The sequence below is a fragment of the Helianthus annuus genome, chromosome 13, assembly GCF_002127325.2.
Source record: "Helianthus annuus cultivar XRQ/B chromosome 13, HanXRQr2.0-SUNRISE, whole genome shotgun sequence".
Lineage (NCBI taxonomy): Eukaryota > Viridiplantae > Streptophyta > Magnoliopsida > Asterales > Asteraceae > Helianthus > Helianthus annuus.
Window position 1 is genome coordinate 7201052 of NC_035445.2, and position 72089 is coordinate 7273140.

Sequence of the window (72089 nt, forward strand, 5' to 3'; positions counted from 1 at the left end):
ACAATGGTATAAATTCTTCGATGCTGATAAAAAAAGCATAAAACTTCATAAAAAATTCAATTAAAAATAAAATTACAACCTAACATAAAACCAAAGGTAAAGCAATAATTCCTTAGTTAGAGGCAACATAAGACATGGTCAACAGTTATAATGTATATAATGTATGATGAGAACGCTTGCCTTCATAAGTCTATCAAAAATGTGGGCAACACTTTGTGTATTGGGATCCGAGTCAGCTGAAAACTTGCACAACGCATCTAATATCTTGTTAAAGTGGAAAATGAACTCTCTTCTAACAACCTGCAAAAGGCATGAGATTAGCTGAGATGTTCTATATCAAGAAAGCTTGATTAATAAAGTTTGAATTCATTCTCATCTTTACTATTGTATAAAGCTTCACAAGAATAGTGATGAACTGTGGTAGTGGAATTTGTTGGCAGTTTTTTTAGTAACAGAGAAAAGGAGCATAAATATTACTAAATTAGCGAGTAAAATGATACAACGTTCATATCCACTAGTAATTTTTATGTAAGCAAGAATATATAAAATAAAGAATGAATTCTAGCATCAAGTTATGTAAAATATGCTTTTCATAAGATGACAGTATCTTCTTTTGGTGGAAAAAAAATTGTACTGATATATATAAACAGATCTAACTGCAAATTTTTGATCCTTCAGATTCTTAAGTTTGACCTCCACTTTTCTAATGATTGTCTCTAATTGATCGATTAAAAAGAAAACAAGGGAAACAATAAGGAGGAACTATTCTTAGTAGCAACATGGAGATTATACCAAAGCATACATCTTCTTATACGGGTGAGATTGATGGAACAATGTCCTTAGTTCAAAGACTCAATCAGAAATATGACAATCAGATAACCATATCCTTAATTCATATACTGCCTCTTCACAAATAGGATTTCGACAACAAGACAGCCCTTTCCTTGTTTCAAAACTCAATCAGAAAAGCAAAAAAACCTGTTACTATATAAGAGTATAAGAATCAATGGACTGTCAGTTTTGTAAATGCAACATGCTATTTCTGACCTAATTAAGCTACAATGAAACTAGAATCATGTGTCGACGCGTAGAACTGTTGTAGATAACATAAAAAGATACAATCAGATAAACAAAACCATGAAACCTACCTTCGCTGAATTTCCGATCAGATGTAACCTAACTTTGGAATTCTCACCAGCGAGAAACGGGTCCGATATCATCTCTGATTCCTATGAACTCGATTAATACTAACAGCGACGACGTCGACGAGATCTACTAACACCGGATGTTATGAGGAATTATGCCGGCGATTGGCATCCATTTTCCAGACGACGGTTGTGAAATCTGATGAATTCAACATTAATACACTTTAAAATACAAGTCAAAATGAGGCATTATTACATACAACATCGATAAAACCATCAGGCATTTTCAGAGTATAATGATATTACACACAACTGAATCAACTTAATAGCACAATCTGATATGTTGTATCTGATATAACCAGATAAATTATTCAACTTAACATGTTAAATAATTACAAACTAACATGTCATATATATATAATTATTTCAAATAAATATCTACTATTAAAAGTTAACTTCAATTTCAAAAAAAATATAGTTATTGATAGTTAATGGCAAGATCTAACCTAGATAACATGAAGAGAGCTTTATCATAATTAAAAACGCAATTTAGATGATGTATTCCTAATAGCAAACCACTAAAACGTACAGATCTGACGAAAAACAACAAAAAGCATTTGCAATGAAAAGAAAAATGAAATTACACACAAGTTAATCAAGTTAAGAGCAAAATCTAGAAGTTAGATCGCAAAGAATCGATGAAAAGAATGAAACGTATAGAAAATATAGAGATTAAATCTTACAGAGATGATGCTAGGGCTTCTATTCAGTCGGAGTGGTTGTTTCCGGCAGTGTTTGATGTTAGGTTTTGCCGATGCTGGTGGCGTATGGTGGTGGCGGAGGTGGTGGTGGAGATGGAGGCAGTGTCGGCGATGGTTGAGAGAAGCTAGGGTTTGAAAGTGGGGTGTAATTCTGTTTGAAACACTGCGTTAATTATTAGATATTTTTTGGACAAAAATGCCCCTGTTCCCTAGTTCCCCACTTTTTTAGTGTTCCCCAATGAACCCTCCCCTATATATATATATATATATATAGGGGAGGGTTCATTGGAGAACACTAAAAAAGTGGGGAACTGGGGAACAGGGGCATTTTTGTCCAAACCATATTTCATTAAGTGCAGGTGTTAAAAACATAATTCCATCCTCAGTTGCAAACCCTAGCTCCACTGAACTACCACCACAACCGCTACCGCCACCCAAATCGGAACCCGAGCTCATCCACCGTCGATAGAAATCAACATCGTCACACTCTTCATCTGCCACTGTCGACCTAGCGGAACATTTTCAGAGTGGAATCAAGATAACTTAGGGTTTGAAAGTGAACTCATGTTGTGCTGCTTTACGGATCTGGATCTCCGAAGTAGGTTCCGAGTCAACAAAATTGAAATGCTTCTAAATGATTTGTGCAATCCGAACCACCGCCTGGTTATACATGGTTCTAATACACACACACATACTGAAGATCAACCTCTTTCGGTTTTTCGTTTTGTTCGTTCCGTTCCTCCGGCCGACCAACCACCGGTAAAATGCCTCAGTCTTTCTCTCTCTCTGTTATTTCTCTCACTACGTATGTATAATTGTTTGTATTTGTATCTGTAGTGTGTGATTGACGTATGTATTGATTAATTTGTGTGTTGGTTTAGTCTGTAGTGTGTGATTGTCGTATGTATTTATCAATTTGTTTGTTGGTTTAGTCTGAAGTGTGTGATTGCCGTCGAAACAAGATTCGTTTGATCTAGCTTGTAAAAATAATGAGGTATTGTTATGTTTTAACTTTGAAGCCCTAAAATGTTTACAAATTTGTTGTTTATGGATTATCTATATTGTAGTTGTCGATGCTTAGGTTTATATATAATTGTCATTGATATAATTTTAGTGGTTATTGATCCAAATAGAACACTAGCAGTTTTTATTGTTAGTAGTTTTTCTTGTTTCCACATTCATGTTTCAAAAAATTATTAGGTTTTGATTTTGTTCTACTGTAAACTTAAAATTTAACATGTTAAATTTCATTTAAGATGTTAAATACGATATTTATCTACTTAGGTTATATACATCAATAGAAAGCTTTGATTGTTTATCTGGTGTACACCATCGGGTAAAGGCAACTCAGTGTTTGGAACAAGCTTTGGATTAAGGGTGTTTGTCTAAAAATCGTTTTCCTAGCCTTTTCAGTATTAGTTGGTATAAAAAGGTTATGTTGATGGAGTGTTACAAAAGGGTGGGGTAGGCTTAATCTAGGATTTGGGCTAGAAAAGGGCGTCTACAAATACTGAAAAATCAGAATTTAATCAGTTGTTGGAGGTTCTTGCTCTGTAGGATATTCAAAGAAGAACGATGTCTGGTGGTGGAAGTCGGGTGGAATGGTTATCGATTTCTCTGTTAAAAAGGTGAGGAAGGATCTGAACGATAGCATGTATCCAGTGGTGAAGGGTCATCAGTTCAAATGGAGCTCGATGGCAGAGCTAAAAGTCATTTTTTTGTCTGGAGGGCTGCTGCAGACTGGACTGCTACGGCAGATTCTTTGGTGGCTCGGGGGTTACGATCGAGGAAGGGAGGTATCCGAGATGTGGGGCTTTTCTTTGGATAATTGAAGGGAATTTAGGGGACTGGAGTTCGGCTACATGGTTTCTGTCCTTTATGTTTCTTGGAGCTGGTCATGTGTTATTATTTTCTGTTATACTTTTGCTTAGCAGCTAGCTAAGCTTTTGATGTAATAAAATTGTTCTCGTTTGCTGTAAAAAAAGAGATAGATCGATTTCAAACTTTTCATGTTTTCAACAAATAAACAAGTTATTAGCTAATTATTGTTGATTTTATTTTGTGATGGTGTGATTTAGAATGTTTTGTGATATGTTTTGTTTGTAGTGTTTCTTGTATACAAATGACATGCATACATGTCTATGAATCGTTCTTGAGCCCATTGCCCTGGTTTTGTTGCATTCTTACCACGAGCAACACTACCATTTATATATTCGTTTATTAGTCCATACTTAGGAATCTTGTTCTATTAGCCTCTGTTTCAGGTTTTCAACATAAAATAGCTTTTAATTTGCTTATAAGACTATAAAAGAAAGGCCTATATGGGTTTATTGGTCTAAAATTGCTTAATTTTTTTGTGACAAAAGCTTTAATGGATTCTGTTCGATGATGTGTTGACTTGTTCAGAAATCAAGACTCTTATTGAAGATGGCAGTGCTCCAGTTCATTTGTTAGAATCAGGTGGAATCTTGAATTCATAGATGAGATATTAATGAAATTGTTAGCCAAAATAGACATTTAGTCGGGTCAAATGGAATCTTGAATTCCAGTTATGTCTGGTCTAGACGAGGATTAGATTTTGTTTATATATTAATAGTCAAAAACTCGCGAAGGTGTAGACTCCACAACTCTAGAAAAACAGGTTTCCCTGCAAGTATGTTTTGACAATCATTTCCAATCTGTGCATTGCATGTGTTAACTATTCTGTAGGTTTCTTTGCTCATCATTTTTTTACTTTTGAAGAATGTTTTTGAATGTGTATCCCAAAAAGGGGTGGCTCAAGTGGGGCTATTCCGAATGATTTTATCTACTTAGTGCAGAGAATTACTGCATGAATTAGATTTTGGTTACGTCATTAATAATTTAAAAAGCCAAAGATTTGTTTATAAATAAAAAAAAATTCTTAACATGTTAAATATTTTTTTAATATAATAAAATATTTTTTTAACATGTTAAATATATTTTATTGGTTTATTTAAAAAATTGTTTCAGATCAATATGAAATATAATTTGATTTTTCAACTTTATATGTTGTATCTCATACAAGCACAACGAATTACATTGATTAATTACTATTAATCGCAACGTACGTCTTGTGTCACCATGGTTCCTAGATCACGAGTAATCCGGGTGAGATCGGAGATACATCACCCCGTAGAAGGTTAGAAGCTTTCCTGACAATATACCATTGAGAATATTTATGACACGTTAAATAATATAAAAAGACTAAATATTTGTTTATAAATTAAAAATAAATTCTTAACATGTTAAATGTGTTTTTAACATAACAAAATATTTTCTTAACATGTTAAATATATTTTATTGGTTTATTTAAAAAATAATTGTTTTAGATTAATATGAAATATAATTTGATTTTTCAACTTTACGTATTGTATCTCATATAAGCACAACGGATTATATTGATTGATTATTTTAATTTTTATTAATCACAAGGTATGCCATGTGTCACCGTGGTTTCCTAGATCACAAATTATCCAGATGAGATCGGAGATAAATCACCTCGTAGAAGGTTAGGAGCTTTACCGACAATATACGATTGCGAATATTTATGACATGTTAAATAATATAAAAAGACTAAACATTTGGTTATAAATAAAAAAATAAATTTTTTAACATGTTAAATATATGTTATTGGTTTATTTAAAAATAATAATTGTTTCAGATTAATATGAAATATAATTTCATTTTTCAACTTTATGTGTTGTATCTGATATAAGCACAACGAATTATAGATTGATTATTTTAATTTTTATTAATCGCAAGGTACGTCTCGTGTCACCATAGTTTTTTTTTCTAGAACACAAATGATCCGGGTTTGATCGGAGATAAATCACCTCGTAGAATGTTAGGAGCTTTCCTGACAATATACCATTGCGAATATTTATGACACGTTATATAATTTAAAAAGATTAAACATTTATTTATAAATAAAAAAACAAATTCTTAACATGTTAAATATTTTTTTAATATCATAAAATATTTTCTTAACATGTTAAATATATTTTATTGTTTATTTAAAAAAAAAGTTTCAGATTAATATGAAATATAATTTGATTTTTCAACTTTATGTGTTGTATCCCATATAAGCTCAACGAATTATATTGATTAATTATTATTAATCGCAAGGTACGTCTTGTGTCACCATGGTTCCTAGATCACGAGTGATCCAGGTGAGATCGGAGATACATCACCTCGTTGAAGGTTAGAAGCTTTCCCGACAATATACCATTGAGAATATTTATGACACTTTAAATAATTTAAAAAGACTAAATATTTGTTTATAAATAAAAAAATAAAATCTTAACATGTTAAATATTTTTTAACATAATAATATATTTTCTTAACATGTTAAATATATTTTATTGGTTTATTTAAAAAAATAATTGTTTATATGAAATATAATTTGATTTTTCAACTTTACCTGCTGTCTCTCATATAAACACAACGAATTATATTGATTGATTATTTCAAATTTTATTAATCACAAGGTATGCCATGTGTCACCACGGTTTCCTAGATCACAAATTATCCGGGTAAGATCGGAGATACATCACATCGTAGAAGGTTAGGAGCTTTCCCGGCAATATACCATTGCGAATATTTATGACACGTTAAATAATATAAAAAGACTAAACATTTGGTTATAAATAAAAAAAAATAAATTCTTAACTTGTTAAATATTTTTTAGCATAATAAAATATTTTCTTAACATGTTAAATATATGTTATTGGTTTATTTAGAAACCATAATTGTTTCAGATTAATATGAAATATAATTTGATTTTTCAACTTTATGTGTTATATCTGATATGAGCACAACGAATTATAGATTGATTATTTTAATTTTTATTAATCGCAAGGTACGTCTTGTGTCACCATGGTGTTTTTTAGATCACAAATGATCCGGGTGAGATCAGAGATAGATCACCTCGTAGAAAGTTTGAAGCTTTCCTGACAATATACCATTGCAAATATTTATGACACGTTAAATAATTTAAAAAGATTAAACATTTTTTTTGTAAATAAAAAAACAAATTCTTAACATGTTAAATATTTTTTAATATCATAAAATATTTTCTTAACATGTTAAATATATTTTATTGGTTTATTTAAAAAAATGTTTCAGATTAGTATGAAATATAATTTGATTTTTCAACTTTATGTGTTGAATCTCATATAAGCTCAACGAATTATATTTACTAATATGGAATATACCATTGCGAATATCTATGACACGTTAAATAATTTAAAAAACTAAACATTTGTTTATAAATTAAAAACAAATTCTTAACATGTTAAATATTTTTTTAATATCATAAAATATTTTCTTAACATGTTAAATATATTTTATTGGTTTATTTAAAAAAAAAAATTGTTTCAGATTAATATGAAATATAATTTGATTTTTCAACTTTATGTGTTGTATCTCATATAAGCACAACGAATCAAATTGATTAATTATTATTAATTGCAAAGTAAGTCTTGTGTCACTATATTTCCTAGATCACGAGTGATCCGGGTGAGATCAGAGATACATCACCTCGTAGAAGGTTAGAAGCTTTCCCGACAATATACCATTGAGAATATTTATGACACATTAAATATTATAAAAAGACTAAACATTTGGTTATAAATAAAAAAATAAATTCTTAACTTGTTAAATATTTTTAACATAATAAAATATTTTCTTAACATGTTAGATATATGTTATTGGTTTATTTAAAAACCATAATTGTTTCAGATTAATATGAAATATAATTCGATTTTTCAACTTTATGTGTTATATCTGATATGAGCACAACAAATTATAGATTGATTATTTTAATTTTTATTAATCGCAAGGTACGTCTTGTGTCACCATGGTTTTTTTTAGATCACAAATGATCCGGGTGAGATCAGAGATAAATCACCTAGTAGAAGCTTTCCTGACAATATACCATTGCGAATATTTATGACACGTTAAATAATTTAAAAAGCCAAAAATTTATTTATAAATAAAAAAATTCTTAACATGTTAAATATTTTTTTAATATCATAAAATATTTTCTTAACATGTTAAATATATTTTATTGGTTTATTTAAAAAAAATTGTTTTAGATTACTATGAAATATAATTTGATTTTTCAACTTTATGTATTGTATCTCATATAAGCACAACGAATTATATTGATTAATTATTATTAATCGCAAAGTAAGTCTTGTATCACCATGGTTCCTAGATCACGAGTGATCCGTGTTAGATCTAAGATGCATCACATCGTAGAAGGTTAGAAGCTTTCCCGACAATATACCATTGAGAATATTTATGACACGTTAAATAATATAAAAAGACTAAATATTTGTTTATTAATAAAAAATAAATTATTAACTTGTTAAATATTTTTTAACATAATAAAATATTTTCTTAACATGTTAAATATATTTTATTGGTTTATTTAAAAATAATAAATGTTTCGGATTAATATGAAATATAATTTGATATGTGTTGTATCTAATATGAGCACACCAAATTATAGATTGATAATTTTAATTTTTATATTGATTTATTTAAAAATAATAATTGTTTCAGATTAATATGTGTTGTAAATAAAAAATAATAATTTTCACATATATAATTTCGTCAAATAAAGTTGAATAGAAACTTATTGATCAATGCAAACTCTCATTATACAAAACTTATTTTCACATGTTTTGTAAAGTAAAGTCGAATCGAGTTTAGTTTATCAATGTAAACAATCATTTAACATGTTAATTTTTTTAACATTTTGAGCTCGCATAGACTTCAAACATAACTTTAATTTAATATTTCAAACTCTAATTCGAAATTCATTATATAATTTGGTCAAATAAAGTTGACTCGAACCTAGTTGGTTAATGCAAACTCTAATTTAACATGTTAAAATTTATTATACAAAATTTATTTTAATATGTTTGGTCAAATAAAGTCAAATCGAGCTTAATTGATCAATGCAAACAATTATTTAACATGTTAAATTTATTTATTTTAACATTTTGACCCCGCATAGACTGCAAACAAAACTTTAGTTTAATATTTCAAACTCTAATATGAAATTCAATATATAATTTCGTCAAATAAAGTTGAATCGCATCTAGTTGATCAATTCAAACTCTCATTGAACATGTTAAAGTTTATCAAACAAAACTTGTCTTAACATGTTTGGTAAAATAAAATCGAATTTACTTGATAAATGAAACACTCGTTTAACATGTTAAATTAATTTTTTTAAACATTTTGAGCCCACGTAGACTTCAAACAAAACTTTAATTTAATATTTCGAACTACAATCCGAAATTCAATATAGAACTTGGTCAAAAAAAGTTGACTCGTTCCTAGTTGATTAATGCAAACTCTCATTTAAGATGTTAAAGTTTATGGTCCAAAACTTATTTTAACATGTTTGGTCAAATAAAGTTAAAACGAACCTTGTTGATCAATGTTAACTCTCATTTAACATGTTGAAGTTTATCATACAAAACTTATTTAAACATGTTTGGTCACACAAAGTCGAATCAAGTTTAGTTGATTAATATAAACGCCCATTTAACATGTTAAATTTATTTATTTTAATATCTTGAGCCCGTATAGACTCTACACAAAACTTTATTTTAATATTTTAAACCCTAATCCGAAATTAAATAGGTCATTTCATCAAATAAAGTTGAAACGAACCTAGTTGATCAATGTTAACTCTCATTTAACATGTTAAATTTTATCGTAAAAAACTTTTTTTCACATGTTTGGTGAAATAAAGTCGAATAGAGTTTAACGGGTCTTTGCAAACGCTCATTTAATATGTTAAATTTATTTATTTTAATATTTTGAGCCTATATTGACTCCACATAAAACTTTATTTTCATATTTTGAACTCTAATCCGAAATTCGATATATAATTTGGTAAGCAAAGTTGAATCGAATCTAGTTGATCAATGCAAACTATCATTTAACATGTTAAATTTATCTATATTTATCTAACATCGCAATTCTTGCTTTATTAACCCTAGAAACTTATCACAACTAATCTGAATCGAATATTATATATATGCAAACTTCACATGATTCAGATCAGATTGTAATAACATAAAGTTTATACACAAATAAAAACATAATACACATAATTACAAGAAGAAAACAATATTATAAATAGTTTTGTCGCCTTTAAAGCTGCATCTAACCAGCTGTGTCAATAAGAACAACGTCTGACCCGTTCGGGTAGCCTCCTGAATTGCTTCCTTAGCAACGATTGCATGATCTTTCTCATAACCCTTTTCCAAAATAGGGATCTGCAAGCAAAACGTAATTTTAATTTAGTATCATAGTTACAAGGCATGACAATATCATGATCAAGAGGCCAATATCATACCTGGAGCCTACGTGCATGAGTACGCAGCTGCTCAACTGCTTCTGAACAGAATGTGTCACATGCAGCCATCATGACATTGACATCATGCTCCTGCAGCCACTACACCACGTGTACATGTTTGCATTCCTAATTAGTTTATCTTTTATAAACACATGAAGTATTGAAAGTGACTGGTGATCATGCCTTGGCAAGATTAGTAGACTTTCCTACTCCATTAACTCCCACAAAAACCACAACATATGGTTTATGTTGTTCTTTGGTAACATGAGCATCCCTCGTAATGTCAATATAGAGCGCCTCAATGATGGCTAAGAAACCAATCAAGAAAGATACCTCTTCTTGAAAATGGGAATTTTGAAAGTAACGGTCATGTTGAGTTTGAGAAGAAAGTCAACCTCTACAAGTTTCTGCAAGATTTCGTGTGTGCTTTCTCGGCTAACTCTGCCTCTGTACCCTTGGTCACTACTCACTAGAAAGGAAACTGGATTACATTGCTAAGATAGTCCTGGGTGTAATCCACATTTTGACCCGATTCCTGAACCACCATTTCATATATTAACTCTAATGCAGCTTTAGATGGACTTGATTCATGCACTAAGCATGGATGATGGAACCATGTGACAAAACCCCTTATTCTCAACCACGAGATTCTACTAATGATAAAAAAAAGATATTAGTCCATAAATAAATTAAAAACTGAAATAAGAAAGAACATTATGTGACCATGTTTCTTGAATGTCCCTCAACGACACTAGCAAAATAATTCTCATATTCAAGAAGATGTGGTGTGATCTCGTCCTATCATCTTGGTTTAATCCGAGACATTTGGTCCCAAAAGTCAAAGCACGAGACAGACGTCTATGTACAAAACTACATGAGGTGCATATATATATATATATATATATATATATATATATATATTTCACATATAAACCTTTCCTACATCCCATGTATTGCTTTGCATATAAACCTCCTAAGACCCTAATTTTGATACAAAACTACATCAGTAACACCATTCCCTATCATATGATATATAACCTACTCTACATCAGTTCATAATAATTTCATGTGTAAAAGCAGCACACAAAAGCAACAAGTAAAGCCATACTTAAATCACAGAAATTGAACAGATAACATATGTTCAGGATCTTACGGCGGTGGTGGTGGTCGACCAGCAGCAGTGACGGCTGTTGTTGTTGTCGTCTGGGTGAAACGAGCGGAGCAGCAGGGCCGACGATGACGACGACGGGAATTCGAAGGTGACGATGGTGTAAGGAACAGAGCAGCAGCAGTGATGATATGTTGTTGTGTGTGGCTTTTGAGGCTCAGTTCTTTCTAGTGAGTAAGTTTTCTAGTAAGCAGTCGGTTCTTTCTTCTTGCTTCTTCTTCTCCCTGAAAGCAAGGAAGTATAATATAAAGCTCAATAAATATATGAATCATTCTCATTGATCAATGAAGTGTTCAGAATCACAAAAGCAAATGAAGTACCTCTCAACATATCCTCAAGTTCATCTGTTTTCGATTAAAAATCAACCAATGAATTAGCGTTTTGCTCACCCGCACATGAATCCGGTTTCTGTGCATCAAAAGAACAATTGCAAAAATAATGAAAGATAATAAAATTCGTCACAAATCTATAAACAAGGTTCTTATATCTAAAAATCATGCGAATTTAAACATTTAACATGTATAATGATTGAAACACTTAACTGGTCGGTTTTAACATGTAAAACCATCAACAATTTACTTGGTCCTTTTAAACAAACATTGATCAATATGTATGCAGATATGTATAATCTCCATCAAAACTTCCAATTAAACAAACACTGATCAATATGTATGCAGACATGTACGTATCTATCCACAGAAATGTTTCCGAAATGATATTCCTATAATCAATCATGCATCTATTTGAAAACTCAAACTACTGTCTCAATTTCTAATAGATATATATATTCAATTAAGAGAAAAATAGAATGTAGATACCGAAATGATATTTCTATAATCAATCATGCATCTATTTGAAAACTCAAACTACTGTCTCAATCTCCTTTAAAAATATAATTATTTAACATGTTAAATAAAAGTAAAACTAAAATAGATGCACAAGAGCAAATAATATACCTTAATCGAATATATATATTCGATTAAAAAATAGAATGTTAAACAAAAGTAAAAGTAAAACTAAAATATAATTATTCGTATGTATGTTTAAAATATTTTTTCATATGACAAATACTATAGCAAAAACAAATTAATAAACAAGTTAAACAAAACTAAAACTAAAAGGTTGAAATCTAAATTCACATAAGAGCAAATAATATACCTGTATGTACTAGACTTTGTAAGTAGCTTGAATTGAACTTTCAAGGATCTGTTAGGTTCTTGAGTAACATTTAAAGCCACTGTAGTCTATGTTGAGAATAAAAATATCAATTAACATGTTAAAAATTCACTTCAGATCTAACAAGAATATTTCAGATCAATGAGCCACAACACGAATTTCACTTGAAAAAACTAACTAAAATCTAGATCATCGTCGGTGAATACCTGTATATCAACGTACGAATGAATCTAATCACTTAATCACGCACTAAGCATAGAATTAACAGACCTGATCATCTTAAGCACCAACAATGGAAGAACTAACAGATCTGTTCATCTTTGAAACCGCTGGAACAAAATCGGAATCAAAATTAACAGATCTGATCATCTCTTAAACCGCCGGAACAATGTCGGAATCAGAATTAACAAATCTAAGCATCTTTCAAACAGCCGGAAGGAGATCGAGATCGAAATCAGAATTAACATATCCGATTATCTCTGAACCGCCGGAAAGAGACGGAATTGGAAGCCGGAAGCAAAGAATCAGTGGGTGTCGTGTGGCAGAGGGTTGAGTTCTCCGGCGAACTACGTAATACTCTCCAGCGACCTAATTAAAACTTTTCATAAATTCCAAATATGCCCCTCCGTGTTTTTTAAACCTTACAAATCTAATCTAATCTTAACCATTGATTAACTTAATCTAAGGGTGTTCCCCGGTTCCCCACTTTTTTGGTGTTCCCCAATGAACCCCACACTATATATATATATATATATATATATATATATATACACACACGTATGCTACGATGCATAAAGAGATGAAGTTAATGTAATTGATATTGTTAGATACGTATGATACATTGAATATGAAAATATTTGGATTCAATGCAAAAGTAATCGTCCAATCATTGCAAATAACTCAAACTATATTTAATTATATTTTTCTTTCACCTTTTTTCAACTAAAAATGAAACATTATTATATTTATATTTTAATATCAAAAGATTGATTTCCCATGCTTTTTATGATGTATTTAAAGTTGAATACGTATACAACTTTCTAATTAATATTTAGGCAAAATTGCACTTTTCGTCCTTTATGTTTCAGGGTTTCTGCAGGCGCTGTCCTTTAAGTTTAAAAATTACACTCTATGTCCTTTATGTTTGCAACCTGTTACAGGCGGTGTCCTTTCTCATCAACCCAGTTAACTTTTGATGTTAAAATCTGAGGACCTGAAATGAGGGACCTTTTATGTAAAAAAGTGAAACATGAGGGACCTGAAATATACACTCTTCTTCTCTCTTAAAAAACTTTTCACTACACCAGCCTTAACAAAATCAGTTCGGTCTTCTTCTCCGTTTTAACAGATCGAAAACCTTCAAAGTGAAACATGAGGGACCTGAAATATACACTCTTCGTGTCTGAACCTTTCGTGAAGGGGTTTGACCCGAGTATCCGACCGAGTTGACCCGCACATCCAAACTGAACCCGAACCAAACTCATACCCGCACCACACCATATCTGACCCGTAACCTGAGACCCGACGGTACCCTTGTTTCTTGTAAACCCTAAACTGACGTGAACCCGACATCATCCGAACCAAGCTGAAACATCTCGGACCAAACTAATCCTGAACTCGTGTCTGAACTGATTGCTCAAAAACATCCCAAAACTGACTCGAACTTGAGCCGTCGTGACGCGAAACCTGAACCGGAAACTCTGAAACTTGAACCATTATTCCCGAACCGACCTGAACGGAGTTGCCATGGCTCCGACAGCTACTGTTGTCGTCGAGTACCTCCGTCGCCGCCGTTGATTTGACGACATTGGTCGCCGGTGACATCGCCAGCGACGTAGTCTCTCTCTCTCCTTCGTCTCTCTCCTCTCACTCTGTCTCTCTAATCTCACTCCGTCTCTCTCCTCCCTTTCTTTCTCCGCTTATTTGGTCACATCACCGCCGTACGCCACCACCAAACGGTGGTGGCCGGCCGCATCTAAAACAGAGAGGTGTGGGTGTTGTCGGGTACACGGAGAAGAAGGGGGAGCTGTCGGCTATGGTCGGAGCCACCTGCTCCTTGCCGGTTGTTTCGTCGGAGAGGGAAGGGAGATGAACTCTGCATTTTTTGTCTGTATTTGTCTGCAGTTGTATCGAGAGAGAGGGTGTTGAAGATGAACTCGGCATTTTTTTTTGTCTGTGTTTGTTGAGTTTTAGATAAGGTGAGAGAGTGGATATGAGGGAAAGATGATTTAATTTTGAAGGTTTTCGATATGTTGAAACGGAGAAGAAGAGTGTATATTTCAGGTCCCTCATGTTTCACTTTTTTACATAAAAGGTCCCTCATTTCAGGTCCCTCAGGTTTTAACATCAAAAGTTAACTGGGTTGATGAGAAAGGACACCGCCTGTAACAGGTTGCAAACATAAAGGACATAGAGTGTAATTTTTAAACTTAAAGGACAGCGCCTGCAGAAACCCTGAAACATAAAGGACGAAAAGTGCAATTTTGCCTAATATTTATATATAACTTTTTTTTGAAAGGTATACTTCATCAGAAACACCGGCCAAAAAACAGGCGGCACCGGCACAAGTGCACAACACAAAAAAAAAACACTAATTACATATGATCGAATTTACACCATCTACCCCAATCTACCTCTTTATACTTAGATCTATTGGAAAACCACAAGAAACTAAAAGCCTTGATCTCGTTGATCTCGTTTATATATAACTAATAAGTCAATCTAGTTTAAAAACAGAATTGATTGTTGAATCAATAGCTTTGATGATTTAGCGGTTCAATCATCAGTAAAACAAAGACGGAGGATTTTCATTGATTTTGTCTAGTTTGTTTAAAATGATTGTGAGATTTAGAACCTTGTTACCGAATGGTGCACAAAAATTTCCCAATTTAACTGGCCCTGTTTCTATATGATATATAGAAGTGGTTGCCCTTCAGAAAAATCTAGTTTTCATAGTAGTGCATATATGGAAAACTATATCATCATAGATTCAATACTTGAAATTATAATTTAAAACTGCAACTATCTACAGTTGCTTTAAAGATTAGACTTTACGTTTCTTCTCTCTTCAATTCACATACTAAAAGGGTATGAAAGCTCATGAAACCTAAATAGATCACAAAATATTATCATAATTCATTGCCCAAAAACAAGTAACTTTTTAAGGTCGACTTTATTCAGTGACGTTTTTTTCCATGGAAAACGACCTAACAAAAAGCCCAATTTGCTACCTACAACTTTAAGCAACATCATTTAGTTTTTCTTTAAATGGTTTTGAGGTTTTTTTTTATTATAAAACCATGGTAGATATAGTTGATAGATATAGTTAATATTATTATACGGGTTTTTGAAAAAAAAAAAAATATTCCTATGCAGTAACAGTCTGTTTAGTATATATATAATTTTATATTAGCAAATTTGATTTAAATAATCCCAACTCACTATTATTGGCCAATAATAATCCTAACTCATTTAATCACCAATAATAATCCGAACTATTCACTATTGTTTGTAAAATACTCCCAGGTAAAAAAACACTAACTAGGTTAAAAAATTGCTGATGTGGCTTGCCACGTGGCATATTTTGATGACGTGGCAACTGATGTGGCAGTCTACGTGGCATATTTTGATGACGTGGCAGGTGATGTGGCAGTCTACGTGGCATATTTTGATGACATGGCAGCTGATGTGGCAGGTGACATGGCAAGCCACATCAGCAATTTTTTAACCTAGTTAGTGTTTTTTTAACTGGGAGTATTTTACAAAAAAAGTGAATAGTTTGGATTATTATTGGTGATTAAATGAGTTGGCATTATTATTGGCTAATAACAGTGAGTTTGGATTATTTAAATTCAATTTGCCTTTTATATTTTATTTTTCATATTTTATATTTTATATTTTATATTTTATATATTATATTTTATATATTATATTATATATTATGATTGGTACTCATGTTTGGAGGATTGTTGGTACAAAGGGATTGAATGTATTCAACAAGTCTCAATACATGGAAAAACTGTTCAGAAACGACGACGTTATAGACGGAAAGAGATGATGTTAGCTGGGCCCAATGACGATGTTTTGGTGGACCCGGCCACTAAAAATAAAGATGATGGGCCCATTAAGGCATCATAGTTCCATTAACTAAATTTAAGTTTGCCACTAACAAGCTTTCACTCAGCCTATTGAAGCCACGTAGAGATCCATATAATATAATGGTTTATATACTCTTTAACATGAATTATACAAAACTAATACCAAAAGATAATTATATTACATATATATTTTATTTAAATTGAAATACTTTTCAATTTTCAATATTGGTAAACTTTGGTTTATTAAAAAAAAGTAAGTATATAAACTTAATGTACATGTTTAATACAAAAGCAATTTCAAAATAACCATCTAATTTATCACTATGCGCATGAGGTATCGCATGCGTGGGTGATGGGTATAGGGGGTGTGAGTCTAACTCAGGTCTAATGTATGTCTCACTAACCTATACTGTAAGAGGACGTTTAGAGACCTAATCCGTGACCTCCACAACACATACCCTCAAACATACCGTTACTCTAAAGTTCACTCCTTATTTATCAACATGTACAAGTATTAATATGACTTATTATCTATATATAAAAAGTGAATGTCGGTGGTTTTTACATATTTAGTCCCTTATGCTTTTTTCCTTTGGCCTCTTTAGGTTTCAGCTTTTGTTGCTCAAGTCCCTCTGCTTTGTTAATATACTTATTATTTTTCTATTTGTCCTCCCAGACAAAGACAGACGAAAAAAAAGGAAAGTGCAACAACTTCTTTTCATTTTTGCTACCCCTTTATTTTCATAATTAGTGCTTTTAGCCCCTACTTCAGTTTACATGTTATACAAACTAACACCTTTAATTTTCAATATTCTAGCTTTACCCATGTATCATATATAATATACGTTTTTAACTTATTAAGTCTTTTGCTAACTTATTTTTCGTTCAATGACTTTTGTTCGCTATTTAAAAAAAAAAGCTAATTTGTTGTTGTCTTTAAAAACTTTGTAAAACCTTTTTTACCCCCTCAAGTTTCTAAAGTTTTGAGCTTACAAATATAGGTTACGTTGAGATCATAAAATACGTCTAAACACACTTTTTCATATTTTTAACGCATTAAATAACGATTGGACCAATCCATTCGATATTTTAGATGTATCCGCGTGGGTCATATTACTAGTTTTGTATTAAGCTTCTATCTAAAGCATAAAAAGTTTAATTGGTAAGTAACATAATTGTTGTTAACTTTGTGCTATACAAGTAGGGAGTTTTTTATGGAATGATGGATATCTACCATGCATGCATACTTGCACAAGCTAACCAGGAATATTCATATGATGCAACTTTTTGGATAATAGACATAGCCCCCACTCCCTATAAATATGCCCACATATCCATTGATTTTACTTAGGACAAACACAACCATCTTCTAGTGTTTTCCTCTATCTCCTTTGCTACACTTTTTTAGCTACAAAACCACACTAATCTCAATCCAATCAAGAAACCAAAGATAATGGAAGGGAAGCTAGGATGTTTTGCAAGGTTTTTCCTGACCTCGAAGCCGTATATCGCAATGATTTGCTTACAGTTTGGATATGCCGGGATGAATATTATTACCAAAGTGTCGTTGAATCGTGGTATGAGTCACTATGTCCTCGTTGTTTATCGCCATGCGTTTGCGACAGCCGCTATCGCACCTTTCGCCCTTTACCTAGAGAGGTATATATTTATATATAGTAACCATTCAATATATAGTCTAGATGCATGTTCCTTAATTTAAAATTAAAACGCTTACACTTATTGTTATTGTAAAGTATAATATGACTTTTGTGATTGTAGGAATATTAGGCCAAAAATCACGTTTTCAATATTCATGCAAATGTTTGTGTTGGGACTTCTTGGACCGGTGATAGACCAGAACTTCTATTATGCTGGATTGAAGTTAACATCTCCCACTTTTTCATGTGCTATGAGCAACATGCTACCGGCAATGACCTTCGTTATGGCCGTCCTCTGCAGGTATAGTGATCTATCGTTTTCGCCACTGTTTGGCATTCGTTACTAGAAAACTAGGCAATTGCAACTAAATTTTGTGACAAAAAGGTCACAAAACTAGCTACAGATTTGCAACCAAAATCATAATGGTCACAAAAATAACGACCGACCAAGATCTGATGGCAAATTGGTCGCGGAAATGATTAAATAATATTTAATCAGAAATTAAGTTATTAATATCAGTCGCAAAACCGGTAGCAAATACAGTGGCGGATTTAGAAAATCTTTATAGGGCAACGTTTCATATAAAAAGGGGTAACGAAATCGAAAAAACGTCAATTTTTTCCAAAATTTACACTACTACCGGAGCGTCAAGGGGTAGCGGGGGCTACCCCTAGTAACATGCTAGGTCCGCCCCTGAGCAAATATGTGAAAAAAATAATAAAAATACGCAAGGTTGGTCGCAAAGCGGTAGCAAAAATGAAATTAATAATAATTTATAGTAAATGTATGAATCACAAAGGGTTTTTTGTCCTTTTGAACTATATTCTAAATCTAAAAAACTAATTTGTTTTGATGAAAGGATGGAGATATTGGACATGAAGAAGGTTAGATGTCAAGCAAAGGTGATTGGAACCATAGTGACAGTTGCAGGAGCCATGTTGATGACACTTTACAAGGGTAATGTGGTTGAGTTGTTTTGGACCAAACATGTTCACACTCACCATGTTTCCGAGACAACTTCTGCAACATCAGGATCTTCTGACAAAGATTGGGTTTTTGGGTCCATTCTTCTTATCATTGCTACTTTTGCATGGGCTTCTTTTTTCATCCTACAGGTATAACAACATCACACAAATCATTATTAACACAAAATTCAAAGTGTTTTGTACTTAGGTTTTGATTGGTTTTGCAGAATGTGACTATGAGGAAATACACTGCACCTCTTTCTCTCACCTGTTTGGTATGCTTTATTGGGACTTTACAGTCCATTGCTGTTACTTTGGTGATGGATCACAAGCCTGGTACTTGGACTATTGGCTGGGATATGAACCTTCTTGCTGCTGCCTATGCTGTATGCATCTCTCTCTCTCTCTCTCTCTCTCTCTCTTTCTAGAATACTCTATTTCTTTCTCACTCTTCTGACTTGTTGACTGATGGTTCAATGTATAGGGGATTGTGTCATCAAGCATTGCATACTATGTACAAGGTCTAGTAATGGAAAAGAGAGGGCCAGTTTTTGTGACTGCTTTTAGTCCACTAATGATGATCATTGTTGCAATCATGGGTTCTTTTATTTTGGCTGAAAAGATCTACATGGGAGGGTAATTATGTTTTTTCATTCACTACTACATTATATGATATAAACCAAAGTGTATCAAGTCACTACTAGAAAAGTTGTATTTTGTTACGGAAATTTCCAACACAAAAAAATGCGTTGCAAATTCCAACACATTTACAACGCATTTTTAATGAAAATTAAAATAATTTTTTTGAAGTATTTAGTTACAAATGCGTTGCAAATTCTTTAAGAAATAGCGTAGGAAATGCGTTACAAATAAATTTCCAATGCATATTTCCGTTGCAAATGCGTCACAAATCTTGTACAAGAGTAATTAAGGAATCGTAGGAAATGCGTTACAAATTTCCAACACAATATTTCCGTTGCAAATAACTTGAAATTTGTGTAGTAAATGCGTTGCAAAAAGTTTTCCACGGGGCTTTTTCCTAAGTTAGGTTTCTGTGACAAATGCGTCGCAAATTCATATTTGCAACGCATTTGTGATGGAAAAACATGTTGAAAAGTTCCATTTTTCTAGTAGTTATAAATATTTTATTAACAGCTATTGAACCTCTATTTTCCAGTGTGATGGGCGCGATACTCATAGTGATCGGATTGTACGCGGTTTTATGGGGAAAATACAAGGAGCACAAGGAGAAAGAGTTAGCTGAAGAGATCCTCGATCCCGTTAAAGCTAATTCAGGAAACAACAACAACATGAACATGATGATAACCGACAGTGTTGAAGTAAACGATCTTGAGATGCAAAAGAACGAGATGTTCAAATCATCTGTCCCAACGATCGCAATCAATGCCGCAATGCCAACACCACCAATGATAGCTGTGGAAACACCAAGAGTGTAATTAGTTAAGAATTTAAGGAGTGTGGAAGAGAATGAAAGATAAGGGAAAAGTAATAACTACAATAATAATGAAAGGTTGAATATGTACAACTACTATAGATCAGGGGGTTAAGAAAAAAAGCAAGGGCTTTTTTTTGTAATTTTGATATTATCAATTTGTTTTTCTTTTAAATGTTTAATTATAAAGAATGAAGATTCATTCCATGCATGCAATGCAAAGAAATCTTTTTTGAACACCCTTGTCACTTTTTGTTGACGTCTGATTCGGATCCCACTTCAAGTGTTAGTGTTTGATGTTTGTAAATCCATTTGTCTTCTACAATGGACCCAATCAACTCTTAAACATATAAAAATTTTCAGTTTTATTGTAGTAAAACATTAAAGAAATAAGATATATCATATTTATTATTTCCCTTCAAACAATTTTACCTAAACCATGGACGACAATTTAAAGTTCTACAAATTCACTCTTTTGCTTATCAGCACACCCATCTATACACATCATATAGGTCTATATGATGCGTATAGGGTTTATGTTTTAGACAAATTAGTGGTTAAATCTCGTACAATGTCAAATCAGTCACATATACGATGTGTATAAGTCATGTACAAGGGGCCTATATAAGGCCTTTATACGCCACGTACAACCCTATACAAGACGTATATCTGTCTGATTTGACTATGATACGATGTTGTTTGAGCACGTGAATAAAGGTATACGTCTAATATAGGTCTATATGAGGCGTATACTTCTGAATTTGAACTTTACAAATATAACATGCAAACGCTTCTTCATAACTTATCTTCATTCATTCTTTTTTTTTTTTTTTTTTTTTTGCAACCTTCGTTGTTTTACCAATTTCGGACGAGTGTGAAGCTAAACTGACTGATTTCACTATTTGATTCTACGCGGTTGGAAAAATGTCATCGTTCTAGGACGTCAACAATTTCTTTAGGCAGTATCCTAACATGTCATGGTGCCTGAAACCGATCTGATAGACTTGCATCCTCCAAAGTCTAAATTTGTGTAAGCAACAAACTTCAAATCACTATCAGCTGGATACCACAACCCAAGTTTAGGTCTCCCCTTCAAGTAACGAAGAGTACGCGTCACCGCTTATAAATGTGACTCTTTTGGATTTGTCTGATATCTGGCACAGAGACATACGGCAAACATGATATTTGGTCTTGAAGCATTCAAGTACATTAGAGAACCAATCATCGCCCTATACAGAGTTGGATCAACATCTTCCACACTCTCATGATCTGGGCCAAGATTGTGATTCTCGCAGATAGGTGTGTTGAAAGTAGTGCAATCCTCCATGTTGAACCGAGACAAAATGTCATACACGTACTTTGTTTGATGTATAAACATCCCATCCTTCTTATGTTCAACTTGTAATCCTAGAAAGTAGGACAACTCACCCATAGCGCTCATTTTAAACTTGCTCTTCATTACCCGCTCGAATTCGTGACACATGTTTTCATTTGATGACCAAAAAATTGAGGTTATCTACGTATACCTGTACCAGCAGAAAGTCTTCCTTCTTTCGTTTAATGAACAGTGTACTGTCAATCTGACCTCTTTCAAAGCCATTCTTTAGCAAATGTGTTGACAGTGTCTCATACAAAGCCCTGGGTGCTTGATGCAATCCATACAAGCCTTATCTAGTTTGTACACTCGATCTGGATAGTCTGGATCAACAAACCCATCTGGTTATGAGACATACACCACTTCTTGGACTTTCCCATAAAGAAACGCACTCTTCACATCAAGTTGGTAAACCTTGAAGCCTTGAAAGATGGGAAGGCTAGGAACAAACGAATTGCTTCCAACCTTGCCACTGGTGCAAACACTTTATTATAATCAATCCTTTCTTGCTGATTGAACCCCTTAACAACTAACTGAGCCTTGTTTCTCGTCACAATCCCTTGGTCATCTATTATACACTTAAACACCCACTTAGTGCCAATTTCCTTTTCACCTTCAGGCAGGTCAACTAGCTCCCAAACCCTCAACTTTGTGAACTGAGCTAATTCCTCTTGCATAGCTTCAACCCATGAATTGTATTTCAGAGCCATGTGCACATTCTTTGCCTCCTCTTGGGCAATGAAGTAGCTATACAAACACTCATTCATAACACCAGTCTTCTTAATCGTAGCATACAAGCCTGAACTTTCTGTTATACTTCTTCTAGTCTGAACACCTGCAGCATGATCTCCAAGAATCATGTTAACTGGATGATCTCTGTTTGCTCGTGTAGTAGCAACGGTATCTACTTCTAGATTGTCACCCAGGTTTGATCCAACCTCCCCCTGAATATTCTAATTCGCAAATGGATTAGTGAAGTCCTCCCCTTATTAGGTTCAGACTCACTATCGCTTGAATCATGATCGGCTGCACTGGAGGAAGTTCCCGGAGCATCTGTCATCGATATACTCGATCTTGGCATGAAGTCACCCTCTTCATCCTCACTGATCATAGTTTGAATCAACTGAGAGTCATCTGCATTAGAAAACTCAGGAATATTACATGATTTAAAGACACTCTCATAATCATATAATATAGCTGGACCACTCGTTGATTGTTGAGGTGTATAAGTAGTAATTTCGACATTATACATGTAACACCCCGAAAACGGGTTTGGTAATCAAACTCCATTAATACTAAAAGACGGGTAAAGTACCGTTAGTAGTAAAAATAACCAGGTGAATATTTTGATTTAAATAAGAAATCATAATAATAAATACAAGCGATTCAAAGTTTTAAGGAATTGAGTTTATAAGAGCCCGAGTTAAGGGGACTTAAAATAAAACGGGTTATAACTCCCGGGACCCACTAAGTAACTAGGGATAAATTGTAACATCCCGACAATGCGAATTCTTAAATTTGCAATATGGTTGCGAATAAAATAGTGAAATAAACTGACTAAGAGTGACACTAACCAAGTTAGTTGGTCACTTATAAGTATTTAGGAGTTAAAACAAATAAAGTATCAAAAGTGAGGGACTAAAAGTGTCTAAATGAGAACTATTTTTAATAAAATAGCTAAATTAAAACACAAACATATTTTGTCTGTGTTGTGGAGATCGGCCAGGAGTCAGGGGCGACCCCAAGCTCCATCCAAGCCCTGGTTTATCACAAATTGAGGGTCTAAATCTGATCAAAAACAAAAATCGAGCATAGATTATTGATCCTCATCACAAGAGGATTACAAGGTATGTAAAATTTGATAAAAACTCTCAACTTGAAATTCTCATGAAATTGGGAAATCTGAAAATTGATGTTGCATGATTGCTATTTGGGTAGAATACGGTTGATATAGTGTCTAGGAGTAAAACCTAGACAATAACATGCGAAATCTTGGCAAATTCCTGAAAATCTCATGAACACATGGAAGGTGATTCATGGGTTTGTGGGAAACTAGTAAACACTAGGGTTTAGAATGATTATTCTAGTGTAATACGGGTTATAGAAAGGGATTTCTGATATGATGATGTTAAAATATGTGTATATAGTCTAATTGAAGTTAATTAGGGTGATAAACTCAAGTCATGAGCTTGGTTTTGATCGTGAAGAAATCTGACCCGCTAGGTGTTTGATGAAACGCCTAAATGAGGGTTAAAATGTTAAAAGTTGAGTAAAAACGCAGATTTGATCATTTTAGAGAATTATGCATTAAAGCTTGTGAAAGAGTTCTAAACTTATCGTGATTTAAACTCTTTAGGCAAAGAGTCCGGAACGTCAACCGGACAAGCCAGAGGTGATACTTGCTTGAAACGTGTGCTTTAAAGGTACGTAACTACGGTTTCGTTACGATACGCTCGATTACGTATTTTCGCTAGTAGACTTTAAATTATCATAATAGATGAAATTGGTATTTAGTTAAAGTGACGAAGATCACTAAGTAGATAAACGGGTCAAAAGGTGAAATTATCACCCTTTGACAATATCGACTAATGGTTCGTTGAGTTATATGATTATAGGAATGAATATCATATGGATGTTTACAGCGCTATCACTTAACAGCCACTAAGGCAAGGTATTGAAACGGGTCAATATATTGATCCGAGCCAGGTATGTATAATAACACAACTCATCACGTAGAATTTGGAGTTCTATAAGAGTTAGACAAGGTTAAGGTATAGATATTCGGTTATCTTTAGGTAAACCAAATAAGTTGAATTATGTTTATGGTGTTTTAGAAGTACATGAGTTTACAAACAAGAATTATAGTTAAAAGGTTGGATTTTTAGTCAAACAAGTATTTAAAGGTCCTCGTAGTAAAAGAAGGATGAAAATTGACCAAATTGCCCTTGTAAGTTAATTTGAACGAACGACCCATAAAGGTGGTTCGGAAATAAGTTTTATGATTAAATATATGCTTAGAATGAGTATAGGTAGTGAAGGATGTAAATCCTTGGGTCGAAAGACTTTATATGAGTCTTGCCGTAAAATGATAATCCGAGGGGTAGAAACTCGGAACATATAGATATCCATATTAAATCCAACACACATATAGATGTGGTGGAAGATAACTTGATAAGAAATGTAGGAATAAGATGCTAGAAATAAATGAAAGTGATTTCAAGCTTTAAAGTGCTTAAACACCCTTAACGGGTCAAAATAAGCATACGAGCATAAACGGGTTTAAATGGTGTAATAAACCTATGATTAGAACCTAATATAGTAGGTAACATTAATTTGATGAAGTGTATGAGATATAGGAATCAAATAAATACGTTTGTTTGATAAAATGCATAAATGGGTGAAAATTCGGTAAAAAGGTAACGAGTCGAAGGCTTAGAAGTCTTAAAATTTCTTATACGATATGTATAAGTCATGTACAAGGGGCTTATATAAGGCCTTTATACGCCACGTACAACCCTATACAAAACGTATATCTGTCTGATTTGACTATGATACGATGTTGTTTGAGCACGTGAATAAAGGTATACGTCTCATATAGGTCTATAAGAGGCGTATACTTCTGAATTTGAAGTTTACAAATAGTAACATGCAGACGCTTCTTCATAACTTATCTTCATTCATTCTTTCCTTTGCAATCTTCGTTGTTTTACCAATTTTCGAACGAGTGTGAAGCTAAACTGACTGATTTCACTATTTGATTCTACGCGGTTGGAAAAATGTCATCGTTCTAGGACGTCAACAATTTCTTTAGGCAGTATCCTAACTCGTCATGGTGCCTGAAACCGATCTGGTAACGTTACTAACTTAACTTCATTCCTTGTTGTGTTGAGATTATTAAATATTTAAAATGTTGTTGTTTTAAGAGGAGTCTGGCGTTTCTGATTCTAAAGAGGAGGAGGAAATTGTGTCTAGCGTCCACACCGATCAAAACATACTGTTTCAGTATTTGAATGAGCCTCCGCCTTCCCCTGTTGATGAACCATATTACCCGGCGCAACAAGGGTATCCAGATTACGGATACGGGTGTTAATCTTTTTATGTGCAACAAGACTATCCAGATGGGTACGGAGGATACGGTGGTGTGCCTCCATTCACACCACCATATTATTCACACCACCATATTATGATGAGCAACCCCCTAACCTGGGCAATCCTTACGAAACTAACAATGCATCACATTCTTTGTACGTGCAACAAGACTATCCGAACGGCGTGGGATACAATGGCGACTCTCTGAACACACCACCGTATGATGATGAGCAATCCCCTAACTCGGGCAATACGTATCAAACTAACAAGGTATCACATTCATTTAGTTACGTGAGACAACAATGATATATGTATGTTTCTTAGTTAAATGTTATATAATAAAATAAATAGATATCATAATAATGAATTAAATAAAATTAATAAATATAAAATGTGAGTTAACAGTATCGCGGTTCCAGCTTTTCATGTCTCTAAAAGAACTGAAGGAATTGGTACAAAAAAGGAAAACGAGAATGATTACATTATTTTGACCCGTCGATCGAAGAAAGTTGCCGATAGGATTGGGAGGGTATGGCTTGAATGCGATAGTGGTGGTGAGCAAAAAAATCAATTGCCCGTTTTCACTAATGGTGGTATGGCACGGCACACATGACATCTGGACGTTAGTAGTGAAAAACTGGAACATAACCATGAACCTGCTGAGCATCTGTTTGGTCACGCGTTGGGGAGAAGATTTTCTCTCAATGAATACAAGTTGGTGAAGCATCCAACAGCTCAAAACATGGAGCCACGCAACATTTTTCGAACGACAAGGAAGCAGGACCCTGACAGCTTACATATTCAAAAAGTTGTACAAAATGTGGTGCAGAAGATTAGAGCCTAATATAGAGGCGAAAAGACTCCCATTCAGACACTGGAAACCATGTTGTATGACAACGATTTTGAAGGTCCTTATCACGTGGATCGTAACGAGATTGACAATCAATCAATGGTGCGGAATCCCCTTGACAGATCACACAAAACACAGGAACAAGAAAGATGAAGAACACAATGAAAAATACTATTAAACTGACCTTCTATGATTATCAAAACAAAGTTTTTACAATCATTCAAGATCCCACGAGACTCACAGCCACTCTTTGTGTATTCTCTCACAACATCTCTCAATCACTACTCTCTCTGAATGACTACAATTTTTCTCTGACGTCCTTCTAAAAACCCTAGTGCACAGTGTTTATATACCACACATGCAGACTGGGCTAGGCCCACGTACATAATAACACAAAACCCAGTCTAAATACAAAGACAAACAAATTCGGACTTCCTTGCTGTAACAAACTCAGACTTATGATAGCGTGTGTATTCATCCGTACTCTTGACTTGATCTTTAGGTTAAAGCTTCACCAAAATGAAACCATAACAAAGTTAGAAACAAATGACTTATCAAAACAAGGTTTCATAGTTTTCCTTTCTAGTTATGAAAGTTGGAAGCCTATCCAACTTAATATCTTTCTTACCATCAAATCCTTGCATTTCATAATTTCCCCCAAAATTTCCATATAAACATGCTCGTTTCATACTATATTTACATGCCATAAATACATGAAGATCACGTTATGAATTGGCCATGGAAAACTAAAGGTTTCACGTTGACTCCAAACAATCTAGCATTCAATCCAGTTTGACCCGTTTCAATGGGTCGAACAATCATATCTTTTTATGCGATAAATCAATTCACTTCGAATCATTTCAAGACACTTTACGACTCCAATTAAGACATACAGTCGGTCAAAGTGTAAGCTATGAGAACTTACCTTGATCTTGAGCCACTTGTCTTTTTGGATTGCTTTGTCCTTCTTTTTTTCACACCTACTCTTGATGATTAGACACTTAGTATTTCATAAATTTATCAATTGCCAGGCTTTACATTCAAATTGCATACTTATCATCACACATAAGTTACATACATCCTGATCACGTTAAATAAGTGTTTCATGCAAGAAATCATCTTGTAATGTTTCAAAGCATTTCATCAAACAATTGGCGGGCATTACTTTACAATTATCATAAGCGCTTAATTTACTAACATAAACAACATGCTTTTACTAATTATCAACAAGTTTCATGCGTCCATTAATATCTAATTAGCATAAATTCAAGTCATTTAAGCTAATACATCAATATAACCAAAAATGGTTATGGGTTCTTTCCCCCATGTCGAAACCCACCTCAACTACACATGAATTCTACACATACTAGTTCAAATAGTGATTCCAAACACAATTTCTACATAATCTACATAGAATTGCTAGGCTTCATACAAGACTTGTTAAAATCAGGAATATCTAATAAAATCATCATCAGTTGGGGATTCTACGACTCACCTTAGGCTTATTATGACTAGATGATGAGAAATACTTAATGATGCAAACATTTGGGGATGAATTCCACCATCAAGTTGAGGAAATCAGAATTGCTTGAGCCTTCCCTTGCTCTCCCTAGTGAATGGCGAGACACACGCATACCAGAGACATATGGTTCTTTTCCCCACTAATCTTTGTAAAAGATTAATTAAAACTTGCAATTCAGCCTCTCATGTCCGCAATATAATTTCTTTTGTCGCAAACTTATTTCCTTCTCAATTTAATACTTTAAAACATTTTAACAAGGGTGTCTAACCTAGTTTGTTATTTCATGCAACAATCCAAGTTAAACATAATTATAAAATTTAAATTTTTTAGGCGTTACAACGAATCTTCTTCTAAGGGTTAAACCCTGTAAAAGGCCTTAATAACTCACCTCTTCTTCCAGGTAAACATCAACACATACATGGTGGGGTTGGATAGATGTAGCTAGCCTCAAGATGTTCCTCCTCCGCGTGATCCTCATCCTTGATGGCTGACCTTAGGTTCATTTCTTGAACTTGGCAACCTTGCGATTGGAACACAACTTTGTCATTGCCTTATCCGGTGAATCGGTGGCTAAGGAGATCATTCTTCTTAGAAGCCATTTGAAATAACCAAAGCTCCGATACCACTTGATGCAAACAACGAGAGAAATTCAAATGGCTCAAGAACACTAAGGAGTATTATCTAATGATAGGAACTGACATAACAAAGATTATCTAAAACAAAAATAAAACACTATACTTATACTAAACCATAAGGAGATAAACAGGGATACTACATAATATTTAGTATTTCAAAGAATAAACACATAGAAATGAGTCTTTATTTACCTTGATCTTGATCTTGAGTCTTCGGCATTCAAATCATCACTCGTTTGCATAGGTGGCCCGATCTCTACATCCCAAACTCCTTTCAGGGCCCAATATGTACCTAAGCCAATCCCTGATTCAAATTGGCCATTAAACTTTAAGACCACCTCAAGACCAATATATGCTCATGCATCACACTCTCACATATTTGTATTCTCATGTATATATTCAACTTGAAATACCTATGATTCCCAACTAAATGTCATAAGACCTTACAAAGTTAGATAATTAATGACTTTGAATCATAATATCACAAAAATATACATATGTAACACATGATTCTTTCACTACAAAGCAGAGCGCTTTTGGTGACAAATGTACTGGTAGGTGATTTGTAGTTTATGATAGAGATCATTGGTAATCGAGTGGTGATGTATTCATAGGATACATGGTGTGGATAAAGAATATCCACGAATCATCGACGACTTCTATCGTCGTCGACAAAAGCTCCACCTACAAATACAATGACGTTAGAATATAAGTGTGTTCCACTGAAATCCCATCAAACCCTACATAATATCACAAAAATAATCGATTGTTTGTGTTTGTGTATGTATACAACATGTTTTATTTCACTACAAAGTAGAGGGCTTTAAGCGGAGGGCGTATTTGTCAGTGAATCCTGAAAGAAGGTGGAAGAAACTGTTGCTGATTGTCCGTTGGGATCCATGGCAACAATAAAAGAATTCATCAATAGATCCTGGTTTTGTTTACCGACGCTAGCAGTGGCGGATCCCGATTTTTTTTCAGGGGGGAGGGGGGGCAATTAGAAGGCTTAACCAATCTTTTAACGAGGGAGAAAAGATACGCTATTTTTTTCATTAATACCCCCTCCTCTCATTTCTATGCAAGTCCACCACCGACGCAAGCTTCACTTAAAGGATCACCAATAAAACCATGACGTTCGACAGAAGTGTGTTTCACTGACATATATTATAAAAGTATTTCTTTATATTTTTTGTTTTAGATACCATTCAATAAGAGACACGTATTTAATCATTGGTTTTTTTTTGGTAGCTAGAATCAATTTTCTAATAGTTATCTTTTAAATTATACTTATTTTTTGTACTATCCATTTCACATTTCACATTTCACACTTATTTATAAAGCAAAGTTTGCCGAGAGTGGAGATTTCAAATAGATTGGTGCAAGTCCTATTCGAATTTTTAATTATTATGTCCAAAAACCTCCACAACAAAAAGACACTTTTGGTATGTGGTTAATCTGCAAGGATGTCACTAAAGTTTTTAAACACATAAATTGACGACATCGGGTCTCCACGTAACTTATAATAATGTATAAAAGGGCCACAAACTATACTCAATTTCCATGTATACGACAAAAGTAAACTATACCATATACTAAGTTATATAAACACCGTTACACCGATGCCCAAATAAAGCTCAATTTAATTAATATTATAAGCATAAGATAACAAAAAAAACTAAAATGAAATGAAAAAAAAACACAAATAAAATTTTGCCACTTAATTATGCCCTAACAATTCAATCTCCCTATGCTAAACAATTGAAATCAAAGCTTCCTCCACCACTGCTCCCTATGCTAAACAATTGAAATCAAAGCTTCCTCCACCACTATTGACAAGTTAGTCCTTAGGCCATACGATTTGGTTGATGTTTCATGATCGACCTTCATGTCATCATCCTTCCATCCATCCCCATCATCAAGGGGGATGATGTTCATGCTTTATGAATGAGATAAAGTGAGAGAGAAAGTAGTCGTGAGCCTCGTGGAGATATCCACGATATTCATGAATATCATGATTGATGACGGTGAGGGCGGTCATGATTCCACATCAGCGTTCATGGCACCCTTCATAATCCCCCAACCTATAGCCTTATATGTAATAACTGAGGAATACTGACAATTATTAAAAAGTTACTTGTGCAAAAAAGGGATGATAGTAGCATAGAATCAAAATAAACTAATCCAAACAAATTTAATCACCGGTCTATATCAAAACTAAAAATGGCAAGTGTACAACGATCATGTTCTATTGGGCTTGTCGACTTGTTGGACCTACAGAAGAACATATGATATTCAAAAGCCAAAATATGATCAAAGGATCAAGAAATAAACAACAGACTGAACCAGACTCATCCCAAAGATAGTGAATCTTGAACACTAACCAAAACATCTGTTGAAGACATACTAACATTTGTTCAAGCCTTGGAAACCACTGTTGAAGAAGAACCAAGCACTAATCAAGACCAAAGTGTTGTTGAAGCAAAGATCTGTTGAAGAAAACCAAACATCTATTCAGGCCAAAGTTATGTTTGATATGAAGCAACAACGGTTTGAAGATCAGCGATTTCATCAATGTAACAGTATTTTGCTTTGTAACAGATGTTTAGTATATTAGATCAAAGGTTAGATTCCCACATATGTTTACAAACATTTGTAGAATCTTTTCTATTAGGAATGTTAGATGTCACTATCAGGGTGATGTCAGCTAATCACAAACAAACCTTTTGTACTTAGTATAAATAGATCTCACCTGCTAGAGATCTATTTCATCACATTTCATTCTCTTTTGTATGAACATATTTGTTGTGTGATCAGGCTGAGGGAGAGTTTGAAAAGACCACTATACTCTAATCAAATCATATCATTTGAATATGATATAAAATCGTCTTTGATGATAATTCCTTGCTTGTGATTATTTATCTGTTTTACAATACAAAATTCTTTGTTCTCATTAGTCTTAATCACAAGCCTTGTAAAATCAGATCCTAACACAACCCATTAGGGATAAGTCAAAATTTCTCTTCCTATTAAAATAAACCTTTTTCATTATGGGCATCAATTGGAAAACAAACGTCGACGGTTGAACACAGAAGACTCGAATTGTCGAACAAGCCAGGGTTGATCACCATTCATCATCGTCCCTGCTGAAATCATTAATCATCCTTGCTATTGAGTGTTGAAAATCGATTTCGTCCATTTGTGAGTTTTTGTTGTTTGATTTAATTGATTTCTTGTCTTTACTTCTTGTTTGATTAATTGATTTCTTGGTGTTTGATGTTTGATTAATTGATTTCTTGTTTGGTGTTATAGTTTATTTAGAATTCTACTTTGTATATTTGTTAGGGTTTAAGAGTTAAGACTTTGATAGTTTAGATAAGTTATAATTTTAAATAACGTTTACTTTTCTATTTTTGTTGTTAAACTAGGTAGTTGAATTCTTTGATTTGAAGTTGAAAGTTGATTCCTTAAGCTGAAATGAAACCACAATATTGTACTTTGGTTTATTGAATATAGCAGAACAAAACTAATCTAAACAAACTAAATCCTAAACTAATCTTGTATAGCTTAAGGGTATATTTAATCCCCTTTGCTTTACAGTATTGGTTTCTAATAAATCTCCCTCTGATCAACTATTATAAATCTTTTATGGATATTTTGAACTGTTTTTAATGGATATATATTTTATGATTACATCATGTTCATCGATATTGCTTTTATAATTTCACACCAAGTGGAAAATTATTAGCTTTTTACATAATATTTTAATTTTTTATGGGTAATTATTTATTTAACTTATTCATGCATCCATCACTCCCACCAACGAAAATTTTTATTAGCTTTTGTGTATGTTGGAGAACTAATAAGAACCAACTTGTGATGTACAGTCTTTGATTATACAAATTAAGAAAAGACTAAATGGTTGTTGTCATCCAATGTTATATTTAATATCTTTTTGTATAATATTACTATTTACTAATAAGCTTTAGAGCATGTTTGATATGGGAATTTAAACTTAAGAAAATAAGCATTTTTTTAAAATAGACATTGTTTTAAAAAAATGGATACAGACAGGAAAATAACCACCTTTGTGGTTCATATTGCATGGTGTTTCGTAACTTATGTCAAGTTTGAGTGATTGGTTTCTAAATTTGTTTACTTTAAGATAATCAATTTTTGAGCTTTAAACTTCTTTAGGATGATTAATGTTTGAAATTCCTACCAATTAATTAATCAACGAATCATTTTAATTACTGGTTAAATTAAATCTGTGTTTATGCAAACTAAGGGTGGGCGGGGCACCCACCGAAACCCACGCGGGGACCCCTCTTGCCGAGCGGGGTTGGCACCGCCAACATATCGGTGAGGTAGAGAGAGGGAGTGAAACCGGTGGGGCTTCACCGAAGAGAGGGGGAGGAGAGAGGATGAGTGGACCAATCAAAACTTTTTTTTTTTTTTTTAATAAAAACCAAGTCACCTAAGAGGGGAGTGCCGACATCAATTTAGGGTGTTAGGGGAGTTTAAGAGAGGAGTTGACGTGGCACACGAGGATTGGTTGGGCGTAAGAGAGGGGACTCACCTCTTAGGTGAGCACCCCTTACACCCTAATGAAACAATTGTTAAGAGTAAACTCGTCTATCTTGTTCTACCTATATTCACTCCAAAAATACCCAAACCCAATTGTGAACCAAACATTTTCATTCACAGGCAACAAACCAAAGGCCCCAATAATATTCAATCCAACATTTCGAAACAAATGTATATTAATTTAGGGAAAAATACATATATCAACACCACTTTTATTCACTTTTTAAAATATTTCTTATTGTGCCATGCCCCATCTAATAACATGTGAGATACACCATGTGTTTAAATAGAGTAAATCATAATATATTTATTTTATTTTGTGGATATAATATATATTAGGCTCGGTGGTGTGGTATAAAGCCTCCAGAGGTTTTATAATGTCACGTCAACGTCACGTAGGATCCATGTCACATAGGGGACTTTAAAACTCCTTCCCTTAACTTGCATGCAATGGTTTAAAGCACCTATCATGATTACCTAATTATTTATTTTTTTAAATAAAACAACCAACTTACTTAAAAATAAAAATAGAAACCTACTAAAAAACTACATATATTTTGCTCGGATTTTTGCTTTACACGCTTCTAAAATGTTTCATCCTCCTCTGGTTGTGGGAAAAGTCTTTCTCGGGGAACTTCATATCTTTCTCGATTGTTTCTCCAATTTCAATTCATATTCCTTTTCCTTGATTGAGAGAAGCCGAATGAGTCTATCATCGAACTCGTCCAACCTTGATGGGCCATTCGATGGCGTTGTCGAGGAGGTACCTCATGCTCGTGCTGCTACCTTGCTTTATCCTTATTGGTCGTGGCAGCTCTTGGGGTTCCTCGAAATTTAATTCATCAAATTCGTCATTTTAGTTAAAGGTAGAATGAGCATCGGATGAGAATGGTTGGCTAGGCGTTGTTGATTTGAACCTTTTTGACCTATGGGCCGTTGGGTGAAACGATGGTACAAGATGCCACTTTGGAGATTTGCGAAGAAGCACCCAAGAATGTATCATCGTAAACGCCGAGAGCCATGATAGATTCTATATTCAGTGTGGGCCGCGATCATGATGTCAACGTCGTTTGAACTGCTTTTTCTTGTGTGATTGTTTGCGAGGTATTGTATGTGTTGTTAAAGTTGTTGATCTTCCCACGCATTGCGGTCCACTTTCTCAAAAAAACCGAATCGGGCGAATGATATTCACCACGGCCCATTGTGGCGAAAAACTTCTCATGTATACGCCTCCAAAAGTCGACTATATCTTGGTCGGTTGCTATAATTTGAAAAAGAAAAATTAAATAGTAGCAAAAAAATAAAAATTAGCTTAGTAAAAATTTATATAAATTTAATGGAGAAAAAAATATAAACAATCGAACTCTCCGACACATCGAGCCATGATCGTGCCAATGCTAGTTCTTCGTTAGGCGTCCACCTCTCGACCGTTTTGGGAGTACGTTCGACATTCTCAGTCTTCTTATGGTTCCTTCTTACGCGTCCACCTCTTGAGAAAGTGAGTTGGGCTTAGTTGAAAGTTTGGTGGTGGTTGCTTTGGACCGAACTAGTATCCAAAAAAGCCAGGAAGTGGTGGTGGTGACGGATGAGGGGATGTTGGCGTGGAAGGGGGTATCGGCCAACACCCGATCTCACCTGTTCGCGAGTCTCTTAGGTACCGATCTCTTAGGTACCGAACTCTCCGACACGTCGAGCCATGATCATGCCAATGCTAGTTCTTCGTTAGGCGTCCACCTCTCAACCATTTTGGGAGTACGTTCGACATTCTCAGTCTTCTTATGGTTCCTTCTTACGCGTCCACCTCTTGAGAAAGTGAGTTGGGCTTTCTTGAATGTTTGGTGGTGGTTGCTTTGGACCGAACTAGTATCCAAAAAAGCCAGGAAGTGGTGGTGGTGGTGGTGACGGATGAGGGGATGTTGGTGTGGAAGGGGGTATCGGCCAATACCCGATCTCACCTGTTCGCGAGTCTCTTAGGTACCAATCTTGTTGCTCGTTGTTTGCAAAATTAGCCTAAACCAGATTGTTGGGGTCTCACATGTTTTGATTGTTGTTGGGAAACATGGCGTGGGATTGTATAAAAGTAAAGAGAAAATATTGTGTAGAATGGTGTGGTATTGGTAAAAAAAAGTGGGATATATAGTGTATAAAGTAAAAATTAAAAAGATATTTTTTTTTAATTGTTACCATTTTCTAACGGTTATTTTTTGAAAGGGCCCACAAAAGAGCCGTTAGCGCTCGCGAAGTAGACAACGAATTGATCCATGGTGTCCCCACCCCCATGGCGCCTAGAAAATGGTGTGAAAGGCGTTATGATGCAGAATAGAGGATGAGTTGGCAGGGGCGTGATACCACACCGGATGCCCTAAGCTTAACTATAAAGATACAAAGACACGTAATATCTATATTTTTATTTTATAACCGTAAGTATAAAAAACGTGTGTGAAATTGTTCCCAACTTATAGATATACCTGCAAATTTGAAATGTTTGTGATTTTCATATTATACTTTCATCCTATTTCGGGCAGGTATTAATGGAGTCTTTGTACTTTACTCATTCAGTTACTGTTAAAAAGCAAAATGGTCCAGACGGCAGACCCAACTAGTTCAGCCCAACTTAGTGAGGCCTAATAAGTATGTTGAACCTTTTCACGAGGACCTAGGTCACAATGTGACATACATATATCATATACTAGCCATTTATCCGCGCAATGCGGAGGGAGTGACGATTTACAATAGGATACTCGTTTACCGTTAGTTATCAGTCGTCTCGTGATATATTGTATAGTACTTAAGTTAGTTTTCTTATTCGTGATATGTTGACACTCGTTTTTCTATTAGTTTATCGATTCTTTGGTGATATACTTTTATTGATTTTTTTTAGCTGTTAGTTTATCCATCAAATCAATCATAAGCACATAATGCTTTAACCATAATTCATTAATCGATACAAATACGAAATGCAATACGCTGAACATTATAAATTTGTTAACAAAATTACAGTGATAAACATTAATTGATAAAAAATAAACATTATAAATTTGTAACAATAACTACAACGATTTGTTTCTTTGTTAATCTCATGATAATGTTTTTTATAATTTTTCTTTGTTTTGTAGAAGGAAGATGAGTGCTTCTCTCTATAGGGCATACAAGACACAGGTTATTGGTGGGAGCCCGCCATATTTAACATATATATTTTTTATACGTTAAATATGGCGGGCTGCCGCCAATCTTGTATGCCGTAGGAGAGAAGCACCTATCTTCCCCTTACAAAGATGAAACGTGTGGCCTGTAGAGGGTTACTTGCGGGTTTCTTAAGCCATATGCTATAGTATACTGCTCTACAGGCTTCCCCCTCAAGATGATTTTGAAGTTGTTGAACTTTCTAAGGTACAACATAGAAGAGTATTCCTGAAAAGAATCGTTATATATTGTGAATACACCAAATTAAAAACATGTTGAACATATGTAAGTTTAAAAAAAATCACCCTTAACGAATGAAGAAGGTGGTATGAAGAAGGCCTTCGTCATTGAGCCATAAGTTGTATATGATTATCTTTGTCCCGTGTGAACCCATGTCTTCAAACTGAAAATACAAGCAAACAAGTGTTGCATAGCAAGTTGATATAGTATACGTCATCGAACAAATTCAGTATAGAACAGAAACAAACCTGTTGGATCAGGTCATCTATTGAAGCGAACGGTAAGAATTGTCATTAAGTTAGACAACCAGTCCTCTTGAGCGTCGTATGTTATAGGATCTGGCCGGTTCTTCGAGATATCGAAATCAATCTACAATAAAGATTCCACATAAGAACAAAAAAAGATATAAATCTATACTATATAATAAAAGAAACCTGTTTTGGGACACTTGTCATTCTCTCATTTAATTGATTAAAATTATTAATAATACTAAAAATAATAATATCTACACTTTATAATAAAAGAAACCATTTTAGGAACACTTATCATCATATTAGGTCATCTCTTATAGATAATTATTATTTTAGTTTAATATATTCTAATTAATTATAGATAAACATCCTATTAAATATTATTTAGTTTAATATGTTATATTACTAGGTTATTTACCCGTGTGATACACGGTTGAACAATTTAAGTTGTATAAGACATAAAAATATAATAAAAATTATGAAAAATAAATTGCATTACATAGCTTTTGCTCAACAATAATTGTACATAAAAGTTGTGACACCATAATAGCTAATTCCAAACAAAATGGGATTGTGGACTATAAATGTTGAAACATTCTATTATATTAGAACATCAAATAAAAAATACAAAGTTACAATCTTTTTTTTTAATTCGTGTTTAGTATTGTTGGTAAAAGCTATATGGTTCTACAATAATTGCATTACAAACCAAACATAAGATGATGACATATCAAAAAATGAGAAAAAAATGTATCCATCAAAGTCATGTGTGAAATAAACTACATGTGTACCTCAATTGCATGGACAACATTACTATATCCATCGTCTCTTGCCACATAAAGTGCAGTTTGACAAACATCATTCATCACCATCGAATTAGAGGAAACTGAAATAAAAAAATAAAAAATTAGTGTAAGCAATTATGATCAAGCAACTTGACCCATTAAATAAGGATACTTTCCAATATCAACCAAGAGACATATTTCAAATATCTAAAATTAAGAAAACAGTGTAGCAAAAAAAGCATAACACACACAACACTAATACAAGAATAAGTGGGTTAACTTCTTTGATTATGGCTGCCTTTATGTGCAAACAACCAAAAAATATTCGGACAACAACAGAGTGGTTAAATGGTGCTTTATCATGGTATGGTAGATTTCTCTCGAGATCGGGCAGCTTTCGAGTACCCGACCTAACTCCACCACCGCTGCCATACGATCTACCACTGCCACCACCAAAAGAGCTGAAGATATTATCAAATCTACCCACATTATCGCCAAACATATTGCTTGAAAAGCCCGTTGTTCTGACACTTGGACCGTCTCCGCCGACCCGAAAACTCAGCGATCATGTCATCCATGTTGAATGTGATTTTGTGAATAGGCTAAAATTCGGATAAAATACAAAATAAAACTATAGAGCAATGTGTCTAATTACGATAGAATATAAGATGTAACTAAAACAGATTTTTATGTTATTTGAAATCAATATATGTAGTAGTACATACAATAAAATTAAAATTACATGATATAGTTATAAGCTGGGTTGTGATGGCATAGCAAGTGAAGATAGATTTATGTAAAGCTATAATTAACTAATAATATCCGTACCTTTAATTTGGACTTGAATTTGTTTAAACAAAGAACTCGCATTATAACGTGTCCTCAACCAAACCGATCACACAAAATAATATATGTACCTTTATTGCTTGCCAAAGCATGTTTCTTAAACGTGTCCTCAACCAAACCGAATGCACACACAACACTCACCGAACTGTATTCGGGTGTAACCAAATTAAAAATGCCTAAGATAAAAGCCCTACTCAAACATATTAAAAAAACAGAAGTTGCCTATATTGTTCCCATGTAGGAGTGTTGAAAGGCTAAATGAAGTCGGATATTAAGATGTGCAGGTTGTGACATAGGATATGTGGAGGCCATCCAACCACTCCATATCTTTTGAGCTAGTCTAGTTGATTGGAAAAGAAAGATATTGTGACTCAATTTTGCAAGAATACTCAAACTGATACTATGACTCAATTGTGAAATAGTGGTTAAACGACATTACATAACATTTAAACTTTATAAGGTGCATCGTGTGTAAACAATAATATTGTGTAAATTTTGTTAGACAAAGTCCATATAGCAGTTTAGCCTATAAAACAATAATATGTGTAGATCAATATCTATAGGCTAAAAAAAGATTAGCAAAACAATAATATTAACAACAGCAACAACATACCTTGTGAATTTAATTCACATAAATGCCAGATGTAAGCCATGGGAACATAAAAGGAATTAAATAGTCAATCTCATTCGAGCAACCTTGAATCGTTTGGAGCTATCAAAACCTGGAATGCTAGAATTATGAATCAGAAATTAGAAATTGAAAAAAAGAAAAACCCCGAAGAGATAAAAATAAAGTACTGATTTTAGTTCAAGTGAATCAAAGGAGTTTTAAACAAACCTAAGCAAAAAGTCGAAACATGATAAACCCTAAGGACTCAACAATTTAAAAAAAAAAAAACACAAAATAATCATTGGGAGACCGAACGAACCTGCGATCAATTGTGGGATCAGATATTAGAAAGGTACTCCTTGGAAGATTGTGTTGCCTTCAATATTTTGGGGTATTCATGTGGACGACATTTAGGGTTTCAGTCTGATGAAACATAAAAGAGAGGAAGTAGCGAATCATGATAAACCCTAAGGATTTAACAATTAACCAAAAAGAAACACAAAATAATGATTGGGAGACCGAACAAACCTGCGATCAATTGTGGAATCGGATATTAGAAAGGTATTCGTTGAAAGATTGTGTTGTCTTCAATATTTTGGGGTATTCATGTGGACGGCATTTATTAGGGTTTCATGAAACATAACAGAGGGAGAAAGTAGCGAACATAAGAAGCAAAAGTCGTATTTGATATGGGTCGGGTCCCCAAAAATTGATCCAATCATTTGAGCTGGAAACCCACAAAAACAATGCTCTAAGAATTGGACACGTGTCCCACAATTAGTTTTATTTATTATATATAGAAGATGTGTGAACTCAATAGAAATTCCGTTATATTTAAGTGGAGGGAAGACTAAAAAGATAGAAGTTTTCCACGTTTTTTCCATTGTGGAAGTTACATGAAACCCCTTCAATGTATTATGCTTAACCATTTTAACTTTTTATTATTTGATATATAAAATTAGATTTATTCAATTTATACATTACACGGGGTTTTTAAGGATATATATTTTTTATTATTTAGTATAGAAAATTACATTTATTCAAACCGTGTAATGCGCATATTTTTAAAGATGTATTTTTTATTATTTGGTATATAAAATTACATTTATTCAACCCTTGTAATACACATGGTTTTAAATATATAACTTTTTTATTTGGTATATAAAATTACATTTATTCAACCCGTATAATATGGTTTTTATAGATATAACTTTTTATTATTTAATATATAAAATTATATTTATTCAACCCGTACAATAAATGCGGTTTTTCAAGATATATTGTTTTATTATTTAGTATATAAAATTTATTTATTCAACCCCGTGTAATACACGGGGTTATAACCTAGTTAATGTATAAAATAGACAAAAATAAACAAAAACATAAGGAAAAGATCACGTATTTGCCATTGGGACGATAACATCATCCTGTCCGGTTCTACGTCGAAGAATCAAACAGCATTAAAACAGCACCCATTCCGAGATGAACGACTGAAAACCATCATTGCGAATGCACTCGTTTTTAGTCGTTTATCTTGGAATGGGTGCTGTTTTAATGCTGTTTCATTCTTCTACACAGAACTGGATAGGATGATGTTATTTGTTATTATTATCTTGCGGTTGCGCTCGCTGCGGCTTCAATAGTACCAACACTTCCACCATGATAAGTGTTTCTCAAAACAACCATCGCAAGATTACCACTGGACAGTCGTGCCATCAGCATAGCCAGCTCATTTGCTTCAGTTACAGAATTGACAAAATACACCACCTGCTATATAAATCTTATATTATTATAATATCAAATTTTAAAATATTAAGCAGCAGGTTCTTGTAACATAAAACCTAATGACACTTCTATATCTTAGCTTTTAATGGTGTTTTAATTTGTGTTTAGAAAGTAATCATGTAATAGAATAATCAAAATCAGCTAATCATTAGAAAAATTACATGCAAAATGACCCCTAATAATCAGAACCACTTTTATTGCATATACCCCTAAACTGATTATTAGGTCAAACTAATCTTGCAGAAATAATAAAGTTACATCATTTAATTTAGTCACCTGTTCAGCAAGAAGTGTGTAACACCCCGAAAATATAAATCTTTATATAAGAATATAAGGATTTCATAAACAAGAAATAAACATGTAGAAACTTTAACCTAGTTAAAGTTTACAAGTCTTGAAAATAACCTACACTTAGTTAAAACTCTAGTATTTAAAAAGAAATGGTAGTTAAGGGACTAATCTTGCCAAGAATCAAAAGTTTAGTTTTAATTGTAACAAAACTAAACCAAACACACCAAATTGGTGTGTCTGGTCGACAGAAACAAGAGAAGGGGCGACCCCCATTGTTCCAAAACCCTAAAGTCACAATTTCTTGCAATTGGAGGCTCAAATCATAACCAAAACGAAATCCAAGCTTAGAATTGTGTTCCTCATCGCAAGAGGATTAAGAGGTATGAAAAATTTTGTGAGAATTCACTACTTGAAATCCTCATGAATCTAAGCAAATCTGAAATTTTGTGATGCATGACAGTAATTAGTTAGACTAAAGATGATATAGTGTCTAGGATTAAAACCTAGACAACTATATATGAAATCATGCCCTAATTCTGGAAAATTCCATGAATCCATGGGTGTTAGGTTATGGGTTTTATATGTTGATGATGAACATTAGGATTTTGATGTGTAATCCTAGTATAAATTTCATTATAAGAAGTAACTCCTGTGATATTGATACTAAATGTATGCGAAAATTACTATTATAGTGAAATTTGATGTCGAATCATAAAGTCATGAACTTGTTTATGAAGGTAGAAAAATCTGACCCGCTAGGTGTTTGTAGAAATGCCTAAGTGGGGATTTAAATGTGAAATTTGGATAAAAACGCAGATTTGATAATGGTCCATAATTATGTGATTGTGGTCATAAGAAGGAGTTCTAAACATGTTATAAAACTGAATCTTCTAGGCAAAGAGTCCGGTTCATCTAGCGGACAAGCCGGAGGGAGTTCACGAGGAAAAGACGCGCTCTAAAAGGTATGAAATTTTATTGTTTCATCACATTATACGTATTATCAGCCTTATGCGTTGCTTGAAAGGAAGGAAAGCATGAGTACCAAGAATTTCCTTTATATCATGAAATCGACTATTGCCTTAAACAAGTTATAAACATGAAAATTGAGCATCCGTAAGGTGTCTAATTTCAGCACCTAAACGGGTCAGACAAGTTCTGGAAATAAACACGAAGCATGACTTATTATATTGTGCGAATATTACTTGAAGTGTAGGCCGTGTAGCGAATACCATAGACAAACTCATAAACCTTGTTCTTATTATAGATGCTACGTTTTGGTTTGGATGCATGATCATAGTACGAAAGATCAATTTAGAAATCTTGCAATTTAGCGTGGATGTTAACTCCCGTTACATGCCCAATTAAGTTATAATTGAGTAATGTGATAACCGAAATACAAATACGAAGAACTAGCCCAGCCGTTTAATGATTTATGCGAAAGTATGCTGTTTCGACTCATAAAGAACCAGCAAAATCCTGCATTTTTAACAAGGGAGTTATGTGCAGAGTCTACCGTAAATTACGGTGGCACCGTAATTTACGGTGACCTGCAATTCTGTTACGGTGGATTCCTACTGAGTTACGGTAGGCCCCCAAATGTCCAGAAGCCACCGTAATTTACGGTGCCACCGTAAATTACGGTGGAGCCCTGTTTGATGAAATTTATTTCTTGTTTTGAATAAGTTTTCGAACCTAATCCAATTTCGTGATCTACCATGGTTAATAATACTAATGCTTGTTAAACACGTTAGCTTTCAGGTACCCAAGGGATGGATGGTGATTAAGCATGACAATCCGAACCGAACACTCTAGCAAAACGCTTCCGCATAAGATCTTTTGTTCTAAAAACCATGTAAACAATTGTAGTTAATGTCTTGGTTATGATTTTGTAAGAATTGTACATGTTTGTGGTGTCTAGTTTGGACTAAAATGATGAAAGTTTTTGTAATGTCAATATTTTGACATTAAATGCAAGGTTTTTATGTATTTAAATCTGGTTTTATAAGCTGGGTCTTACAAGTTGGTAATCAGAGCTTAAGGTTGCCAATAAGTGTTCGGTTCAAGCTTGATCAACATCCGGTAAGAGTAATTGCTTAAGTAAAATTTAAGGAGTATAGAAATAATTCACGAATATATATGCATGGAAAAGAGTGTGTAAACACACTCAAACACAAGAAAAGCATGAAACAAGAATAATAGAATCAAGAGTGTGTAAGCACACTCAAACACAAGAAAGACATGAAACAAGAATGATTGAGTCAAGTTGCGAACTTGATCAAATCAAAACAAGAAAAACATGTATTACAAATGAAATGTTTAACAATGTATGTAAACATTTCAGTATCAAAGATGGCAAGCGGAGGTGATGGTGATGCGGTGCCAAGAGTCACCGAACAAATGAGAATAGTGATTGCCGAAGAAGCTGGAAAGGCGATCGAAAACAGTTTGTCGAACTTCATTGATAAAATCCAAAATACGGTTTTATCAGTGGTAGAAGAGAGAATCAAGAAGCTAGAAGATAATTCAAATCTAGCAAGGGAAAAATCTGGGGAACGAAAACCTTGTTCATACAAGGAATTCATAGCTTGTAAACCACCCATATATAATGGGGAGGTTGATCCAATCGTGTGTCAGCGGTGGATAGGCGATATCGAGGGGGTATTCGAGAGAACCCATTGTGATGAAAATGACTACGTAGCTTATGGTACGGGTCAGTTAAGAGGTCAAGCGAAGGACTGGTGGGATAATAAAAAGAAGGAGATTGGAAACGAAGCGGCCAAGGCCATGACGTGGGAGGAGTTTAAGACGCCGTTTCTTAAACACCATAGCCCCAAAGCGGTTATAAACAAGATCAAGGAAGAGTTCATGCAACTCAGACACAAGGGTGAATCCATAGACAAGATCACGGGGGTGTTTATGGATAAAATGAAGTTCTGTGACGATCTGATAATGAACGAAGAGCAAAAAGTTTATTACTACCATAATATGCTGAGCGCAGAATATAGGGAGTTCATAACCCCTTCAAAGTATGAGACCCTTACCGAGATTGTCAATGCTGCTCGGGAAAGGGAGATTGAGTTGAAAAAGAGTATAGAGCGGGGCGAACGAAGGGCACAGGATATAAATCCAAGCCCTACCAAGAAAGCAAGAACGAATGAAACGACAAAGAAATCAGACGCAAAGAGCGGTACACCAAGTTGCAAAATCTGCGGCAAGAATCATAAGGGTGAATGTCGCTTCAAGGATAAGCCATGTCCTATATGTCGAAAAACGGGACATATGGCTATATCATGCCCGGAAAAAGTGACCGTTTGTTATAACTGTTACCGAACGGGTCACAAAAGATCAGAGTGCCCAGAATTGGCGGGAAAGAAAGAAGGGCAAGACTCAAAAAGTGAAGCCGCAAAAGCCAAAGCAAGATCCTTTCAATTGACCGCTGCTGAAGCAAAGGTCGAACCTGACGTGGTCTCAGGTACATTCACTATAAATTCAATTCCCGCACGTGTGTTATTTGATACTGGTGCGAATAAATCTTTTGTTTCATATGGGTTTATTCGACACCCTTCATTTGTTCTAACAAAATTACCTATGCCTTTAGAGGTAGAGATAGGCAATAATAAAAGCTTTATTGTCTGTGATGTATGTAAAAACTGCACGATGAATATTGATGACGAGGAATATGCAATAGACTTGATCCCGATGTCGATGGGAGAATTTCAAGTGGTAGTGGGAATGGATTGGCTATCCCATTACCACGCAAAGGTGGTTTGTTTCTGAAAGGAAATAAAACTAACGTCTCCTAGCGGAAAGCAAGTTACGATATATGGAGAAAAGGGAGGTAACCCGGTGATATGCACAATGCTAGAGGCTCGCAAACTCATGAAACATGGATGCAAGGCCTTTATGGTATATGCAAGCGAAACGGAAAAGGAACTCCTCAAAATTGGGGATGTACCGGTCGTGCGAGATTATGAAGACGTGTTTCCGGAAGAACTACCGGGGATACCGCCAGAACGGGAGGTAGAGTTCGGAATCGAGTTGATTCGGGCGCGAAACCCGTGGCCAAGGCGCCATATCGACTTGCACCGTCGGAGTTACAAGAATTGATGTCACAAATTCAGGAATTTCTTGACAAGGGATTTATCCGACCGAGTGTGTCTCCGTGGGGCGCACCAGTCTTATTCGTGAAAAAGAAAGATGGCAGTATGCGCATGTGTATCGATTACCGAGAGTTAAACAAACTCACGGTGAAGAATCGATACCCACTTCCAAGAATTGATGATTTATTTGACCAACTACAAGGAGCAAGTTGGTTCTCCAAAATCGACCTCCGATCTGGTTATCATCAATTGAAAGTCAAGGAGGAGGACGTACCAAAGACGGCTTTTCGTACGAGGTACGGGCATTATGAATTCCTTGTAATGCCCTTCGGATTGACCAATGCACCCGCGGCTTTCATGGACCTCATGAACCGGGTTTGCAAACCCATGCTAGATAAGTCGGTAATTGTATTTATCGACGACATTCTAGTATATTCAAAGAGTGAAGCCGAGCACGTGTGTCATTTGCGGGAAATATTAGACACACTCAGACGAGAGAAGCTGTATGCAAAATTCACGAAGTGTGCTTTCTGGTTACGGGAAGTACAGTTTCTTGGGCATCTCATTAGTGCTGATGGAGTACTAGTAGATCCGTCAAAGATAGAAGCTGTGTCGAAATGGAGCCCTCCAAGAAATCCCTCGGAAATCCGAAGCTTTTTAGGGCTTGCGGGATATTATCGGAGATTCATACAGGATTTCTCCAAAATTGCCTTACCCTTGACCAAATTAACTCGTAAAGAGGAAAAGTTCGTGTGGGGCATTAAGCAAGAGGAAGCTTTCCAAACACTCAAGGAAAAGTTGACCCACGCTCCGGTACTGACCTTACCGGAAGGGACTGAAGACATGGTGGTTTACTCGGACGCTTCTCAATTGGGGCTCGGGTGTGTATTAATGCAACGAGGCAAGGTCATCGCCTATGCCTCGAGGCAATTGAAGATTCATGAAAATAAATATCCGGTTCACGACTTAGAATTAGCGGCGGTGGTTTTTGCCTTAAAGATATGGAGACATTACTTGTACGGAGTAAAGTTTACCATCTTTACCGACCATAAAAGTTTGAAATATTTCTTCGACCAGAAGGAATTAAACATGCGGCAAAGACGGTGGTTGGAAACCGTCAAGGACTTCGATTGCGAAATACATTACCACCCCGGTAAGGCTAATGTAGTGGCCGATGCGCTGAGCCGCAAAACAGATTATACCCCGATACGGGTACGATCAATGCAACTGGTTGTGACTTCAAGTTTACTAGAACGAATTCGAGAAGCACAGAATGAAGCTGTAAAGGCGGAAAACTGGAAAAAGGAAAGAATTATCGGCCAAGTGAAGGACCTTGAGGTGGGCAGTCACGGCCTAAAGACTCGTTTTAATAGAATCTGGGTTCCTAACACATGTGGGGTTAAGAAGCTTCTACTTGATGAAGCTCATAAATCCCGTTATTCCATTCACCCAGGAGCGACCAAAATGTATCATGACTTGAAGCAAAACTATTGGTGGCCCGGAATGAAGCGAGACACTGTGAAATACGTGGAAAAATGCTTGACATGCCTACAAGTCAAGGCAGAACACCAAAAGCCGTATGGTAAACTCTAACCGTTAGAAATTCCGGTTTGGAAATGGGAGCAAATTACGATGGACCTATTGACCAAACTGCCTAAAACAAGTCGTGGTTTTGATGCTATTTGGGTAGTCGTGGATAGGTTAACTAAAAGCGCTCACTTTATTCCCATTCGTGAGACTTATACATCTGAGAAAATGTCGGAGGTTTACACCAACGAAATCATAGCAAGGCATGGGGTACCGATATCCATTGTGTCAGACAGAGATACTCGGTTTACTTCGAAATTCTGGCGTGAATTCCAAGAACAGATGGGAACTAAATTGTTCCTTAGCACTGCTTACCATCCACAAACGGATGGGCAGAGCGAAAGGACAATACAAACGTTGGGAGATATGCTGCGGGCTTGCATTATTGATTTTGGGGGTAGTTGGGATGTCCATTTACCCTTGGTCGAATTCGCATATAACAATAGCTATCACGCGAGCATTAAAATGGCCCCGTACGAGCTATTATATGGCAGAAAGTGTCGAACTCCGGTATGTTGGGGAGAAGTGGGTCCGCGAGGGCTGGCACCAACTGATATAATCCGAGCCACAAATGCGAAAATCGACATAGTTCGGGCACACTTGAAAGCGGCTCAAGACCGGCAAAAGGCATACGCAGATAAAAGGAATAGGCCAATTGAGTTTCAGGTTGGCGATATGGTCATGCTAAAGGTTTCCCCATGGAAGGGTATTATTAGATTCAGAAAAAGGGGAAAGTTAAGCCCGAGATTCATCGGGCCATTTAGAATCATTGAACGGGTTGGTAAGGTAGCTTATCGACTTGAATTACCCGAAGAGTTGAGTGGAATTCATAGCACATTCCACGTATCACATCTTCGAAAATGTTTGACCGACGAAACTGCTCATATACACTACGACGATATCGAAGTGGATAACAGCCTCAACTATGCAGTAAAACCAATTGCGATTTTAGATCGTAAGGAGAAAAGTTTGAGGAACAAAATGATAACCCAAGTCAAGGTCAAATGGGAGCACAGAAAAGGGTCAGACACTACTTGGGAATCCGAAGAGGAAATGCGACGTCTACACCCAACATTATTTGGTACGTAATTCGGTTTCGGGGACGAAACCCTTTTTAAGGGGGGTGGACTTGTAACACCCCGAAAATATAAATCTTTATATAAGAATATAAGGATTTCATAAACAAGAAATAAACATGCAGAAACTTTAACCTAGTTAAAGTTTACAAGTCTTGAAAATAACCTACACTTAGTTAAAACTCTAGTATTTAAAAAGAAATGGTAGTTAAGGGACTAATCTTGCCAAGAATCAAAAGTTTAGTTTTAATTGTAACAAAACTAAACCAAACACACCAAATTGGTGTGTCTGGTCGACAGAAACAAGAGAAAGGGCGACCCCCATTGTTCCAAAACCCTAAAGTCACAATTTCTTGCAATTGGAGGCTCAAATCATAACCAAAACGAAATCCAAGCTTAGAATTGTGTTCCTCATCGCAAGAGGATTAAGAGGTATGTAAAATTTTGTGAGAATTCACTACTTGAAATCCTCATGAATCTAAGCAAATCTGAAATTTTGTGATGCATGACAGTAATTAGTTAGACTAAAGATGATATAGTGTCTAGGATTAAAACCTAGACAACTATATATGAAATCATGCCCTAATTCTGGAAAATTCCATGAATCCATGGGTGTTAGGTTATGGGTTTTATATGTTGATGATGAACATTAGGATTTTGATGTGTAATCCTAGTATAAATTTCATTATAAGAAGTAACTCCTGTGATATTGATACTAAATGTATGCGAAAATTACTATTATAGTGAAATTTGATGTCGAATCATAAAGTCATGAACTTGTTTATGAAGGTAGAAAAATCTGACCCGCTAGGTGTTTGTAGAAATGCCTAAGTGGGGATTTAAATGTGAAATTTGGATAAAAACGCAGATTTGATAATGGTCCATAATTATGTGATTGTGGTCATAAGAAGGAGTTCTAAACATGTTATAAAACTGAATCTTCTAGGCAAAGAGTCCGGTTCATCTAGCGGACAAGCCGGAGGGAGTTCACGAGGAAAAGACGCGCTCTAAAAGGTATGAAATTTTATTGTTTCATCACATTATACGTATTATCAGCCTTATGCGTTGCTTGAAAGGAAGGAAAGCATGAGTACCAAGAATTTCCTTTATATCATGAAATCGACTATTGCCTTAAACAAGTTATAAACATGAAAATTGAGCATCCGTAAGGTGTCTAATTTCAGCACCTAAACGGGTCAGACAAGTTCTGGAAATAAACACGAAGCATGACTTATTATATTGTGCGAATATTACTTGAAGTGTAGGCCGTGTAGCGAATACCATAGACAAACTCATAAACCTTGTTCTTATTATAGATGCTACGTTTTGGTTTGGATGCATGATCATAGTACGAAAGATCAATTTAGAAATCTTGCAATTTAGCGTGGATGTTAACTCCCGTTACATGCCCAATTAAGTTATAATTGAGTAATGTGATAACCGAAATACAAATACGAAGAACTAGCCCAGCCGTTTAATGATTTATGCGAAAGTATGCTGTTTCGACTCATAAAGAACCAGCAAAATCCTGCATTTTTAACAAGGGAGTTATGTGCAGAGTCTACCGTAAATTACGGTGGCACCGTAATTTACGGTGACCTGCAATTCTGTTACGGTGGATTCCTACTGAGTTACGGTAGGCCCCCAAATGTCCAGAAGCCACCGTAATTTACGGTGCCACCGTAAATTACGGTGAAGCCCTGTTTGATGAAATTTATTTCTTGTTTTGAATAAGTTTTCGAACCTAATCCAATTTCGTGATCTACCATGGTTAATAATACTAATGCTTGTTAAACACGTTAGCTTTCAGGTACCCAAGGGATGGATGGTGATTAAGCATGACAATCCGAACCGAACACTCTAGCAAAACGCTTCCGCATAAGATCTTTTGTTCTAAAAACCATGTAAACAATTGTAGTTAATGTCTTGGTTATGATTTTGTAAGAATTGTACATGTTTGTGGTGTCTAGTTTGGATTAAAATGATGAAAGTTTTTGTAATGTCAATATTTTGACATTAAATGCAAGGTTTTTATGTATTTAAATCTGGTTTTATAAGCTGGGTCTTACAAAGTGTGACATTGGAGTACCCATTCTGAGATGAACGGCTGAAAACAATCACTGCGGTTGCCCCATAGAGCATTATAATATAGCAGATGACTTAAGAAACCCGCAAGTAACCCTCTACAGGCAACGCATTTCATAAATATAGCAGATGACTTAAGAAACCAAAGTATATTATGTGCGACAACAAAAACACCAACATAAATCATAAATATACCACAAGGCACAAACTAATCATGTACGTATCTGACGACCATATAACATAGAAAGATTAGAGGTGGGCACTTTGACCCGTTTTGTTTCAGATGGTTAATTTGCTTTATATTTTATCAATCACAGTCCAAATGGCCAAAGTTTAAAAACATAACTAAACATGAAATGGGTCAAACGGGTCGAAAATGAACCAAAGTGTAGTAAAGCACTTGTAACTTCTCTAATTGCACAACCTGAGCTGACTTAACCCATTTGGATCGGTATTAAATGACCCATTTTAACCCGAGCCCGTTACTTAACACATATGACGGACCCGTTTTCCCATCTTAAAAGAAAATGTTCATAACAAGATGACACAAGCAAAATGTATGATGTTTCTTGAGAAGTCAACTAAAGATCAAACCTTGTTTGAAATGGGACCTTGAGCAAGGTAAGGTTTCTCGTTCCTTAAATGATGGAAACCATAAGCCACTTGAGCATCAATTCCTAAAAACATATTAAATAATAATTAAATTTAAATATATACTATGTATTAATCCCCAAAGCGAATAAAATAAAATACCTATGCTGAAATAATTATAGAACACTCCTTGATAGCATGAAACTTTCTCAGCTAACTTCCCTTGAATTTCTACATCCTGCCAAAAGAAAAAAAAACGTATATATAACGGTTAATTAACACAAACCCTGAAAAATTTTATAACTAATCAAGAAAATTATATTTTACAAACCTGATCAAGAACAACCTCCTCTGTTTGCTTCAAAGAATGAGGTGTATCCGAATTTTCACCCGATGGCATTGATATTAGAAGTTTCCAACTTCACAAAAATAACAAATATTTTACAAACCTGATCAAGAACAACCTCCTCTGCCCCTTGGACCCCGCCAGGGGCTGCCGCCCCTGGGACCCCGCAAAGATCGTAAAACGCAATGAATAAATCAAAAACCCAGATCATGAAAATGAAATTAAAGAATTTCTTACATGGATTGAAGCCGATTTCTTCATCAATTGACGAACTTTGAATGATAGAAACACTTATCAACACTCGAATCGAACGAAATCGAGTGATTATCTCCAAAATCACCGGAAAAAACGAGATTTTTTTTATGAAATTAAACTGGGTTTTCTTCAAAAAAAAGCTGAAGAACACGTTGATCGGGTTCTGAATCATTAATTGGTGATGAAAATCGCACTATAATGTAGTGATTATTGAGATAGAAAGTGAAGAAATAGTTGAAGATGGTGGGTTTTGAAAATGGTGGGTTTTTGAATTTACTGGGTTTTGAAAAAGGAAGAAGAAGGAGTTGGATTGACTAAAATACCCTTTCTCTTTATTTTAAAATTTGCCACATGTCATAATCCTATGGCTTCCTATTCTTCCTAGCGAAAATTAACTTCCTATTTGATCTTTTCCCCAATAAATAAACTTCAAGCCGGAGTAGTCATTAATTATGATCATTAAAACAATATTATTAAACTATTAAAGTGAAAAAGTAAGATCAGCCTACGAATGTAAGATTATACCTTAAGTACCTTGACGGGCTTAACATTTGACCAGAATGCCCTTATACCCATATTGAAGCATAACTCCACAAATTCTTCCGCTAGTTTTTGCCTTATACCCATATTGTATCTACATCATGACATGATACAATTAATTATAATAGAAAGGTTGGGAATACAATTTGAAATCGGTAAATATAATAAACCTGCCACTTATATAGATTCAGGCCATCCTCGTTCATAATGCTTTTTTTAGAGTTAATTCTCTGTGTTTCTATTGTTATATTGTTATGGGTTGAGAAAACTTACCTTATCTTGATCTCCATTCTTGCTTATAACAAGGGAGCCCAATGATCTCTTGGCCTAGTGGTTAAGGGGGAGGTGGGAAGCTTTGCTTCTCTTGGAGGTCCTGGGTTCAAGTCCAGGCAAGGGGATTTTATACTAACTTGGTGATACTAACAAACTAACCACTAACCTGGTTAGCGATATCCTAACCGTAAGCCGTTCAAAAAAAAAACAAGGGAGCCCAACTATCGAGATAGACTGCCCCTTGTTATGGACCATTGGACACTTCCCTGGAATGTCTGGTCAAAGGCAGGGAAATGTTCCCTTGTAGGGAGCAATGATTTCAATCTCATTAATGCATACCTTCTCTTCAGACGAAAGAGCCGCCTATGCTCGCTCCCTTCAACGACCCCACTCAGACCATTAAATGCGACTAAGAAGTCATGTCTCTTAACCTTCTTATCGGAACAGTACCAGAGGTGTATCGGATATAAACAGGGAGATCTCCATCTTTAACCAAATCTGGGTTTAGTAGCATGGAGCATTAAACTGGGCCCAAGCCCAATACATTTGAAACAAATTAACAGGCCCAAGACGAGGGAGCCCATTGGGTGACCCTCGTCATCAATCACTAGTATTACTATCGGCAGTGTCATGATTTATACCAATTAGATTTAGATAAGTAGAATGGAGATTTTTAGAATGAATAACAACACAGCACCACTAACCTAAAGTCCCAAATTGATTTCAAAAAGGTTTTTTTTTTCCTTTTCTTTTAAACGACTTGATCGCAGAGTGCATAGGAGCCCGTATTGACTGAGGAATGATTCATTTCAAAGCAAAATCGAAAAATAGCACAACGCGTGAAATACTACAAACAAACCTTCTTTATAGGTTAAAAAAACTTCAAATACAAGAATCAGATGCCAATCACAAGGATTTGTAAAACAAAGTTTTCAGGATAAATTTACAAATATGATGCGTATATATTTAGATCAAAGCTAGAAGGGATTGAAGACAAATTAAAACCAATATGTTGAGAGATGGTAACACCAAAAAAAAAATAATCAAAAGTTGTCACGATTAATTTATAAAAATGCTGCATATATTTGAACATAAGCCCACGAGAGAAAGCCATGAGTAGCCCAGTAATATTTGAACATAAGCCCACGAGAGAAACCCATTAGTAGACCATTAATATTTGAATAATGAACATTGCACAATCTTAAAAACAAAATAAAAAACCCATATTTTTATTTATTACCATTACCATATTATAAATTAGGAAAATGTTTGTGCATTATGGCTTGTACTTCAAGCATAGGGAGTCTTCAAAAAAAAAATTTCATTTTTCATTTCTAACCCAAAGGTTTTATTTTTTGCATTTTAACCTTTTTGTTTTTTTTTTTACTTTTAACACAAAAGTTTTCATCCTTTGCAATTTAACCCCAACACATTTTTATTTTCAACTTTGATCCACGTATTTTTCATCTTTTTCAAATTTTTCGTTTTACGATTTGTTATACTTTTGCGAGTAAACACGTCGTAACGTACGTGTGGGTTTCAAAGTTTCTTCGACTATTTTTTCCTGTTTGACAGGACCGTCACAATGCGTCTATTTTTCCCTGTTTGATAGGTTCGTCGCAACGCGCGTGGTATTAGATCGACTTAGTTATTCTTTTCTATTTTTACATTTCAGTCTTATTTCTTCGCATTAACATGTCGCAATTGGCATACGGTTCAACGATTTTACGTATGCTTTTCATTTGGTGTTATTTTTCCTTTTTATTATTTTCTTTTAACGAGATTTTACGGTATTGTTGGTCGCTGGTAGTTGTGTAGCATTAGTGCTACTTGGCACGGTGTATGCCCCCTCCCCCGCAACGCAGGGGCCCTTAATACTAGTTTTTATAAATAAACAAACCTAGGTTTATTAAGGAATATAAACTTTTTATAACAAAACTTTTTGGTGTTTTTTTTCCTAAAAATGCTATTTTTTTAATGTTATATTACCTGGGTTAAAAAAATGAAATCTTTTACATTCGAAAAAAAATATTATTTTCAAAATGTAAGAGAGACCGGTTTCTTAGTATAAACTAGAAATAATGGTTTTTAATAATCTCAATTATTTGTCTTGCCTAACAATAGTCTCAACTACAAAAATAACTATTAATAGCCCCACCTTTTAACTTGTTGCCGGGCATTAACAAATAGTTGTAATTATTAAAATCCATTATTATTGGTTATGTAAATTTTGACTTTTACTAGTGGATTTTATTAGTTTTTAATAATAGAATTATGTTCCATTGCTACAAACCGGATTTCATTATATTATTGAGCGAACCAAGATTTATATAACACATTTTTTTTCTTTTAGTAAATCGAATTATATTAAAATTGACATATCTTTTATACATTCTATACCAATTACCACCATAGTTTCAATGTTTACATATTTAATGCACAAACCAACACCTAAAAAGATAATTCAACTAGATATCACCACATAAATTATAAATTATAGGTCTTCTTGTTACTCAAATGACATTACATAGTTTAAAGTGACGAATATAACGGTACACCAGGTAAAGGTCTTTTTGTTACTCAAATGACATTACACAGTTTAAAGTGACGAATATAATGGTACACCAGGTAAAGAATATCCTGCATCTGCCGCGAAAATGTTTCCTGTAATATAACCTGAAGATTCACGGATCAGAAACCGAACAAGTGTCGTCATGGTTGGGTCAATTTTCCCAAACTCCTTCATCGGCATTGTTTTAAAAGCCACATTCTTGATCCATTTCTTTTGCATGAGTTCCTTTGTAATCTCAGATTCAAAAAGTCCTGGAGCTATCGAGTTTACCCTTATTTTATGTTTTCCAAGTTCCATTGCCATTACCTATAGGATATATTCAACAAGTTAATAATGATAAATCAAAATCTTTAGACAACATTCCCACATATGCATGTTGATCAAGCCTTGAAAATAAGGTGAATCGGGTCATTTTGTTCTGGTCAAAGCGGGTCATTAATTATAGAACCGGATAAAGTTATAAAAATAGGTGCACCTCTTGTATATAGAAAATGTACCAAAATAGGTACACCTCTTATATATACTTATATAGCTAAATTAAAGTTATAAAAAATAAGTGGTAACAAGTAATACAAGTAGGAGTTTAAATTTTACTTTTGTCATGGTATCAACGGCTGCTTTTGAAGAAATATAAGCAACAAGTCCAAGATGATGAGTACGATTAAGAGCAGCAGTAGAAGAGATGTTGATTATCGATCCTCCTTGACCGAAAGCACGCATATTAACGCAGACATACTTCGAAACCAACCATGATCCTCTTACATTTGTTTTAAAAGTATGATCCCAATTTTCTTGTGACGTATCCAACGAACTTTGTCGAGTACCTAAATAGACAATGGAATTTATACGTCGAAATAGGTAGATGGATAATTGTATTATGCTTTCTCTATTGTCTATGGCAGCTTGTGTTTGAGTAGAGGAAATGAGGAATAGACAAAAGCAAGACTTTGTATACATAGTCATATTTTGTTAGTGATCCTACTCTCTATATTAAAGGTTTTTTTTTTTAATCATATCTTGTTATAAATTGTAAACATATATGTATTTCTTAGCCTTAGAATAAATGGGTACCAAGGCTAGAAAGTAATTTTGACCATCTATTTATTAATCAAGGGCTAAGATTAAATGAGTGAAATTGAAGAAAAAAAAGGAGGCGCGTGGGTTTGTGTAGGGGCATTCTAGTAAATCCAAGTCAATAGTTTCTTTCTCCTCCAATTCCCCTCATTTTTAAACATTAATAATTCTTTCATACGACATTATTTTTTTTTATTATAAAAATTGCACCAAAAAAGAGCTTTTTTAAATCTTTAAAACGGTTATACTATTGCTATATTTTCGAAATTTTTTTTCGAAAACCCAGTTGCGTAAAACGCAATGGACAAAAAACGTAAAAAATGATTTTTTTTTCTAAAATGCAATGGACAAAAAACACAAAGAAATGTCTTATTTCTAAAACGCAATGACCAGAAAACACAAAGAAATGTTTTTTTTCTAAAACGCAATGACCTAAAAACACAAAAGAAAGTGTTCTTTCTAAAACGCAATGGACTGAAAACACATAAAAATGTGTTTTACCTAAAATGCAATGGACTAAAAACACTTCAAAATGTGTTTTTCTATAACACAATGGACCAAAAAACAAATAAAATTATTTTTTTTTCTAAAACACAATGGCCTAAAAACACAAAATAAAGTGTTCTATCTAAAACGCAATCGATTAAAAACACAAAAAATGTGTTTTTACCTAAAACACAATAGACTAAAAACACTTCAAAATGTGTTTTTTTTAAAACACATTGGACCAAAAAACACATAAAAATGTGTTTTCCTAAAACGCAATAGATAAATACACAAAAGAAAGTGTTTTTTTTTTCTAAAACGCAGTGGACTAAAACACAATAAAATGTAACAATGGACTGAAAATACAAAAAAAAAAAGCAGTGTTTTTTCATTACTTTAAAAAACGCAATGACTCAATTCAAAAACCAATATCGTAAAAATGCAATTAAAAAATTTCTTATATAGATCGAAGCCGAATTCTTCAAATTTCTTCAACGATTGACAAAATTTGAATGTTATAAACACTTATCAGCGATCGAATCGAACGAATAAAATGATTCGCTTAAAAATCACGGGAAAAAATGAGATATTGTATGAAATTAAACTGAGTTTCTTCAAAAAAGTTGAAGAACACATTGATTGGGTGTTTGAATCATTGATTGGTGACGAAAATCGCACTATAATGTAGTGATTATTGAGATAGAAAGTAAAGAAAAGGTTGAAGATGGCGGGTTTTTGAAGTTACAGTTGAGATAGAAAGTAAAGAAAAGATTGATGATGGCGGGTTTTGAAAATGGCAGGTTTTTGAAGTTACAGAGAAAAGAAGGGATGGGATTGGATAAAATTGACTAAAATACACTTTCTCTTTATTTTAAATTTTGCTAGATGTCATAATTCTATTGCTTTATATCCTTCCTAGCCAAAATAAACTTCCTATTTGATTCTCTCCTGTATTTTTAAATCAATTTCAAATCCTCAATTTATTAAAACTTTTTGTCTACATTTAACCTTACTAATTGTTAGATTATCGATTAGGGGTTGCAAAATGCACTCCCATTTTTACTTTTCATACCTCCTTTCTAAAAATATCATTTTAAAAACTTGTCATGTTTCACCCCTATACAAATATTTATATTTAAAATTTTTTTTCCCAAAAGTTTAAAAAACCGTTTTTTGTAGGAAAAAAATAATAAAGTTTTTTTTTATTAATCTTTCTTTTTTCATAACAATTATTTTTAAATATTAAAATTATAAACTTTTCACTAAATAAAATGAATCTTGGTTTGAAAGACACTTTCTGACTAGTATTTTATTATATTTTCATTCATAAACAGGCTTTACGAATTGAAAATTAATGTTTTTTTATGAAAAGAAAAGATAAACTTATTTTTTGAAAAAAAAACCCGTTGATTTTATGTATTTAACCCTAAAACATCACTTTTATTCTTTTATTTCATAGTTTAGTTGTCTTACCTCTTTTAATTTTATTTTTATTATTATTATTATATTATTATTATTATTATTATTAAAATGTTTTTATATAATGATTAACAGTTCTATATATTAAAAATACAAAACGTTTTTCCTTTCTTCAAAAGAAAACAATTACAGCACTAGCTTATATCTATTTATTAAACCAAGCGTGTCAATGAATAAATAAATAAGTAGGTAGTATAATAATTTTATTAAACTAAGAGTTCAGTTAGTGCCTTAGAATTGAAACTAAAACAGACACATCAAGCAAAAAAATTAAATTAAATGGACTTACTTCAATTTAAAACATTTGTCTTTTAATAAGAAACAACTTTTCTTTTTTAAGTTAAAAAACGTTTCAGAATACAAATATTAATAATAACAAAAAGACTGAAAAAGATATTATAGAAACCAAAAAAGAGTTGAATAGTGTTAATACGAAAGTTTAGGGAGGAGGTACGTTTAGTAAAAAAAGAAGTGCATCTAGCAACACCCTATTGATTATTAATGGATCAGATTATTCGATCTATTTTTAGATTGTTGATCATTAGTTGATTATGTGTTTGAATGCTTGATTATTTGTAAATTAAAACAATTGTTAGATTTTTCTAAATTTGTGTGGTAGAAGATTCATCTTCTAAGACTTTAGAATATCTAAGTTCGTGTGGTACTAGATTCATCTTCTAAGACTTTAGAATATCTAAATTTATGTGGTACTAGATTCATCTTCTAAGACTTTAGAATATCTTGAAAACCCGTAGAGTGCAACTGTAAATCTTCTAAGAATTCCGAATGTATTGAAAACCCGTAAACTCGTAGAGAGCTAGGGATTTTTATTTCTATTTAAGATTGACGTATTCTATTATATGTTTGAAATTTAACTTGGTTTTATCTTTTAATTGTATGACCAATCCCACCGATAATATTTAGTGATAGACATGGCCGGCCCTGAGGGTGGGCGGGAAGGACCACCGGCCAGAGCCCGATATTTCGAAGGGCACGGTATTCTAAAAAAATCCGATATGTATATATACAAAAAAATTAATTAATAGGGTATACCCATACAAACACGGCCACTTACAAAACTATTTTTATGGTTTATATTAGTTATTAGCCCATTGACATTAAGTTTAGACCTTTAGTGAGCTCAATACTCAATTTCGTTAAGGCCTAAAGGCACGTTTTTTCAAGCTCGAACATGCTACACGAATTCTCAGGGCCGGCCCTGGTGATAGATTACAAACTTCCAAACTTTTTTTACCCATGAAAAAAAATCCATTAGCAATGGATGTTTCCACTACCAGTTACCTTATCTTCTTACATTCTATTATTAATCTTAAAAAATGTATCCTAGTTAGTTATTATATACCTGTAATACCAGCATTGTTGATTAAAGCATCTATACGGCCAAAAGCATCCCAAGCCTTGCGAACAGATGCTTCGATGGATGGCTGGACCGTCGGCACTGACATCCAGCTGCACAGCCATCGCCAATACACCACTTGGGTTAGTGTGACAATCGGCGATTCCAAAACTATTAATTTCATCACACAAAGCCTTGAGGCGGTGGATTCTACGGGCTGCAGCAATGATCTTACAACCAGACTTGGCCAAGTCGATACACAATTCCCAACCGATGCCAGAAGATGCGCCTGTAACCATCACGATCTTGTCTTTGAGGTCTTGCCATGATTCATGTTTGGAGGTTGCAACATGTTGCGAAGAAACCGCCATTGATGGTCTTCCAAATTCTGATAACAAGGATAAGTAAACTAGAATATTGTGTCCTTTAAATATGGATAAACTCAAAAGTCCATCATATGATTCATATCATTTGAACTGTACGGATTCACAAGAACCAAACAAAGTTATACTATATAGTTTTTAAAAACTATAACTTATTCAAATTAATTCATATTAACTTTTTAATGAAAATAAATAAATCCTTTTAGCTACTACCACGCTAATGTTTTTAAATAATAAAATATAAAATAATTAATATATAATTCATTATCTCTGTTAAGATATCATTAGTTAATAATATAAAATTAATTATTACGTAGTAGGGCTGTAAACGAACCGAACGTTCAGCAAACAATTCATGAACTGTTCGGCGGGAAGTTCGTTTATGTTCGTTCGTTTAATAAACGAACGAACTTGAACAGAGGTCTCGTTCGTTCGATTGTGTTTCTAAACGTTCGGCAAGGTGTTCATGAAACATTCGTTGATTTGCGTTCGTTTACGTTCGTATGTTTGTGTTTTAATTGAAGATCTTTGTACTTTCTTATATTTTATTTGTATTTTTTATATTATTAAACTTTTATTTATTTTATTACCCTAACAATTAAACTAGAAAACCCACTTTCACCTTGTTTATGCATCATTTCCCTTTTATTTCTCATTATTTACATTGGCGAATACAATCGACATTCGTTCCACAATAAGGGATTCAAGTTCGAGTGCTACTCTCTGGGCCATCTATCTTTATCCTTCGTCGCGTTCGCCAAATTTATTTGTGTTCGTGAACCGTTCGCGAACACACTCATTTCTTTAATGAATGAACACGAACATAAAATCTCGTTCGGTAAGTGTTCATGAATCATTGATGAACACATTTATTTTCTTAACGAACGAACACGAACAAAGCCTTATTCGTGTTCCTTCGGTTCGTTTACAGCACTATTACATAGTTCATTATTATCATGTAAGGTGTCTATTATACAAAGGGAACACACTTACGTTTCTCTACTTTTAGTCATGTAAGGTGTGTATTATAGAAAGGGATCACACTTACGTTTCTCTACTTTTAGTAGTTTAGGTTTTAGTAGGTCATTTGGATTTCTTTCATGGAAATACACACAAGTAGATAAATCTTCAGCTCGATCCAGAATACAAATCAAACTTTGATTATGAGTTTTAAAAACCGGACAATTAAGAATCAAGTACCGATCCTGAATTTCAGTAACAAGAGCAAACAAATGTAGCAAAACTGCAACGAAAATACAACAATAGAAGAATTATTAAGAACATCCGTAATGGTTGATGCCCCCTAAGGGGTCCTTTCTGTGAGTTTAACGGTTCAAGTCTTACAATGGAATAATACAGTGGCAGATCTAGAAGAAAAATTTAAGGATATCTCAAACTTTTTTACGTACGGCCGCCACTAAGAATTCAATGGCTCATAGCGGCCCTGTGCGGCTAGTAAAAATGGGCCCTAAAAATTTTCTTTTACCTAGTGAAGGGGTATGGTCCTAAATCTCGCACCATGCTTGGGCACGAGTGACCATAACCCGGTTCATTGCCCCTACTGACAAGGATTCACCTGTGGTCATGCATGCACGCGCAAACGCATGTGGTTGTCCTAATCGAAGAAGGAGAAGACTAACCTTGTGTATGAAAATGGGTTTTCGTCACCACAAGGGATGCGGTAACCACTGCGGTTACCGCACGTAGCAATGTGGCCCAAAACCGCGTCCTGTAGTCCCATAAGTGGCACTACCACTTTTGACTTCAGTGACAAAGTGTAACACCCCAAAATTAAATTCGTTAGCATGTTGCCATGTTTAATAAAATGAGATACAATAACTAAGTTAATAAACCTAGTTAAATGCCTATTAGATAAGCTAAATGATGAAACTTGTGGCATATATGATAGTAAGTTAAACTTGAGGGACTTAGAGTGCCAAACTTGGAAGTTAATTTATTAAAACAAAAATCTAACACACACAAGGTGCGTGTGTGCGTGAGAATGATCAGGAACAAGGGGAAACCCTTGTTCTTCAACTACTTACAAGAACTCAAAAATTGAACCTGATTTGAGAAGAAATCGAATGCATAAGGCTAGGTACAACTTAATCTAAGTGAATTGATCATAAGGTAAGTTCCAATTTATGATTTGATCATCTTGTATGAAGTGGGTTATTGATTAATCCACGAATTGGTATGAAATTAAGCGTGATTATGTGTTAGAATCGTTATATAAAACGTGTATTATGTATGATTCCAACTAATTTGATGATTTAAGAAGAAACCCACAATTTTGAATGAAGTAGCGACATGGGTGTTCTACCCATGTCCAATCCTTGTTTGATGTATTTGTTACTAGCTTGAAATGGGTTTTGTGATGTTAGTTTAGGGTGAATTGTAAGAATGGAATGTGATTTTGAACACTCTTTTGGTGATTAGAATTTAGAAGTTAATGGCTATGCTTGAACTAGTTGTAAACTATGCATAGTAGATTGTACGCACACCAAGTGTTTGATAAAATGACTAGGTGAAGCTAGAAGGTGAAATTGTATGAAAATTGTAAGTTTGCATGTATAGAAAGCGGTTGTGATAAAAGTAGTAGTTTACTAACTTGAAAAATATGCTTTAGATGGAACTCGTATACGAATTCGGGTTGAAAGTATATGTTGGTCAAATTTATGCATTAGGAGCTTGTACCTTGTGCTTGAATGGTGTAATGCTCACCTTGTATTAGATGTGCTTGAATCAAGGTGATTAAGAGCGAAGGTGTATGATATGTGAAAGTATATGTAAGCGAATGTGTATGCGAGTATGATTATGTGATCATGTGGTTGTAAGTACTTTAGCATCATAAGTACGAAATGTACATAGTGTCGTATGGTAGGTGCTAAATTAATATGTGTTTTATGCGTTAACATGATGGATCGCATGAGTCTAGAAAGATGTGGTTTTGGATGTATGCTTTATGATTATTAGACTTGATCATGAAAGTCAAATGTGAGTTACGCTTTTGATATGATCATTATATGTGAAATCGTGTACACTAACAAGGATGTGATTGCGGTAACATGAAAGCATTAGGGATCATGTGGACGTGGACTCAAGCACGAAAGACTAACGGGTCAAGAGGGGACGAGGAAGCCAATGCGAAAATGGACGCTCCAGGTAAGTGATTCCGTAATCACTTCTTAGTTATTTATGTAAAGTTATATGCAACTTAACTAGGTATGGTAATTGAGGTCGAATAGGAACAAATGGTATGATATCGATGAAGTATTAAACGGATCTCAGCTTTGATCCGAGCAAGGTATGCGTGATTAAGAATCGTAACTAGGTGGTAGGATTGGTTACTTATGCCAGGTAGTGCTTTGTTGTTAATAATGGGGCAAGTTGACTAAAACGCCCTTGGTGGGGAGTTCGGGTAAACGACCTTAAAAGTCATCTAGAAGTGAGTTATTCGATTAGAGTAATGTCTTGGTTAAGTATGAAAGCGAAGTATAGGGTTATGTATGTTATAGACCTTTTAATGTATAAATGCCCATAACGGGTCGAATAATTCATAAGTGAATAATAAGCCAAGAGCGTGTAAGACAAGAATTTCCTTGATCCGGATGTTGGGTTTTAGGTTCTTATGATAAATGGTGAATTTACAAGCATGTAGAAAGGAACGGGAGGTTAAACGAGTAAACGGGTTGAAAGTTATGCGAATTTTAGTTTATGCGAACGACGAAACAACACAGCAGGAAAATGAATAAACGAGGAGCCGTCGCCGACGCCCAGAAGGGCCGTCGCCGACGGCATGTGGGAATTGGATCCTGGCCGACGGCCTATCTATCTGGCTACGGGAAAGTTTGGGCGACGGATGTTTTAAGAAGCCGTCGCCGACGGGTCCCCACCCCGTCGCCGACGGGCTGTCTAGCCCACTTCTCCGTTTTGCTTAATTTTGTATTTCTAAGCGATCCGTAACGCATCCCGATGATTCGTAAGTTTCTTATGAGCATATTGGGATGCACATATGTGGATAAGCAAGTTTGTGTGTTCGTATGTATATATATATGTATGTAGAAGTTATGTAAGTAGGTGTTAGGTATATGCATATGTTTATTTATAACTCCAAGAGTACGCATGTGGTGGGATATGTAGTTATGCTTAATGATATGTATGAGTGTATGTACGTATGTCTAGTTGTAGGAAGGGTATGTAAGTATGTAGTTGTGTATGTAGGTATGTATAAGGGTATGTACGAGTGTATGTACGTTTGTAGATGTATAGGCATGTGGGTATGTAAGTACATATATGTGCATGATTTAGACACATTGAGGACTAACGTTAATATTGGTGTACCTTGAGGATGATAAGTAATGCAGGTACATTTATGAAGCCTCGCCAGGAAATGAATACGCAGACGGAATGCTTGAAATTTGATAAAGAACGAGAAGTGAAGCGTATGTGAATGATCATGTTTATACATTGTGTGCTAATGTTCTGAATGTATGTGGTGAATGCAGGTGGTACGTGTCACGGAGGATCAACAAGGAATATAGATCAAGGATCGAGTCACTTGAGGGATTGTACGGGGCTGTCTGAGGATGTAATTTATTGTACATAAGCTATCAATTATTTTATTATTAAGTCAGTTTGTTGTATTTAATATAAAAGAGTTATTTTAAAAAGTGAACTTCAAGTAAGAAGCATGGTTTATAATGTAAGAAATTTTATGGCAAGGACTTCCGCTGCGACTTTCGTCAATTACATGTTAGGGCGTTACAAGTTGGTATCAGAGCCCTGGTTTGAGAGAATCAAGTACAAGAAAGTAAGTACTTGAACTCAAACTTGTGTGCTCTTATGATAAGGAACCCGTACAATCCAGGACTCGATCAAGGCCTAAAGGCAAAAGCAAATGTAAGTATGTATTAGCTTATGTAATTGAAGGAAATTAATAGTATGTTATGTGAAGGGTAAGCGCAATTGTTTGGAAGGGATGATCCGCGGATGCGGTCTAGGACCGACATCAAGGCAAGTAATAAGGCGAATTGACCCCAGGTACGTAAACCTAACGTGTGGGCATATGAAATGGTATAATTAAGCAAGTGAAAGAAAATTTTTAGCAAAATATAATAACGACATAATAAATAAGTTGAAAAGGTTACACGAGCCGAAACTAAATTCTTCGACATAAGGTGGCAATTACACGAAGGCACGAAACTAGTACGTGGAATGTGTACCTGGCCAGTACACAAGAAACGTATGACGTTCGTGAGACCGTGATAATTATTACAGGTATGTCTGATAGAGTTTGGTAGCAGCTAGGCGTGTGGGTGAAATGGGTAGTAAGACTCTCGGGGGATTGAGAGTACCTTGTAGGAATGAAAGATGTGAATGCAATGCTTGAATCCGCGAGACGGATTCAAGGAATGAAAGATGTGAATGCAATGCTTGAATCCGCGAGACGGATTCAAGGAATGAAATATGCGAATGCAATGCTTGAATCCGCGAGACGGATTCAAGGAATGAAAGATAAGAATGATGCAAATCCCTTGCGGATTTGGTTATGATAGCGAATGCTATGATAAGCTATGCAAGTCGACAGGTTCAAGTTGAACAAGTCGAGTAAGGATAAGGTACCATCCGTTTAGAATGGGTGGTCGCGAATGCAATAACAAATGTATGAAGTTCAATCCGTTATACGGATAGAACGAAAGATTTATGTTGAAAGCAATTAACCCGATGTGACCGGGTCGTAAGTGGTATGCTTGAATCTCATTATGAGAGTATATGCCATTACCCATTTAATTGGGTAATCGAATGCGTAAAAGAAATAAAAGCATATAAGTGAATGGAATTAAAATGTTGGAATTATAAGCGAAATAAGTATTATGACTAACTTTTAAAACGGGAAGGGCAAGTGTTTGCAAGAAAACACTGAAACGGTGAAGCGATGGGATCGCAAGCATGTCTGAATTGAAAAGGGGTACAAACATGTACTCCGATACGCATGTATATACATGTATATAATAAGAAATAAGTGGCAGTTTGACCTTGAAAAGTCAAACTGCAGAAGCTAAGAAATAATTTAATTTCCAACCGTAGGACTGCTAGAAGAAAGGAAGTGTGTAGAATAGTACACCCAATGAGTTATAGAATTACGAAATAATGGTTATGTGTCTACCCGTCAAGAACGTGTCAAATAATAAGAATGATATATTGAGTTATGGCCATGTATTGACCCGTTATGAATAGGTCTAGCACACTAATGCCTTACGAAGGAATTGAGAAAGTATTAAAATATAAATAAGGCGATGTGATAAACATCATATATGAATGAAATCGAATGGAATGTGTAAACCCCTAATTTATAATGAGATTGGCAGGAATCACAATGCGATAAAACTACCTAGGATGGCTAAAGAATGCCCATGAATGAAAGCTTATGATACCGATGGACAAGATCAGGCCTATTAAGTTATGGATTCATGAAGGAGCAAGTCAACTCGGGTTGTTACACGTTGGTTTGTTCCAAATTAGCGAGGTTAGTAAATGGTTTAACTTGAGAATGTTAAATAGAAAGTCACAAATTGAATAATACTTTTATGTGAATTGGTGGTAGTGACCCTGGATGCTCGTAACTGTGGAAATTTTGATGGAAATTATGAGAAGGGAAGTATCGTTAAGAAATGCTAACTCTGATGCTCGGCTTGTTGGCCAAGTTCATTTGAACAAAATGAAAGATGGCATATGATGAATGAGTAGTATAAAGTAAATCGATTTATTTTGATTAGCAAATATATGAATATGATATGCTTAAATAGGGAATTAGAAACAAGCCGCATACTTAGGTTTGTACGATTAATAATTGTATACAATTGAAATAAATCCAATGAATGAAACGCTAGTGATGGTATGCGCTAGGAGCTAGCATTATAAAGTAAAAGACACTAATAAGAGCTCTGGAGCAGAATCTGACATAAGTATTGTGGATGAACAACTAGAAAGGGGTAAGAGTAGAATTGGTTTGGTAAGAACGAGCAAGGTTTCGGGGACGAAACCTTCTTTAAGGGGGGTAGACTTGTAACACCCCAAAATTCGAATTATTAAATTCGTTAGCATGTTGCCATGTTTAATAAAATGAGATACAATAACTAAGTTAATAAACCTAGTTAAATGCCTATTAGATAAGCTAAATGATGAAACTTGTGGCATATATGATAGTAAGTTAAAACTTGAGGGACTTAGAGTGCCAAACTTGGAAGTTAATTTATTAAAACAAAAATCTAACACACACAAGGTGCGTGTGTGCGTGAGAATGATCAGGAACAAGGGGAAACCCTTGTTCTTCAACTACTTACAAGAACTCAAAAATTGAACCTGATTTGAGAAGAAATCGAATGCATAAGGCTAGGTACAACTTAATCTAAGTGAATTGATCATAAGGTAAGTTCCAATTTATGATTTGATCATCTTGTATGAAGTGGGTTATTGATTAATCCACGAATTGGTATGAAATTAAGCGTGATTATGTGTTAGAATCGTTATATAAAACGTGTATTATGTATGATTCCAACTAATTTGATGATTTAAGAAGAAACCCACAATTTTGAATGAAGTAGCGACATGGGTGTTCTACCCATGTCCAATCCTTGTTTGATGTATTTGTTACTAGCTTGAAATGGGTTTTGTGATGTTAGTTTAGGGTGAATTGTAAGAATGGAATGTGATTTTGAACACTCTTTTGGTGATTAGAATTTAGAAGTTAATGGCTATGCTTGAACTAGTTGTAAACTATGCATAGTAGATTGTACGCACACCAAGTGTTTGATAAAATGACTAGGTGAAGCTAGAAGGTGAAATTGTATGAAAATTGTAAGTTTGCATGTATAGAAAGCGGTTGTGATAAAAGTAGTAGTTTACTAACTTGAAAAATATGCTTTAGATGGAACTCGTATACGAATTCGGGTTGAAAGTATATGTTGGTCAAATTTATGCATTAGGAGCTTGTACCTTGTGCTTGAATGGTGTAATGCTCACCTTGTATTAGATGTGCTTGAATCAAGGTGATTAAGAGCGAAGGTGTATGATATGTGAAAGTATATGTAAGCGAATGTGTATGCGAGTATGATTATGTGATCATGTGGTTGTAAGTACTTTAGCATCATAAGTACGAAATGTACATAGTGTCGTATGGTAGGTGCTAAATTAATATGTGTTTTATGCGTTAACATGATGGATCGCATGAGTCTAGAAAGATGTGGTTTTGGATGTATGCTTTATGATTATTAGACTTGATCATGAAAGTCAAATGTGAGTTACGCTTTTGATATGATCATTATATGTGAAATCGTGTACACTAACAAGGATGTGATTGCGGTAACATGAAAGCATTAGGGATCATGTGGACGTGGACTCAAGCACGAAAGACTAACGGGTCAAGAGGGGACGAGGAAGCCAATGCGAAAATGGACGCTCAAGGTAAGTGATTCCGTAATCACTTCTTAGTTATTTATGTAAAGTTATATGCAACTTAACTAGGTATGGTAATTGAGGTCGAATAGGAACAAATGGTATGATATCGATGAAGTATTAAACGGATCTCAGCTTTGATCCGAGCAAGGTATGCGTGATTAAGAATCGTAACTAGGTGGTAGGATTGGTTACTTATGCCAGGTAGTGCTTTGTTGTTAATAATGGGGCAAGTTGACTAAAACGCCCTTGGTGGGGAGTTCGGGTAAACGACCTTAAAAGTCATCTAGAAGTGAGTTATTCGATTAGAGTAATGTCTTGGTTAAGTATGAAAGCGAAGTATAGGGTTATGTATGTTATAGACCTTTTAATGTATAAATGCCCATAACGGGTCGAATAATTCATAAGTGAATAATAAGCCAAGAGCGTGTAAGACAAGAATTTCCTTGATCCGGATGTTGGGTTTTAGGTTCTTATGATAAATGGTGAATTTACAAGCATGTAGAAAGGAACGGGAGGTTAAACGGGTAAACGGGTTGAAAGTTATGCGAATTTTAGTTTATGCGAACGACGAAACAACACAGCAGGAAAATGAATAAACGAGGAGCCGTCGCCGACGCCCAGAAGGGCCGTCGCCGACGGCATGTGGGAATTGGATCCTGGCCGACGGCCAAAGTTTGGGCGACGGATGTTTTAAGAAGCCGTCGCCGACGGGTCCCCACCCCGTCGCCGACGGGCTGTCTAGCCCACTTCTCCGTTTTGCTTAATTTTGTATTTCTAAGCGATCCGTAACGCATCCCGATGATTCGTAAGTTTCTTATGAGCATATTGGGATGCACATATGTGGATAAGCAAGTTTGTGTGTTCGTATGTATTTATATATGTATGTAGAAGTTATGTAAGTAGGTGTGTAGGTATATGCATATGTTTATTTATAACTCCAAGAGTACGCATGTGGTGGGATATGTAGTTATGCTTAATGATATGTATGAGTGTATGTCCGTATGTCTAGTTGTAGGAAGGGTATGTAAGTATGTAGTTGTGTATGTAGGTATGTATAAGGGTATGTACGAGTGTATGTACGTTTGTAGATGTATAGGCATGTGGGTATGTAAGTACATATATGTGCATGATTTAGACACATTGAGGACTAACGTTAATATTGGTGTACCTTGAGGATGATAAGTAATGCAGGTACATTTATGAAGCCTCGCCAGGAAATGAATACGCAGACGGAATGCTTGAAATTTGATAAAGAACGAGAAGTGAAGCGTATGTGAATGATCATGTTTATACATTGTGTGCTAATGTTCTGAATGTATGTGGTGAATGCAGGTGGTACGTGTCACGGAGGATCAACAAGGAATATAGATCAAGGATCGAGTCACTTGAGGGATTGTACGGGGCTGTCTGAGGATGTAATTTATTGTACATAAGCTATCAATTATTTTATTATTAAGTCAGTTTGTTGTATTTAATATAAAAGAGTTATTTTAAAAAGTGAACTTCAAGTAAGAAGCATGGTTTATAATGTAAGAAATTTTATGGCAAGGACTTCCGCTGCGACTTTCGTCAATTACATGTTAGGGCGTTACACAAAGCCAACAACTGGTCTGTCCGGGCACTGATGGCGGTCAGCTGCCCAGGCCACATGCATGAAAAGCTGGCAGATGGACTGACAGCTGCAGCAAGACGTGACATCACTTCAGGAAGTGTCCAACACTTCCGTGAATTGCGCTCCTGACACACCTGCAAAAGGCTACGCGTTGTCGGTTTAGCAACTCAATTACCATCCTCCACTCTTCGGCTATAAATACCCATTCCGGACCAGGTTTGAGGTAACGCTAATCTGCTCTCTCTCTCTCTCTTATATTACTCAAACACACACTTTGCTCTCAAGCAAATACTGATTCTCATGCCGGAGAGTGGTAACAAGGAACACCCCAACCCCATCCTCCTTGTTACGAGTCACGGTGTGTTTCCTTGTGCAGGAGACACATTAGAGGGCGGCCCGACCATTGATCTCGGAAAGAAGGGATTAACCCTACTTGACGAGACTAGTGACTTAACCCTCCCGGTTAACCACTATTTCATCATTGGTGCCCACCGCTACTCTTAGCACTTTTTCCTCTCTTCTTTCTTAAAGATCATGTCGGACCATCTGATTCCTACCCCGGGGGAAACCATGGCCACACTAAACGCAGGGCAAATGGGGAACACTCCCCCTAGCCAACTAATAGGCCACGTCAACACATCCACACATGCGGGTAATCCCCCCACGTATGTGCCGGACTTTCCGTAGTTCGCATCAATGCTGCCACCAGGACTTGGCCCTCACTCCTGGTACTTGCAACAACAGGCTTTGTTAAACACAGCCTACGTACAGGCATGCGCAAACACACAGCCACCCGGAGGGCCCACATCGGGCTCATTCACACCAGCACCTCGTGTTCTACAATAAGAGGAGCACGCGACAATGCATCCCGCATCCCGGGATAGGTGCAAACCGCATGGACCCTCCTATGTGAGTGTCCGTACGCTCGATGAAGGGGATTCCACTTACGGATCCCGAGCCAGAGCCTCAGTGCATGCGTGCCTTGGCCCACACAGAGAGTATAGGCGAGAATCGGCTACTCGTCGAGGGTCCGGAGTATTAAGCCGCCTTGGCCCGCATCCCAACGACGGAACATATGACAGAACCGACCCAGACGACTATACGTACCGCGGGGATTCCCAGACGATGTACAGCCAATCCGGGGACTACGACTACTATACCCCGACTCAACCCTGCACAACATATGATCGCGCTGTAAAGCACGATCATCGATCGGTCTACAGACTGAAGTCAGCAGCTGGCAGCTCCAAGTTCACAGAGGAGATTGCCTTGGCCCCACTCGCGAGGGCCAAACTTCCGCCCAGTGTGGGCAAATATAATGGCTCGTTGGATCCCAATGACCATATGGCTATTTTCATCAGCGTCGTTCTCGTCGGTGGCTGGTCGCACCCACTGTGGTGCCATTTATTTGTTCAGACCCTCACGGGAACCGCGAGGGCCTGGTTCGATTCCTTGCCAGTGGGCTCACTAGCATCATTTGAAGACTTGCAAGAAAAATTTCTTGCACACTTTAGCCAGCAGCAACGTCATGAACGCGATACATCAGACGTCATGAACATCTCGCCCGGGATAACGAGAGCCTGGAGGCTCTCATTACCCGATACAACGAAGAGTGCCTCGATATTGGCGGGGTACTCGATGCGCTGGCGCGCGGTCAATTCATCAGAGCAGTTAATAATGATGAAATGATTATAACCATTTCTGGCAAGGACGGCTTGCCAAAAAAATGGGACGAGGTCATGACGGCAGTAAAGACGTATGCCCAAATAGAGTGGTCCTTGAAGCCCAACGCAAACAAGGACCGCCTTCCTGCTGCGGAAGGGCAATCTACCAGACAAGAGCCCAAGCGCAACAACAACAACAAGCGCAACAAGAGTACGTGTAATCGCGAACACGACTCCAAATCCTACGCTCTGCGTGGGACCCAAACGGACGCCAGAAC

The 72089-nt window shown here is 35.1% G+C and overlaps 2 protein-coding genes, 2 long non-coding RNA genes and 1 pseudogene across 5 annotated transcripts; 1 reads left to right on the forward strand and 4 right to left on the reverse strand.

The window, feature by feature from the left end:
• Positions 1-9947: 9947 nt before the first annotated feature.
• Positions 9948-13387, reverse strand: LOC110897379. The gene is made up of 5 exons (XR_002568597.2): positions 12634-13387; positions 11796-11883; positions 11461-11699; positions 10308-10957; positions 9948-10227 (listed from the first exon to the last, which is right to left on the reverse strand). It is a non-coding gene; the product is annotated as an uncharacterized LOC110897379 (long non-coding RNA).
• A 4705-nt stretch (positions 13388-18092) lies between these two features.
• LOC110897378 (WAT1-related protein At5g07050) lies at positions 18093-21062 on the forward strand. The gene is made up of 6 exons (XM_022144128.2): positions 18093-18407; positions 18528-18707; positions 19267-19522; positions 19600-19758; positions 19857-20008; positions 20550-21062. The coding sequence occupies exons 1-6, from the start codon at positions 18202-18204 to the stop codon at positions 20827-20829; spliced, it is 1233 nt and encodes a 410-aa protein (XP_021999820.1). The 5' UTR covers positions 18093-18201; the 3' UTR covers positions 20830-21062.
• A 15831-nt stretch (positions 21063-36893) lies between these two features.
• On the reverse strand, positions 36894-40478 carry LOC110897377. Its single transcript, XR_002568596.2, has 7 exons — positions 40324-40478; positions 40115-40218; positions 39799-39915; positions 38346-38440; positions 37552-37672; positions 37369-37466; positions 36894-37291 (listed from the first exon to the last, which is right to left on the reverse strand). It is a non-coding gene; the product is annotated as an uncharacterized LOC110897377 (long non-coding RNA).
• An 856-nt stretch (positions 40479-41334) lies between these two features.
• On the reverse strand, positions 41335-52728 carry LOC118485605 (diacylglycerol kinase 4-like). Of its 2 annotated transcripts, none has more exons than XM_035981909.1 (7): positions 52437-52728; positions 51642-51729; positions 51473-51548; positions 51314-51396; positions 50712-50817; positions 41857-41875; positions 41335-41565 (listed from the first exon to the last, which is right to left on the reverse strand). In XM_035981909.1, the coding sequence occupies exons 1-5, from the start codon at positions 52460-52462 to the stop codon at positions 50776-50778; spliced, it is 315 nt and encodes a 104-aa protein (XP_035837802.1). In that variant the 5' UTR covers positions 52463-52728; the 3' UTR covers positions 41335-41565; positions 41857-41875; positions 50712-50775. The 2 variants fall into 2 exon arrangements, with proteins under 2 accessions (XP_035837802.1, XP_035837801.1); XM_035981908.1 differs by having other exon boundaries at positions 41335-41562; positions 52437-52726.
• A 2478-nt stretch (positions 52729-55206) lies between these two features.
• LOC110897375 lies at positions 55207-60153 on the reverse strand (annotated as a pseudogene).
• Positions 60154-72089: the final 11936 nt, after the last annotated feature.

Bases quoted from the DNA above. Each gene is read 5' to 3' on its own strand.
- LOC110897378 (XM_022144128.2), top strand. From the start codon at position 18,202: ATGGAAGGGAAGCTAGGATGTTTTGCAAGGTTTTTCCTGACCTCGAAG. The intron at 18,408-18,527 runs GTATATATTTAT...TTGTGATTGTAG, and splicing joins TTCGCCCTTTACCTAGAGAG to GAATATTAGGCCAAAAATCA. The intron at 18,708-19,266 runs GTATAGTGATCT...TTTTGATGAAAG, and splicing joins GTTATGGCCGTCCTCTGCAG to GATGGAGATATTGGACATGA.
- LOC118485605 (XM_035981909.1), bottom strand. From the start codon at position 52,462: ATGTTAAGCCCGTCAAGGTACTTAAG. The intron at 51,730-52,436 runs GTATAATCTTAC...ATTTTTGTGAAG, and splicing joins AGCCCGTCAAGGTACTTAAG to TTGGAAACTTCTAATATCAA. The intron at 50,818-51,313 runs GTTTGATCTTTA...CGTTGCCTGTAG, and splicing joins AAGGTCCCATTTCAAACAAG to AGGGTTACTTGCGGGTTTCT.